Raw genomic sequence first — 72,089 nt, 5'->3', positions numbered from 1 at the left:
GTTTACCGACAAGACAAGATAATTTATTAAATTAAACTGAGGCACTCGTTACAAAATTAAAAGTCAAGATTCTTATAAGAAAAAAAATCTCACTTTCACTTTGTTTCTTTTTATTAAGGTAAATAAATAACATGTTTTTTAAAATTTCATTCTACAAGTTTTAATTATTTATTTTTTCCAGACAGTCAATTGACATGACAATAGTAAACTAAGGAAGTTGATAATCCTCTGAGACTCTGTTTGAATGTATTTAAAACGAATGTAGAAAGTCACAGGGCAAAAAGTCTGAATATCTATCGACACTCTGTGCATTTATCATCACTCTGTATATTTATCACCACTCTGTATGTCTATCACCACTGCGTATATCTATCCCCCCTCTGAATATCTATCACACTCTGTATATATATCACCTATCTGTACATCTATAATCACTCTGCATATCTATCACCAATGTGTACACCTATTACCACTCTGTATATCTACCATCACTCTGTATATCTACCTCTGATCTAAATATAATCACAAGTTTGTCTATTATCAACCACTCTGTATATCTATCACCACTCTGTACACCTATCATCACTCTGTATATCTATTACCACTCTGTATATAAATATCACCACTCTGTATATCTACTACCACTCTGTTCATCAATCCGGCACCACTATGTATATCTATCGACTCCCTGATTATCTATCACCCCTCTGTATATCTAACACCACTCTGTATATCTATCACCACTCTGTACATCTATCATCACTCATATTCAGAGGGGTGATAGATATTCAGAGGGTCGATAGATATACAGAGTAGTGATATGTCTACAGAGTGGTGATAGATATACAAAGTGATGATAGATATACAGAGTGGTGATATATATACAGAGTGGTGATAGATATTCAGAGGAGTGATATCTATCACCACTCTGTGTATCTATCACCAATCTGAATATCTATCACCACTCTGTACATCTATCACCACTCTGTATATCTATCACCACTCTGTATGTCTATCACCACTGTGTATATATATTACCCCTCTGAATATCTATCACCTCTCTGAATATCTATCACCACTCTGTATATCTATCATCACTCTGTATATCTATCACCACTCTGTACACCTATCACCATCAACGTATATCACTAGTCTACACTGATGCAGTATTCCACCTACTTAAACGAGGATGAAAATCAAATTTCAGTTGCACAGTTAAACATGCTATGCTAAATAGGGCGTATTGCATTTCCGCTAATTGTGTTAAGTCCCAATACTACGTTTCCGCAAATTTAAAGTATTTAAAATATATAATAACATAGAAAAAACAAGTAAATGTGTTAACATTGTAAAAGACTGGTTAAATAAATTAGGTTTTGGTCATCTAACTTTTGATACCTTTAATTTAAAATATCACATAAATAGTATCCAACAAAGAATCTATGACCAGGCTTATCAAATTATGAATTGTTCTATCAATAAATGTGAAAATTTAAATTTCTTTTGTCATACTAATAGAATTAGAAAAAGGCCCCCATATATTGATATATGTAAATTCAAAACTGACCGATCAGTTCTCAGTAAATTTAGACTAAGTGCCCATTCCCTAGCAATTGAAAGATTGAAAGAAGTAAACGCATTTGCTTATCCTGTGACAGACAAGCAATTGAGGATGAATACCAATTCTTCTCAATCTGTCCATGCTATACATTATTGAGGGATACCTATATACAAAATATTAATAAAAATCTTAATTACAATTTTATAAATAACATTGAAGCATTTGACCGTACTTTTAAATAGCAGTCTACCAGTCATTATAAAAATCACCATAATTTTTTGTTGGCCCCTTTTTAGGACTAAAAACATAAAATAAGTGAAATATGCACTTTTTAAACGGTTCCTGGCGTGGGGCATTCATATTTTGTAGTAGCTGGTAAGGTGTAAGGGTAGGACATTTAAGATGCTGTATCTCCTTATAAGTTTCTATCATTAAATGATAGTTTGGATCCAAGAGCTACATGTATGTACTGATACATTTAATGTGTGATTTGTCAGTAAAACATAGGCATATAAAATTCTCACACGTTTGTTGTAAGTTAAGTAAGAATAACCTCACAGAGTTCTTGTTGTTAACAAGATATACGCCGGGCTATTCGATTGAATTTGAAATACGACCGACATGGGTTAAAAAAGACAAAAAAAGCAATTTTTATCCAAATGTTTGCTTGATATGTTTCACCCAACAACATAAAGTGAAGAAAAGGGTTCCAAATCAACCAAAGGCTAAGAATGAGTCTGAAATGACACCGAATCTATGAATGCCGGCCGACAAATGAAGACATAAAGGCCACACCCAGCAGGCAGGTTTCTCTGATTCCTTTCACGGATTTGGCTATACTTTTTGGACCTTTTGAATTATAGCTCTTCATCTTTTATATAAGCTTTGGATTTCAAATATTTTGGCCTCGAGCATCACTGAAGAGACATGTATTGTCGAAATGCGCAACTGGTGCAAGAAAATTGATACCGACGCAACGTCAGATATTGCTACCATTTAGTGTAACAGAAAAATGACGTTAAATTGGAAACCACACTATCTAATTCTTCCTGCTTTCCTTTTTGGGTAAATGCAAGATATAACAAACAAGTATAAATGCCGTGAGAATCCAATCCAATATGATTTTATAATTAGCATAGGATATTCAATTTTACTGCTAGTAATTACGTGTTTTTTGGAGGAATGTTGCTGAATTATATATTCATCCCGAGTATGATTTTTTTCAAGCAGTGACATACAATAGCTTATAGTTATAGTTATGATACTGACGTTTTCTTACTTTTTGATCGTCTTATAGATGTGCATTTTTTTAATGTGTGTATTATTTCGTTTTGTTGAAAGCAGGACATTTATATTTAGTGGAGGAAGGAACACGCGAATGCAGTTCATGCCGTCCCTAGCATATTACGCTTGTGGCGACGTCAAATTATGATAACGGACAAACTTCCAAGACAAATTCAAAAGTACTTTTTATTGGTATAGTTATCAAAGCCGAAAAATAATCTTCACGAAATCAAATCTCTATTTTTTGGCCGTAAAAGTTTTGTGAAGGCATGAAAGTTTAACTCGGACATTTCCGCAAGACATTGCAAATCTATTGTTTTGAATTGAATATGTAGCTCAATTTATTTTTTAATTCAAACTTTGTGAGCTGACACTTAGTACAAAACAATAGTGCTTACAATTTAATGAATTATCTGTCAAAATTTTATTTTTGAACTGAAATGTTTCAAGTTTTCAAATTAACTTTCCGATGGGACATTTTCGTGCATCATATTTTTTGGAAAATAAGTATGCAAATCTTAAAGTGAGACAGCCATGTTAACCAGTACTGAAATATATCACGTCATAGAATTTTCATGCAAAATTTTGAAGAGTTGCGTGGACATTTCGCGAATTGTTCGAGTTTTATGTTTCGAGTTTGTTACATGAGACAACGCTGAGTAAACGTTTTTTTCGGATAATCTGTGTCTTCCTAAGACTATGAATATTATATTTTTATTCTTTCTCTATCATAATGTGAAAATTCAAGAATCAATCTTTATTTTCATGTATAATTTGAAATATTTATTTCAGCATTTTTATAAAAATTTTCCCTTCAAATATTTACTTAACGCTATTTTTCATGGTAGTAGCAATATCTAACGTTGCGTTACCGTTAATTTTATTGCAGTCTGGTCTTGAAAAAAGTATTCCATATATATCAGTTCGGCGAAACAGGCATTCCGGTCAGACATGAAAACCCCTGCCACAAAAAAATATGCCCGCTTTTATTCATCATGTTCATTTAATGCTAAATAATTCTGTTGGGAATTTTCGTTTCTAATAGAAAAAAAGTGGACAAGATTTTTGTTTTGCGTCTAGAATTTTTGTTTAAGGCAAAAATCAAAGTTATTTTTTTTTTCTCTCAAATATCTAAGACTGTCTCCTCAAATCAAATGGTTCGTACTTACGACTTTGTATCTATATAGAGCTTACTAGAACACAACCGTGATATTGCGGGTCCGTGACTGAATCAAATTATATAACTATGCGTATGCCTTATGTTAGTATTGGTATTGTCATCTGATCAAGTCATGCCGATTATAAGATGCACAGTTTTCTCTGTTTTCAAAATCTTTCTGTTTGAACATGTTAAACCCGTCGACCTGGAACCTATCAATTATTGGTAATATTATTAATTTGCAAAACAAAAGGGCCGTGGAGTACTTTTTAACAGTATACAGCAAAATTCTAAATACACCGTTTGGTGGTGCGCCTGTCAAATGCGGAACATACAGATCATGTAGGAATAGGTAACAGTTTATACAACATGTTTCAAACATAATAAATACACATCAAGCGTATGATCCAAAGTTAATACCGACACAGCAGACCAAAGCCAATTAACTAATAAAACCTCAATGCGTTGACCTTAATAGACCTTTGATAAGAGAATTACAGGCGTGAACAATGATTAGAGATATGTACAAATACATATAAATTAACACTTGACCGCAGATAATTGATAGCTTTTAATGACCGTCTATAAGAACGATCACAGACAATATACCATAATTACGAAAGTAGTTATTGTTGATATAAAGCCTGTAAACGTCCAGCAGGAAGTATTTCAAGATACCCAGTCTGATTGTTTGAGTACTGAAAGAATATAAAACATAATAAAATAATTATTTTTATTATACAAATATTTGGGCTTAAGGGCAACACGTTATGTTACAGAAAACTTCCTTGGCGTCAGTGAATAAAAAGCGATGAATGTAAACTAACTGACGCCAACATTATACTTAACTATCCGAGCAGTGTGCGCGGCACACTGTGTGAATGCTTGAGGATATTTTTTCTCTAGTATCATGTAATTCACTCAGTTCTGTCATATTGTAAATCAAGAACAAAACAAATTACATGCTACCTGCAGTTGACACAAAACACACAGTATGTACATAAAATGATAGTGTGCTCTCAGATAATTAAGGATAATTTGCCGCTAAAACACTGTGCCTGAGCTAGCCACATATCTTTGACAGAAATGCGTCACCATAGGGGTATTTGCATACACGTGTGTGTACGACTACCAGTCTACTTGTCTCAGAGTACTTTAGCAAGCCGTTCCCGAGCGGTATAGCCTTACTTGATTTTCCACGTGGTACCGCATAAGAGTAAATCTTTGTGGGCATAGACCGACGTGAAATAGAGCTGTTGAGCAATCAAGATGAGACTATTCCTCGTTAAGGCACGTAGGCACCCTAACTACTCAGAAAATGTTCATAAATGTCTGGCTATAGTAACATAACGTGAACCATAAAGGAACAACATCTTCATAATAATCGGCGGTGTTGGGGCGGCTGGAGGGTTGATTTGAATTGTTTGCACTTCTATACTGTTACTATCTTATCAATGCAACTGACTGAATAAACCTGACAAAGATTGAAAATTTAACACGTGCACCAAGTCATGAGACGGTTAAGAAAACATTGCCGTCTCTACCACAGACATAATAAATCTAGTAATAAAATGTTTATCGTCCACCTAAATAAATAATGATTTTAACAGAAGCCGAGTCGGACAGAACATGAAACATTAATATAAACATCAATTAAAAATTTCTAATTTATACAACATGTTTCAAACATAATAAATACACATCAAGCGTATGATCCAAAGTTAATACCGACACAGCAGACCAAAGCCAATTAACTAATAAAACCTCAATGCGTTGACCTTAATAGACCTTTGATAAGAGAATTACAGGCGTGAACAATGATTAGAGATATGTACAAATACATATAAATTAACACTTGACCGCAGATAATTGATAGCTTTTAATGACCGTCTTTAAGAGAATAAGAATAAGAATAAGAATTTTATTAGTTTGAAATCCAAACAATAGGATTGTTACTAAAATACACAACAAAAAAAACAAACAAACAGGCATATTAAAATTACAAAACGATAGTCAATAAACAGTTACACTACAAACATGTAGCATTGAAAGAAAAACAAAAACATAGATCAATAGTATTAATTATAATACTATTTTTGACAGCATGCCTCCTCTTTAAAGTTATGTATTAAAATATTATGCTTATGTATCAAAAAATATGTTATAATATACATTACACAGTTCATATATTGACATTATAATTGTTTCTCTCATTATACATTTCACTTATGTAGTTAACAATGATAAGTAAAATATCACATTCTTCGCAGGAAAATATAAAATCAAATTTATTTTCTTCACTCATGGAATTAAAACAGGGGACAATATTAGAAATTTCATTAAACATGTTGATCCTGAGATTTACTTTTAGTTGAGTAGCAAGTATCAAGTTGCAAAAAGCGAGTATCAAGTTATGAAAGGTGAGTATCGAGTTATAAAAAGTGAGTAGCGAGTAACAAAAAGCGAGTATCGAGTTATAAAAAGTGAGTAGCAAGTAACAAAAAGTGAGTAGCGAGTTATAAAAAGCGAGTATCGAGTTATAAAAGTGAGTAGCGAGTAACAAAAAGCAAGTATCGAGTTATAAAAAGTGAGTATCGAGTTATAAAAAGTGAGTAGCGAGTAACAAAAAGCGAGTATCGAGTTATAAAAAGTGAGTAGCGAGTAACAAAAAGCGAGTATCGAGTTATAAAAAGTGAGTATCGAGTAACAAAAGCTATCATTTATATTTTTGGTTTTTCAACGAATGATCATCTCATGGTTTGTTTCCCTTTTCATTACTAACTAATTCTGAAGGCTTTCGATACAATTTGATACCATGCTATTTTATATGAATTCATTGCAAAGGATAGTCGTTTTACTTTATTTATAAATCACTCTAAATCAGGATAAATGTTTTTATTTCGTCATCTAACCTGATTATTTGTTTATAGTTTGCTTAGTATCGACCCGATGAGTTAAAACTTAAAAGCTGTTCTCTTCAGAGTTTTACTTGGTTGTTCTTATGTTGTGCTGTACCGGTAATGCCACTGTCCTATGTTAGAGGAAAGGGACAGATCCTGCACATACTTTTAACCTCCCTAAATATATATACGGTTTCCTAACTTACCTGTTCCAAGTAAGAAATCTATGATTTTTGTTGTCTCTTGTTACTGTAATTCATATATACATGTTTTAACATTGATGATTTCGTATTTAAATCTGGGTGTTGTTTAATCTCATCTGAATTGTTTTACATGTGAAGTTGGGGGGTTACAGCTTACTTTGCGGCACACGCCAATGCTCCATGTTGAAGGCTGTACTGTGACCTATAATTGCTTACATTGAAGAGATTTTGTCATGGATGGATGTCTCATTGGCAACCAAAGAGGGGAGCAAGGGGTTTAACTGTTATGCTGTTATGGGGCAAATTGATTCCTTGTTATCTGTTATTCTGAAAATATATTTGCTGTTAGCTGTTATTGTCTTATTCATTGTTAGCTGTTATTGGACTATAAGGGTTTTTGTTATCTGTTTTTGTAATAATATATTTGCTGTTAACTGTTATTGAAAATTGGAATGTTAGCATTTTTTTTTGACAGCCCATATTTGGTAGAAATTGAAGACTGTTGAACATTGGGGTCTACCACTAGTAATATTGTGGTCCCGTATTCGGTGAAGGATTTCATTAACATATATACCCATCACAGATCAACACATAAACATATTAATATCAGTGAGGTCAAAGGACAATTCCAGTATAATTCATGAGGATTATCCTTTGTAATAAAATTCATCTTTTATGAACGTGTAGCTTGTTGTTCGGTGTGAACCAAGGCTCCGTGTTGAAGGCTGTTTTTTTTTACCTACAATGATTTACCTTTATAAATTGTTACTTGGATGGAGAGTCTCATTGCACTCATATACCACATTTTCCTATATCTATGTATTTAGAAACATTTTTTTTTGTCTGGGGATAATGTTCCTTGTTTCCCGTACGTACATATTAACTTCGAGCATTTATCTATATGACAAAAAGGAAAATATATGGCCAGGGATATCTGATGAGGATCTACATGTAGGTCCTTACTACCAATATTAATATGCATTTTTTAACAAAACTAATACAGATATAGTGTATGTTTCCTGGATTATTGCTTAACGTTTTGATAAATATTCCCATAATTAGCTAATTTGTAAATTTATTCATAAAAATACAAAGTGTAATTATGAAAAATCTTTTATTCAAACACCAATATACAAATTTAAATTAAAGCCTCAGTCCTCCCCGGAGTTATGTTGTTTCGTTTTCCAATACAAAGCACTAGCATGTCATGAAGAATACTAATTAGACTTGTATTATTTTTAATTTTTGTTTCTTGTGTACAATTAGGAGTTGAGTATGGTGTTCATTAGCACTGAACTAGTTCATGTAGTATAGATATTTGTTTATGGGCCAGCTGAAGGACGCCTCCTGGTGTGGGAATTTCTCTCAGCATTGAAGACCTGTTTGTGACCTTCTGCTGTTGTCTGTTCTTTGGTCGGGTTGTTGGCCTCTTTGACACATTCCCCATTTCCATTCTCAATTTTAATTCATCTCCAAACAAGCGTTATGGTATGGTTATAAAAATATTCTTTTACAATGGAACAAGTAATGAAATTCATCACCTATATCATTACTAGAGCAAAAATTACAGTCATAGGTTTTGAATCCAAAAATTACTATTTAAAGTTCCAATTGAGGATAACATATTATAAACCTTGTCATAAGTTTACAAATTCAAAATTTAATTTGAAAAGTAAAATTCTTTCCTTGTATCTAACTTCAGTTCCTTAATTGTAAAGAAAAGGTGTATTTCACAGATAGGTTTTCACTATTATTTTCATTATTTTTTTTATACTAATTGGAAATTTCAAGCTTACGTACTATTTTAATAAAGATGTCTCTGTTTATAGTTTAATATAGACACATGATCATCTAGGGATAAGGTAGTTGGCTGTGACACAACGTAAGCAAACTTAAACACACATGGGGGTCTTGCACAGTCGTACTGCATTTATAAGAATGATATGTATTTTAGTATATTACTTTAACATAAGTTCTTTCAAAATGGCAAACAAAATATATCAATTTAAATTAATGAATTAAAATGAATATCCTTTGCAATGGACTATGATGCGCTCATATAAAAATGATAAGTACCTTTTGTTACTCACTACTCACTTTTTATAACTCGATACTCACTTTCATAACTCGATACTCGCTTTTTGTTACTCGCTACTCACTTTTTATAACTCGCTACTCACTTTTTATAACTCGCTACTCACTTTTTGTTACTCGCTACTCACCTTTTATAACTCGCTACTCACTTTTTATAACTCGCTACTCACTTTTTATAACTCGCTACTCACTTTTTGTTACTCGCTACTCGCTTTTTGTAACTTGATACTCACTTTTAATAGCTTGATACTCACTTTTTGTTACTCGATACTTGATACTCGACAAAAAGAAATCCTCGTTGATCCTAGTTTTATTAATTTCTGAACATGTAATGATGAAATGAAATTCATCTTCCAACTCTTTATGGCATAAAGGACATATTCTATTTTCTAGAGCTGTTTTGTTGTATCTTCCACGTTCAACAGCCAACATACTATTACTTATTCTTATTTTAGCATAATTTTTTGTAACATTTTTATCTAAATTCAATAAAAGGTACTTTTCTAGTTCATACTTAACTTTAAATTTTCTGTAGGTTCTTAGTTTATTTCCATTTATTGAATTTTCATCATTAAAGAGACAATTTTTCCAAAATATAATGTAATTTTCATTGAGCTTCTTCACGACGGCTAATAGTAATCGTTTTTTAGAGAAGGTACATTGATTTTCCCAAACATGAGTGAAATTTAATTTTGAAAGTAGCATTTTAACTTTTGAAGCAAATCCATCATTTAACTGCTTGTTAGCTTTATAAACATTATATAATAAAGACTCATTTTCATTTGACTTTAAAATATGTAACCAAAATCCTATAGAAGACTTAAGGGCCTGTATACCAATAGGGTGCATTCCCAATTCAGCTAATACAGCTGTATTTACTGCCTTTGAATTAACATTTAGAAGACCTTTCGCAAATTTGATTTGGAGTTTTACTGATTCCATAGATAAATATTGAGATTCAAGAGTTTTGTTGTTCTTCACAATATTTAGCGACCATATCTCACTACAATACAGTAATATTGGACTAACACAAGAATTAAATAGTTTCATATGGGAAGAAACATCCATCTTATCTGAGTAGAGTATTTTTTTAATACAAAACAATGCCTTAGAAGCTTTTTTACATAGGAGATTTACAGCATTAGTGAAAATTCCTGATGGCTTGAATAGTATACCTAAATATTTATATTCTGTGCAACATTCAATTAATTCATTATTCAATACAAACTGGTCTTTTGTAAGTTTTTTACCACTTTTATTAAATATCATTGTTTTTGTCTTGTCAAAATTGACAGTCAAGTTCCATTTTTCACAATAAGTATTTAACTTGTTTAGACAATTTTGTAAACCTTCTGAGGATTCTGAAATTAATACTAAGTCATCAGCATATAAAAGACTAGACAATTTTATGTCATGTAATGTTACAGGATCACATGTGTTATCAAACATTGAGGTTAAATCATTTATATAAAAAGAAAATAAGGTAGGACTTAGAATGCAGCCTTGTTTTACTCCAACTGAGGAAGGGAACATATTAGTAACGCCTTCAGTGACTTTAACTGCAAATAAAACTTCTTTATACATATCTTTAAGGATATTAAAGAATGGTCCATTTATGTTATATTCAGCAAGTTTGTGCAACAGAGCTTCTCTATTTATAGTGTCAAAAGCTTTTTTAAAATCAATAAAACATGCATATATTCTTTTGTTTGATTTAAAAGCCTTATCAATAATAGTTTTTAAAGTAAGGATGTGATCACTAGTTCTGCATCCTTTTTTGAATCCAATCTGTTCACGACAAATAATATTATTAGTTTCTGAATACTTTTCTAAACGGTTATACAAAACTCTTGTGAAAAATTTTCCTAAGCAGCTAGAAAGTGCTATACCTCTGTAGTTTGAGGGGTTATTAAAACACCCTCCTTTGAATACAGGTTTAATATAATTTTCTCTCCATTTAGAAGGATATATGCCAGTAAAAAGAATTAAGTTAAATAATTTAACATACATGTTGACGTTCATAGTACAAGATATTTTTAACATTTCATTTGTTACTCCATCAGAACCACATGCTTTCTTATTTTTCAAGGCTTTCATAGCAAGAAGCACTTCCTCTGCAGTTATCCTAACATTTAGTTTTTTGTTGCAATTATTCAAAAATTGATCATCATCACATGATTTAAAACCAGAATTTTTGTCATGAGTAGTATTCATTAGATTTTTGAAGTATTCAAACCATTCTTTAGCTTGAATGTTTGAACTAGGATCATTCAATTCTTTTTTCTTTAAAGTTTTAACAGTTTTCCAAAACTCATCTGAAGAATTATTTGATTCCAAAATTTTTGTCAGCATTTTATTTCTAAATTGTCTATAGTTTTTCCTTATTAATTTGTTAAGTACCTTTTTTTTGGACATAACTTCTAATCTTAGTTGCTTATTCCATGGTTCTTTACACAATTTCCTAGTATGGTGTTTTAAAGCTCTAAATTGTGCTTCACATTCATTATTATAGTAGGGTTTTTTAACTTTTCGGAATTTACTTTTGTTATTCCTGAGCGTGGATTGTTTTGGACCAAGAAAAGCAGCATTATACAATAAAGATGATATATTAGAAACATTTTCATTAATTTTTTCTTCTACACTGGACAAGTTATTTTGAACAGGAATTTCTGCTAAGTTTTCTATTTCAGAAATAATTGGTTGGAAGTCAGTTTTTAATAAGTTTAATTTAAATGTATTTTCATATTCATTACTCCATTTTATGCACTTTAAAGGAGTTTTTAAGTTTTCTGGGGGTTGCCTATTTATTTGAGACATGATATTTACTGTTATTGGACAATGATCTGATACTGTTGGGTCAAATTTATTTATTGAAAAATTTATGATACTTGGCAAGAACCCGGAGCTGCAAATACAGTAGTCATCAATAGAAGTTCCATTATGATTAAAAAATGTAATTTTTCCCTTGGAATCTCCTAAAGTTCTTCCATTTAAAATTCTTAATTGAGCAGAAATGCATAACTCTATTAATTGTTTACCATAACTGTTGGTGTTTTGTGTTATCTCAGTACTTCTTGATTTAAGCACAGCATCTGCTATGTAATTAATAGGTAAAAAATCATCTAGACTGTCATCAATTTCATTTGTAATATAATCAGACTCACTAGCATTGATATGGGCATTCAAATCACCAATTAAAGCAATATTACCCTCTAAAGAAAATTTGGTAATATCTTGCTCTAGTTTTTCAAATATTTGTTTATCACAATTAGTTCGCATAGTGTATGATGAGTTACTGGGCGGTATATTTAAAGTTAAGAACCATCACAGACAATATACCATAATTACGAAAGTAGTTATTGTTGATATAAAGCCTGTAAACGTCCAGCAGGAAGTATTTCAAGATACCCAGTCTGATTGTTTGAGTACTGAAAGAATATAAAACATAATAAAATAATTATTTTTATTATACAAATATTTGGGCTTAAGGGCAACACGTTATGTTACAGAAAACTTCCTTGGCGTCAGTGAATAAAAAGCGATGAATGTAAACTAACTGACGCCAACATTATACTTAACTATCCGAGCAGTGTGCGCGGTACACTGTGTGAATGCTTGAGGATATTTTTTCTCTAGTATCATGTAATTCACTCAGTTCTGTCATATTGTAAATCAAGAACAAAACAAATTACATGCTACCTGCAGTTGACACAAAACACACAGTATGTACATAAAATGATAGTGTGTTCTCAGATAATTAAGGATAATTTGCCGCTAAAATACTGTGCCTGAGCTAGCCACATATCTTTGACAGAAATGCGTCACCATAGGGGTATTTGCATACACGTGTGTGTACGACTACCAGTCTACTTGTCTCAGAGTACTTTAGCAAGCCGTTCCCGAGCGGTATAGCCTTACTTGATTTTCCACGTGGTACCGCATAAGAGTAAATCTTTGTGGGCATAGACCGACGTGAAATAGAGCTGTTGAGCAATCAAGATGAGACTATTCCTCGTTAAGGCACGTAGGCACCCTAACTACTCAGAAATGTTTTGGGGAAACGATATTATATTTGGCCAAAATAAAATATCATAGCCCAAAACGAAATATGTAACGTTATGTTGCCTGCCCAAGTTGCATATTGAGTAACCCCAAAAGATTGAAGATGTTGTGCCTGATGAAGCCTTGTGTCTTGTTAAAATTAAAGTTGATCTAGAGAAAAATTAATGTCAATATAAAAATCCTTAACCACAATATTGAGATCAACGTGAGAAGAAAAGACACAAGGCTAGGATGGAGGACAAATTACAAAGTTATAACCGATGGTAAAAAACGTTTTCGGCATTGTATCTTGTCATTTAATCTTTTCCAGCGCGGATTTAATATTGCGTTACCGTTAATTTTATTGCAGTCTGGTCTTGAAAAAAGTATTCCATATATATAAGTTCGGCGAAACAGGCATTCCGGTCAGACATGAAAACCCCTGCCACAAAAAAATATGCCCGCTTTTATTCATCATGTTCATTTAATGCTAAATAATTCTGTTGGGAATTTTCGTTTCTAATAGAAAAAAAGTGGACAAGATTTTTGTTTTGCGTCTAGAATTTTTGTTTAAGGCAAAAATCAAAGTTATTTTTTTTTTCTCTCAAATATCTAAGACTGTCTCCTCAAATCAAATGGTTCGTACTTACGACTTTGTATCTATATAGAGCTTACTAGAACACAACCGTGATATTGCGGGTCCGTGACTGAATCAAATTATATAACTATGCGTATGCCTTATGTTAGTATTGGTATTGTCATCTGATCAAGTCCTGCCGATTATAAGATGCACAGTTTTCTCTGTTTTCAAAATCTTTCTGTTTGAACATGTTGAACCCGTCGACCTGGAACCTATCAATTATTGGTAATATTATTAATTTGCAAAACAAAAGGGCCGTGGAGTACTTTTTAACAGTATACAGCAAAATTCTAAATACACCGTTTGGTGGTGCGCCTGTCAAATGCGGAACATACAGATCATGTAGGAATAGGTAACAGTTGAATATAGGTGTCATACCACCAATTAAAAGTCCCTATCTGTTCAACCAAATTTTACAATTTTCACAGCTTTCTAAATATTTTACCTTAAGTTTAACTTCATAGAAACCAGGTATATCCTGAATCCTACATGTATCGGCTTTCTACATGCCAATTTTCAACAGGTGTTTAAAATCATATAAAAAAGAAATGTGTTCCGAATAGAGGTACCACTAAAAATAACCCTTGGTTTTCTGGAAATCTTAAATTAGTATACTATGGAGTGCATTAATCCTCAATTTTGAATGCAAACTCATAAACAAGTAAATTTTAGCTCAAAATGGTCTTAATATATTTCTCTTTCATCAAAAGTTTCATTTCTGCCAATTTGTCGGTTAGTTTAAGTAAAAACTGATATCAAATGCACTATTTTATGTCCGAGTAGGCCTACTTTCAATACGTTCTAAATTTGAGGGAGTAATTGGTGGTATGACACCTAAACTATTGGTATCGGTGTCGGACTCGACTCGGAACTTCTTATTTATTGGCAGTATTAATTACGTGGAAAACAAATGGGCCTGGAGTGGTGTAATTTTTAATCAACACTATTGTACTATATTAGTTATATATAAGGTTGAATTCTTTGATTCATCGTTTTTACGTGATGACGGCTGACAAATTGGACCTCGTAATTTTAGTATTATAGATATTGTACTATATTAGTTATATATAAGGTTGAATTCTTTGATTCATCGTTTTTATGTGTTGACGGCTGACAAATTGGACCTCGTAATTTTAGTATTATAGATAGATACTGACTGGGGATCATTATTCAGCTATATCATTTCAAAATAGGCTGGGGCGTTTGGGGTTAAACATGTTTCCGTAGTTAGATACTATTGCTGTGGAACTTTTTTTCATGAGAGTGTAATAGTCTATAGAGCATTACTTTCTGTTTGATGAATGGCGTACGCCCTGTACGCCCCCTCTGGATCCGCTACTGAATTGAAAGTCCGAGTAGAAGTATCGGAAACCAGTTCACATTGACTGAATCCTATAGTCTGTTATCACGAAACCAAAAAAGGTTTATCAAGTTTGTTTTCACTTTTATCATATTTTTACAATGATAATTTTGATAATTTTCTTTAAATTTTAAGAAGGGAAAATTCTGTTAACAGTTAATTTTTAGCGTTTTCTTTTATTAATCATTCAATATTCATTATAGTTTTAGACCACGCATCAAGTTCTCTAATCTTTATTTTTTTTGCCCATTATTCTCTAATCTTCATTTTTTAAGGGCATTATTCTCTAATCATTTAACCCCATCCAAACCCTCATAGTAGATTAATTATTTTTTATTCATATTGTTAACATTGTATGTAGAGAGCCTTATTGAAAATTGGTTTAATCCAAATCAGTATTATTATTATTATTATTATTATTATTATTATTATTATTATTATTATTATTATTATTATTATTATTATTATTATTATTATTATTATTATTATTATTATTATTATTATTCACAAAAGCGTATTTCTAATGTGAATTGGATCGAATTCGCGAATTCGAATCAATTCGTCTATTTCGAATTAAAAAAGAAGAGTGTGTAAACGCAATTAGCGAATTCGATCCGCATTCAATTCGAATTCAATTCGAATTAAATGTCCGTGTGAACGACACATACATATAAGATTCGTGTTGCTTATTCTTAAATAGTTGTCATGTGTACCATTGTATGTCTACTTATACGGTTATACCTGTCTTTTTCATTTTTAGCCATGACGTTGTCAGTTTATTTTCGATTTATGAGTTTGACTGTCCCTATGGTATATTTCGTCCCTCTGTTATATATTCCTAGCAGAAATATTCAAAAGAGCAGACTCATTTGGCGGGTGGGGGAACCTACTAGAAAACTTTTTGGTAGGAATTTTTCATAAATTCCACCTAGCCAAAAGAAACAAAAACAAAGGAAATGCATGGAATATCGAGTGTTAGGACTGGTCATGGTATTTGCAGTTACCACTATCAAAAACTGGCGAAGCCAAAATCAAGTAAATTTTACTTCTTCTAATTTCTCCGTGTGCACGCGTTGTTTTCAAGAATGTACCATATTGTTGGGCGTGCATATTATTAATATCATGCGGCCTTCAAGATTACCGAAATAATAACTACCGATATTTTATTCCATTAATTTTGTAACGTATGATAATCGTAACTGGATTATACGATGGTGGTTACTTGGACATGATAATAGTAACTTATCAGTGATAATCGTAACTTTCTTTATATGTTGATGGAGATGGCGACTATACATCGTGTTTGGATATAATTTACTAATAAACATTTTGCTTTGTAGATAGAATCATATTCAAAACAGTGTGGTCCTGGCCATTGATTGACGATCTAAATGATCCCATTGACTGGGACAGATTAGGTGAACGTTTGTCTGTAACGACCATTGCTCACTTCTTACTTATTATAGAATTTAAACTGTGGGCAACCAAAGATTCTTAACGCCTCTAATAATAAAAGAATTCGAAAAATTATTCAGGATTAACCTTTATGTTTTGATTTATATAATTGATATAAATCAACACATTGTATTATTCCGGATTCGTTTTTCGAATTGCTTTATTTAGGTGTTGAGAACCTTTGGTGACCTCACAGATTCAGTGTTTTTAACAAGTACATAGTGAGCAGTGGTTGTTACCGACAAACGTTCACCTAATCTGTCCCAGTCAATGGGATAATTTATGTCGTCAATCAATGGCCAGGACCACACTGTTTTGAATATGATTCTATATAAAGTCTTTATATTTAACAAGTTATAATTTACGGTAAATGCTTATATCATAATGAAAAGGAGATGCTGAAACGTTTTTCATGTTCACATGTTGTTAATGGAAACTTTAATGTTTAAATGGTTCGTTTTCAAGTAAAGATATGAGTATATTCAATGTTTAAAAAAAATAATTCATTCTTTTATAAGATTAATATCAAATGTGCAATAATTAATTCTTGTTTATTTAGCAAAACAAACAACAGTTGCATTGTTTATCTAAGAACATTTTACTGCATAAAATAATGTGGGACATTCAGAATTTTTCATGTGGGACAATCAGAACTCTAAAATTTTAAAAAGTGGGACAATCGGGAATAAACCACTGACGTAGTTGTACTGCGTATTGACGACAAACAATATTCCTACGACTTTTGCCATTTGGGAAATCTAAACAACTTGTCTTTAGAGATTTTCGGCGATTAAATATTTCATACAGTTGTTTTTTGACATCTTAGCCAAAAGCTCAGGGGATAATAAACTACATAAGGATTCCTAATGTGCTGTACTTCCTATGTGCAACTTCAAAACTTTTGGGTGATTCGACGATCATTTAAGGTTTTTATGGTCATATTTTTTGTAATCCAGAATTAAAAGTATGAAAATACTGTCCAATTAGTTATAAAAAACATAATATCCAGCTAGATAATAACAATGGCACGTATTTCAGCATGTATTAGGTAGAACACAAATCTAGTGTGCTCGCATGAGGCAGCTTAACTGCCTAAAATCATTAGACTGGAGCATAATTCGAAATTGATCTTTAACTTGTCATGATAAAACAATATACCGAATTTCAAATCAATATATTTAAGCATGAAGAAACAAAAGTGCACACGCTGACATGTCTCGCCTTCTTTACTAATCATTGATATTATGTTGGTAGTCCTAAATATATAAAGGTTTATTACAACTGTCACACAAAGTTAACATTAACCAAGAAAACTAAACATTGACCAATGAAGCATGAAAATGAGGTCAGGGTCAGATGAACCATGCCAGGCAGATGTGTACAGCTAACAATTCTTCCATACAACAAATATAGTAGACCTATTACATACAGTATAAGAAAAACAAACCAAAACACAAAAACTTAACTATAACCAATGAACCATGCAAATGAGGTCAAGGTCAGATGACATCTGACAGTTGGACATGTACACCTTACAGTCCTTCCATTCACCAAATATACTAGACCTATCGCTTATAGTATCTTAGATATGGACTTGACCACCAAAATTTAAACTGATCCATGAAATGAGGTCGATGTCAAGAGAAAACTGTCTGACGGTCATGACGACCCTGCAAGGTACGCACATACCAAATATAGTTATCCTATTACCTATAATAAGAGAGAATTCAACATTACAAAAAATCTTCTTTTTTTTTCAAGTAGTCACTGAACAATGAAAATGAGGTCAAGGACATTGGACATGTGACTGACGGACACTTCGTAACATACAGCATCTATATACAAAGTATGAAGCATCCAGGTCTTTCACCTTCTACAATATAAAGCTTTTAAGAAGTGAGCTAACGCTGCCGCCGGATCACTATCCCTATGTCGAGCTTTCTGTGACAAAAGTCGCAGGCTTGACAAAAAAGTATGGAAAATTGACAGATGGACAGACAGACAGAGTGCAAACATTAAGTCTCCACCGTACTGCTTTCTACAATGAGCAAAGCCCACACCGCATAGTCAGCTATTATAGGCCACGATATGACAATTTACAACAATTTAAAACAATTCAAACGAGAAAACAAATATGTAACACATAAGCAAACGACAACCACTGAATTACAGGCTCCTGACTTGGGACAGGCACATACATAAATAATGTGGCGGGGTTATAGGGACCCCCCTAACCTGGGACAGTGGTATAACAGTCCAACATAAGAATTGATCCAGTGGTTTCAGAGAAGATTTTGTGAAAGATTACAAAAAAATATGTTAAAAATAACTATAAAGAACTCCTTAACAGGTCATTTGACAGTTTTAGTCATGTGGACCTATTTAAGGATCTTACTTTGCTCAATTTTTTTTGCTGTTTGCAGTTTATCTGCATCTATATTAATATAAAGATAAAAACCAAAAACTGCAAAAAATTCTTAAAATTACTTTTTTTCTAAATTGTTGTCTGATTTATCTGGAAATTGAAGAACAAATATACAAATGTATTCCTGATGAACATTTTTACCCATGTCAGATATACTCTGAATGCTTAAATTTCGGAGATATTATCCAAAAATTTCATTGTACTCCTACGTTCTATTTAAACAATGTTCTGTTTAATGTGTCATTGCTTTTATTATAATTTGACTAATTGATATAGTCTGTTTGTCCATCTGTCGGTCTGACAGTCTGTCCAGCTTCAGGTTAAAGTGTTTGGTTAAAAATTTTGGTCAAGGTTGGCCAGTTGAGATAAAAATGTTAGCTTGTTATACCTTATATGGGATTTGCATATTGTTGAAGACTGTAATGTAATTTCAACGACAAGGCTGTCAGAGTGACAGCAAACCGAATTTTTCTGCAGAGGTGCAACCCTGAACAGTTGAGCTATTCTTGACAATACGTTTAAAATTTAAACAACTCTGAATTTGGGTTGTGATTGAATATTTGACACAGCATAGGTTTGTGACACAAAATGAATGTGGTCAAAGAACTGAAATTGGACATTTACCTATTATGGTCCAATATCCAAAATCTAAGTACGTTGTTATCATCAGCATATCAAAGAAACCCAAGAAATCAATTTTTGGATGAAATCAAACAAAAGTTTAATTTAGGACCCTTTGGATCCCAACTGTTCCCAAAATTCGAAATCTGAATATACATTGTATGTTTATTAATATACAATATAAGTTCTTTGAGGAGCTTACTTAAAAAAAAAATATTTATATAGCATTCCAAAAAATAGTGTTTTTTTTACAGAATAACAAACCAACCTACCACAAAAATTTACAAACAATTAACCAAAGAAAAGAAAAAAATAACACAAAAATTTAATTTATCATTAATACAATGTCTTTTATAAATCTATAAAACTTATCTGTAATTATCTTCAAAATGTCTAAAACATAACAGTTACCCTTCCAGAGCACCTGAGATCATCCCTAGTTTTTGGTGGGGTTCGTGTTACTTATTCTTTAGTTGTCTATGTTGTGTCATGTGTACTATTGTTTGTCTTTTTCATTTTTAGCCGTGGCGTTGTCAGTATATTTTTGATTTATGAATTTGACTATCCCTCTGGTATCTTTCTTCCCTCTTAATTTCTTACTATATTTATACAGTCCTATATAGATTATAATCACCAGCATTTCAGAAACAGAAAATTTAGAAATAAATCTGTCACTCCAATAGTGTGATAAGCCATTTACTGAAATGCTTCACCAAGGGCAGCCTGATACGACCGCAGCGTTTGAACCCTGAAAAGTTGGGGCAAATATGGTCAAAATTCAAGCTTGATTCTGTCTGAATTAGGATTGTGATCAAATTTCTGACACAAAATAAATGTGATTTAAGATCTTACAAATCTATTGTGCAACTGAAGGTTTAATTTTTCTTCTTGAAACTTTTTTTTCAATAATTGGAAAAAAAATCCCCCTTACTTCTTGAATCCCTTCTTGGAGCAATTACCCCCAAATGCAATCCCAGCCTTTCCTTTGTAGTATGGAACCTTGTTTTACTATTTTAGAGAGATCCATACACTCACACACAACTTATTGTCTGGAAACTACAAAAATGCATGTTTTTTGTCCCTATTTTCCTAAACTGTTGGCACAATAACCCCCCCAAAATGAATCTCAACCTTCTTCTTGTAGTATCAAAAAATTTGGTACAATTTCAGAGTAATCATAAAATTGAGAAAGGAAATGGTGAATACGTCAAAGCGACAACCATATACTTATACACAAGTTATTATCCTGAAACTAGAAAGAGCTTTTTTTGGGCCCCTTATTCCAAAACGGTTGGGACCATCATCCCCAAAATCATCCCAACCTTCCTTTTGTGGTAATAAACCTTCTTAAAAAATTCATAGAGATCCATTCACTTAAACTCAAATAAATGTTCGGAAACTAAATGTGTCTTCCTATGACGACGCAGACGATGACATCATACCATTATACGATCCCAAAAAAATATTTTGCAGTCGTATAAACACACTTAGTGTAATCAAACTTTTTATACCAGTATATAATTAACAATTTCTGTTCATAGAGAAATAACTGAAGCACATTAGAAGTACAAGTACCACTTTTGGATATTAAAAAGGATGTTAACTCAACAAGAAGATCTCTGAAATCATGAAAATTGCAATTGGCCTTCATTTAGTCACAGGAAACAACTTATCTAAATTTGAAAATATTTCTTCCAAGGCTTTTCATGTAATTGAACACACATGCCCGCCAGCCGTATATCCCTAAATCAATAAAAGAACCTTAGTGAGCACGCTCACATACCCCACGTCCCCACATTGTCATTGGACACATTAAATAAGTGTAAGGAAAAAAATTGTATAAGAAAAAATATTGAATAATAATTTCCTGTCAATATGCACATCTACATGCATAGTATGTCCTTATTATCTACAAAATTTCATGAAATTCTGTTGTGTGGTTTCAGAGGAGTTGAGATGACAAACTGTTGCAGAAGTACATTGAAGCAAATAAGTTCAAAGGGGCATAACTCCTAGAAAAAAAATGAATAAAAATGTCTTGTCGATATGCACATCTACATAGTATGTCCTTATTATCTGAAAAGGTTTCATGAAATTCTGTTGAGTAGTTTCAGAGGAGTTGCGATGACAAACTGTTGCAGTAATTCACTAAAGTAAATAAGTTCAAAGGGGCGTAACTCCTAGGAAAAAAATTGAATCGCAATTTTCCTTCAATATGCACAACTACATAGTATGTCCTTATTAACTGAAAAGGTTTCGTGAAATTCTGTTGTGTGGTTTGAGAGGAGTTGCGATGACAAACTGTTGCAGTAGTACATTAAAGTAAATATGTTCAAAGGGGCGTATAACTCCTGGAAAAAAAATTGAATCGCAATTTCCCGTTGATATGCACAACTACATAGTATGTCCTTATTAACTGAAAAGGTTTCGTGAAATTCTGTTGTGTGGTTTGAGAGGAGTTGCGATGACAAACTGTTGCAGTAGTACGTTAAAGTAAATAAGTTCAAAGGGGCATAACTCCTAGAAAAAAAATTGAATCGCAATTTCCCGTCGATATGCACAACTACATAGTATGTCCTTATTATCTGAAAAGGTTTCGTGAAATTCTGTTGAGCGGTTTGAGAGGAGTTGCGATGACAAGAAACAGGACTGACGGACGGACGGACTTGGTTAGTAGATTCTGTACAGCAATAAGTATTTTATCATCAATACCATTTCGTAACAATTTTTGCCATAGTTAACTATGGCAAGTTACGAAATGATATTGATGGTAAAATGCTTATTGCTGTACAGAATCTGTATGAAAATGCAAAATCATGTATAAGAGAAGGTAATAATTTCTCTGAATATTTTGCTCAAAATGTAGGAGTCAGACCAGGAGAAAACCTCTCTCATTTAATATTTTCATTTTTTCTTAATGATCTGACATAGTTCTTATCAGATGCCTATGATGGTCTTAATGATGTATGTACTATTTCTCACTTGCTGTTTGATAATGATGATATTGAAGGTTAAATTGTATTTGTTACTATACTAGTCAACACAAGAAACGATACAAGTCTTTTTTCAAATTAAAGATGAAGTTTCTCGTTTATAGGACCAATATTGAAGGTAGTGATATTAAATGACCATGAAAATATAAATCCGTTTTAAAAAAAAGATTTTTTTGGGCTTTCGTGACGTCATTTTGCGAAATTCAAGTTTTTTGACAAAATTTACATAAAACAACAATTTTAAAAACAGAAGTTCTAACTAATGATGTCAACCTTTCAAAGACAATAAAGACAATGTTTGACATTAATTCTTTTTTTAAAAATCGTAGTTTCTTTGTTTATTTGTAAAGCAAAGTTCTGCCCAACAAGAAATCGTTAAAATGTAAACATTATCAATTGATTTACCATTGACTGTATGTGTAAAGTGAAATTAAAAAGAACGTTAACAATCTTAAAACTAATCCGAAAGGTTCTAAAGTTACAGTGTGTTGTTTTCATATCTAAAACATTGATTTGAGACGAAAACAATTTATTTTTTTGCATTTTTGAGATTTCATAAACATATTTTTTACCCATTTTTTTCAATTCAACCCATTATATATAATTAGTTACAACATGAACATATTAACTTGATTAGCGTTATGAATATTTTTTAAACGAATTTGATAATTCTATTTGGTACTTAGAAAATTGTGTGACGATTTTGTGTCAAACTTTCCACAAAAATAATTTGCACCCTATGATCGTTTACATGGAATTAAGGTACTCTCCGAAAGGTTTTGATTTTCATTATCACAATAATTGCATACATTGCAAATGAAAGCCTTTGGAAATAGTGTAACTCATTTTGTTAAAATTTTAATACTCTTTGATAAATTTTGTTCTAAAGTCGTGTATCGTTTCTTTTGTCGACTAGTTTATATGCTGATGATACTGTTATTTTTGCAGAATCTGGCAGCTGAATTGTAATCTGCACTAAAGTCTAAATGTGATGTTTTTATATTGTGAGACCTGGAAACTTAAAGTCAATGTAACTAAGACCAATGTTATTATACTTTCAAAAATAGGCAGTGTGAGAATACTCAGTTTTTATATAATAATGAATAAATAGTTGTTATAGAAGATTTTCAATATCTGGGAACAGTCTTTTTTAAGAAAAGGTACACTTTCAAAAAATAAAGCTCGGCTAGTCTAACAGGCTAGGAAGGCCATGCTCTATGCATTGTGTAAAGCGAGAAGGCTTTGTTTACCAGTTGATATTTTGTTACAAATATTTGATGCAATGGTTGCACCTATATTGTTGTCTGGTGCTCAAGTGTGGGGTTACGAAAACAATGAAATTATTTAATCTTTGCAATAGAATTTTGCAAGTATATTTTGAAGATTAAAAAATGTACTCCAAATTGTATTGTTTATGGAGAGCTTGGTAGAGAACCTATGCCTATTTGTATTAAAGCCAGAATGGTTGTCTTTTTGCAACTTATTTCAAATGGTAAAAAAAAGAAAATATCACGCACGATATGATATGTTATATAGACTTGACGAAGATGATGTGTATCACTCTAAATGGTTACCATGTATCAACGAAATTTTACTTGAATGTGGTTATAATCATTGTAGGAATAACCAAACTATGGAAAGAAATGTTATTCTGTCAAGACAAGTTAAACAGTTTCTTCATGAAAAATTTATTGAAAATTGGAAAGCACAAATATTTAACTCACCTAAGTGTATTAATTATAGAATTGTAAGACTGAATTTGGTTTTGAGAAATATTATGCTATTAATAAATTTAGATGTGGAAGTCACAAGTTGCCAATTGAAGTTGGTAGTGTTTGTTCTATTGATGGATCTGGAACAAAAATGTGATCTAAGTGATAAAGAACAACTAGATTATGATACATATTTAATTGTAACTTTTTAATGGAGTTCGTGTTGTTTCTTATTTATTATTTGTAACTGTTTATGTATAAAATGCCACGGTCTCTTAATTTCATGAGTCTTTAGGATAATAAAGATCTTTACAAGTCATTTTTATATCAAATGTATTATCACACCTTTTTATGCTCGATTTGAGATCTAAATTTTATTGTTAAAAAAGGCTAGCTGTTGTCAAATAAATTTTGTGAGCAGTTTTAATACCGAGGGTGTGTCTTATTTTGTGAGTTTTCATTGGTTTGGAGTTTTTAGACCCTTCATTGTTGACCAGTGGAAAACTTCCCGCCGAAGTGTTTCAAATAGCACTTTGTCTTCAAACGAACAAGATGGACACATGCAGTTTACAGAAGCAAAATATTTGATTTGAACTGTTCGTGAAACCAAAGGAATCGGAAGTTCTATCAATAAAATTCTGTAAATAATAAGGTCGACTATCAATAGAGCTTCTCGTAGAGAAGCTTCTCTACGAGAAGCTCTATTGATAGTCGACCTTATTATTTACAGAATTTTATTGATAGAACTTCTCTACGAGAAGCTCTATTGATAGTCGACCTTATTATTTACAGAATTTTATTGATAGAACTTCCGATTCCTGTGGTGAAACCACACATACTCAAGGTAGATATTAACCCCTTGGTATTTTCCCAGATTATTTTCATTATTAAAAATATGGATCAAAACCACAGGCACTTGTTTCTGTCAATATGGGGATTTACTATCCATACCAGTACAAAAAAAACTGGTATGGATAGTAAATCCCCATATTGACAGAAACAAGTGCCTGTGATCAAAACACGACTTTTGAAATCTTTTTCTAGAACTTAAGATATGATATAGAAGACTATCTGATGAAATTTATTAAGTTGGCTCGTGTTCATTGATCGTCCTGAATATGCATGAAATATTTGCCACTGGACAACAAGTAACCAACAATGAATCGTGTTCATTGACATCGGAATAAATAAAAAAAACAAAAAAACTAGAGCATGCACCGGTTACTACAAAACAAGTACCTGAGTCGATGCTGTAGCAAGTATCGTGATGTTTGAAAAGGTTGCACCAACTGAAAATGCAGATGGCATATTTTTGCTCAACTATCGATAGCTGCAAAGATTTGAAAATATTTATTTTACTTTTTCGTATTTTACTGATACATGGAATTATATTTCAAGTTTACAGTTTTCAAGTTTATAGTAGATGCAGTCTATTTGTATTTTTTAAAGATGATAAAGCCATAATTCAAAAAGTAGAAGACTTGATTCTCCATTATATTGTCCTTGATCCTTGATTTACTTACAGCCGTTTTGGTGGTAATAAATATTATGTACATGGTTTAATCTCAATTGTTTTAACACTTTTTTCACGTTTTTGTTATTGATCTGAGTAAAGTTCAGTTACATAATTTATTTGCAGTATGTCCTTTGTCAGTAGATATTTTTCTGCACAGCCAGTTGCTAAAGTGTGAAATGAGTAGATTGTTGTGTAACACCTATATGGTCATGTGATCAAAAGGTTAGAATTTGAACCGATATATGGTCGTGTGATCAATAGGTTAGAATTAGAAGCCAAATCAGTTTAAATTGATTTTTACTTGGACAAAGACCTATGTATTTTTATGCCCCACCTACGATGGTCCACTGAACATAGAAAATGAAAGTGCAAAGTTCAGGTTAAAGTTTTTGGTCAAGGTAGTTTTTGATGAAGTTAAACTGAGTCACATCTACTTGAAACTTAGTACACATGTTCCCTATGATATGATCTTTCTAACTTTAATGCCAAATTATAGTTTTGATCCCAATTTCATGGTCCACTGAACATAGAAAATGAAAGTGCAAAGTTCAGGTTAAAGTTTTTGGTCAAGGTAGTTTTTGATGAAGTTAAAGTCACATCTACTTGAAACTTAGTACACATGTTCCCTATGATATGATCTTATTAATTTTAATTTCAAATTAAAGTTTTGACCCCAATTACACGGTCCACTGAACATGGAAAATTATAGTGAGAGTGGGGCATCGCTGTACTATGGACACATTCTTGTTTCATTAGAATATTAGGGGACATGAATTATGTTTGAAAGAATTTTAAGGCAATTAATTGATTCAATGTGATCTGTGTTGGATTTTAGATTTTAAAAGTTCCAAAAAATTACTTTTGGAGAATTGAATGATTTCACTAATTTTTCATGTTGCATGTGAAATTACAATATGATGACTTTACCCCATTTCTTTAAGTTTATTGATTTATTAGAGTTGTTATGTTTTCAAGCTTTTACTTAAGAATTGAATGCTTCTTTTTGTAAATTTATTGGGGTGTAAAAGCCTTGACCGAAGTACATTTTGTATGAAGTGCGGAAGCGCTTCATTCTAAAAATATACGCACGGTCAACGCTTTTACAACCCTATAAAGTTACAAAAAAAAGCATTCAATACTTATAATTACATTTTTTAGCTAGGATTATAAAAACATGATTTTCATAAAGTTTAATTTTTAAATTCACCTGTGCACTTTATTGTGGGACCTCGTGTCATCATGAATGAAATGTTATTGTCTCATGCAATTGCTTACGGAATAACATGTGATGTGCAATTAGCCAATCACAATAACGTATTATAATGAAACATACATCTAATGTAATTATTCTTGTATAAACATCATCGAACTGTAACTATAAGTTCTGTAACCATGGTAAAATTCATGATTGATTGTGGGTGCATAACCCCCTGTGGCAAATATATCATGCATTTCAAGTTGAAAGATCCATGTAACTTGACCAGGTATTGCTTCCAAATAGTATCTACCTACAACAACAGGAATAGGGGACACATTCATGTATATGTCTAGGAGACTGACAGTGTACCAACTGAATTTGTTGGCAATACCTTCTGAATACATTTTTTATATGAAAGTTAATTACATTTGGTTTTTCAGAGAATTTACAAGACTATTATCCACAAAATGCAACAGTCTTATTTTGATGAATTGTTGAACCAGAGAAATGTGAAGACTTACAGACACCTAGACTGTATAGTCAACATAACAATGATTAGAGAATCAGACTAGAGTCAACATTACAATGATTAGAGAATCAGACTATAGTCAACATTACAATGATTAGAAAATCAGCCAGCTGCATTTCATCAATCAGTTTATGATGAAGCTTTACAGCATTGGAAATGATTACTCAGGTATGTATTGGTTAAAATTTTGAGGTTTGTTTTATAGGATAATAGTGGTGTTTAATTTTATCTTTCTTGAAATAAATATATTAGAAATGAGGTGAAATATGGCATTGATTAAAGGAGATGTACCAAGGAAAACATGTGACTGAATAAACATTTTATTAAAAAAGGATGAACAATACAGTTTTGAGTTTCAATCCTTTCATATATTAAAATAAAATGATATTTTGTAGGGACCAAACAACTGAGCAGAAAGAAGAACCGTATGACCTTGAAGAGTAAGCAATGTATTAAATATATTTGGGGTTACCAAAGAGTATGGTAAGAACCTCATCATAAATTATACTTGGTGAGTATTCTTATTGTTGGTTAAATATTAAGCATCATTATGGAAAATGGGGGATCAAGGGTATACACCAACAAGACAGTGACCAAAGGAAAATAAATAACCAAAACCATCTAGAGGTTTCAACTATAGTCTGATGTTTATACCATACGTGAACTTGTAAATCATCCAAAGTCTAAAATATTTGTGAATAAAATGAACAGACTGACAAATAACTTACATACACACAAATATCTGACCTAAGCACATGAGCATGTTGCAGGGTGAAATTTTTTTTTTAAATAAAGCTTGAGCCTGTTTTGTGCAATGTCTAATCATTTAACGACAAAATTTCATACAGAAAACTTTTCAAATTGAGGGGTTTCAAATTTTAGATAAGCCAATTTATGGTTTAAAAAAATAATGGAAATCTTGACTCCCCAACAAGAGAAAAATGTCACTCTTATCATTGAGGAAAATGGCCACTACCTGAATGGTCTTTAGAATTAATTCAGTTGCTCTGGTCATCTTCAAAATTTAACAATGTAAGTAAATATGGAGTTGTTTGATCAATGGGAGATAACTCTGACCATATGGAATAATTCTGAAAACTTAAAGAGGGGTCCTGATCCCGAAATCCCGGGCTTAAAAACACAAAATCCTGAGCTCCCGAAATTTAAATAAATTTAGATCCTGACATCAAGAAATTAAAAAAAACCAACTTTATCCTGAAGGGGTCAATCCCTAAATCCTGTGCTTTAAAATACCAGATTCCTGAGTCCCAATATAGGTCCTATCCCCCTCACATATATAATTGATAACTAAGATAAAAGAAATACAGAAATTGTTTTGCCTTTTGCCATGCTTACAATCAACAAAAGATTTTCTTCATTTTTCAAAATAAATTCCAAGACTAAGATGTAGGATGCCATTCTTCTAACAAAATACCACAGCATGGAGACCCTAATCAACACACTAAAATGTCCAAACGTGTGTCCTACATCTTGAAATAAATATAATTTTATAAATGTTCAAGTATCTTCAAAAACATTTTTTACTCATTTCTACTCTGTTGAGACAATTTTACTAGCACTGCACTTTGACTTTGACTAAGACAAACACAATGTTGATTGAAGTTGAATGGTACTAGTGACAACTTTGTTGGAGACATGGAAAGCATTTCGTCATTGTTAGTAGTTTTATGGGCTTTCACCTCTTGAGTCACAAAGAACCTTATGTACGTTAGTTCCATTGAAATGTTATATGCATTGTCAATGCTAAACATTTGATTGACTTTGACTGATTTTTTTTTTAGTTTCGTCAGAGTGTAAATGAGTTTGAACAAAAGGCAATATAACCTTTTTTTTAGTGATAAGAAGATTTGACTTTCATTTTTGATAAAGTTTTCACCAAATTTATTGTTGATAGCAAGGCTTATGGTTTGCACAATAGAATATGCCTTTTACACAATGAGCTCAGTGGTGAATCCAGGGGTGGGGGTCTGGAATTTGGAACCCCCCTTTTTTTTGGCCCATCAATGCATTTGAAGGGGAGCATATAGTTGGACCCCCCCTTTTAATCTGGGTTGGGAACCCCCCTTTTTTGGGGCCTATCAATGCATTTGAATGGGAGCATATAGTTTGACTCCCCCACCCCTCCCCCCCTTTACTCTGGGTTGGGAACCCCCCTTTTTAAAATGGCTGGATCCTCCCCTGGAGCTTGTCACTTTCACTCAAAAAACATTAAAGAAACCATCAAATTCCTAAGCTTAGGTAGGAGCTTCAAATTGTTATAAAAATTACTTAATTATCATTATCTTGTGTATTTTAGCCACCTTCTGCTTAAAAAAAATACATTTAGATAATTTATCACTTAAAGAGGCATTTGCAATGATTTAGATAAACAATAACAGCACTTTGTTTTTTTTATAAATATTAATAAAAGTGGAATAATGAAGAAATGACTTGTAATTATTAACAGTCATTTTTATAGTTAAATTGGTAAAAATGGTCTGAAAAGCATTGCTGATTTCATATTTTTCCAAAACCACAATTCAACCTCATTTTGGTCTGTATGCATACAACATTTAATAAGAACCATTGTAGTAGATGGTTGCTCAGCTTGGTCAGATAATAAAAAGAACAGAATGTCAAAATAAAACGGTTTTGCCAACAAAAAATATTATTTCAGTGGTAAAAATTTTTTACTCACTTGAGTGCAATTATTTGCAAAGTACAAATCTTATACAAAAGAATTATGTCTGAGACAACAACCCAACCAAAGAGCAAAAAACAGCCGAATCAACTAATGACTCTTCAACTCAGCAAGAAAATCCAGCATCTGGAGGCAGGCTTCAGCTGACCCCTACACAAAAATGTTCACTAGGTCAGTGAAAGTGGATGTCATACTAAACTCAAACATATATTAAAATGAACTGAAATTAAAAAACCTACGAGACTAACAAGGTCCAGAGGCTTCTAACAAGGGACAGGTGCAAAAATGCAGTGGGTTAAACATGTTTTGAGAGATCTCAACCCACACTTATACCTCTATGAGCCAATGTAGAAAAAACAAACAGCAATTTGCACCGTAAAACTCATTAAAAAGAAGTCTGTGTCCAACTTCAGAAAAGGTAACAAAAGAAACAGACTAATAATTTGTGTATTTTTACAACATTTACAAAGCTAAATTTTGTGGGAAAATAAAGTAAAAGTTAAATTAAAAAAGAAATATTTAATTTTGAAATTTACTTCAAAGGAAAGAAAATAAAGTTTAATTGATTTTATTCTTATACATGTATGTGTAATGTTGTATATGTATTTATATTTCATTTCAGAGTTCAACAACAGATTATTAATTCTATAATTTTGATTTTTGCAGATTGCAGCAGTGGGATGTTACAGTCATAGACGTTGGATAGACTCCGTTGTACTAGGCCAGGGAGGGTAGCGCAGAGTTTCCGCAGCACTATACAATAGTAGCAAGATCACTCTACCATGAGCTTGTTAAAGGGCCCGTTTGATGAAAGTGACAACAACGTTCTCCACGACACTACAGATTTGTTTTTGCAGATGCAGCCCAGAGGATGTTTCAGTCATGGACTCATTTGATGGAAGTGGCACTAACATTCTCAAACACTAATAATTTACAAATTTGTTTTTGTTGTAGATGCAACCTCAGTCATACACCCTAGAGTTTGGCTATGTTGTGACAGAAGAAGAGTGGCATATAGACTTCTGTATGTCCATTTTTATGGAAGTGACAAATTACTAATCTTTCTTCTTATATCCATTTCAGAGTTCTTACAAAGATGCATAGGTATAAAATATTTATTATTTTTTGTCTTTTGGTGTATTTTTGTCAATGAGTTAAAACCCAAAGAACAGTACATCTATCAGAAGTAATAAGTTTGACTAGTGTAATTTGAGAGAGAACACTCTGGAACACAAAAAATATCCTACCTCATAAAAATTTAACACGACATCTTATTTTCACCTTTTTTCATTGAAGCAGCACACAGTGTAGTCAAGAATGTGTGCATGTCCTTGAACTTCTAGAAATACAATACCTCTAATAGTTAAAACAGTCTGGTATAATGGTCAACAAGAGCTACATAAAAAAAAGGAAGATACCAAAGTTATATTAAAAAAATATGTATTTAATTTTTGAAATTTACCTCAAAGAAAATAAAATAAAGTTTAATTGATTTTTTTCTTATATGTGTAATGTTGTATATGTATTTTTATTTCATTTCAGAGTTCAACAACAGATGTTTAATTCTATTATTTTGTTTTTCGCAGATTGCAGCAGTGGGATGTTACAGTCATAGACGTTGGATAGACTCCGTTGTACTAGGCCAGGGAGGGTAGCGCAGAGTTTCCGCAGCACTATACAATAGTAACAAGATCACTCTACCATGAGCTTGTTAAAGGGCCCGTTTGATGAAAGTGACAACAACGTTCTCTACAACACTACAGATTTGTTTTTGCAGATGCAGCCAAGAGGATGTTTCAGTCATGGACTCATTTGATGGAAGTGACACCAACATTCTCAAACACTAATAATTTACAAATTTGTTTTTGTTGTAGATGCAACCTCAGTCATACACCCTAGAGTTTGGCTATGTTGTGACAGAAGAAGAGTGGCATATAGATTTCTTTTATGGAAGTGCAAATAACTAATCTTTCTTCTTCTTATCTATTTCAGAGTTCTTACGAAGATGTATAGGTATGCAGTATTTGTTATTTTTGTCTCTGTGTATTTTTGTCAATGAGTTAAAACCACAGAACAAATCAATCAGAAGTATTAACTGGTGTAATTTGAGAACACCCTGGAACACGAGAAATATCCTACCTCACAAAATTTAACATGAGACATCTTGTTTTCACCTTTTTTCAAGGAAGCAGCACACACAGTGTAATCATGAAGGTATCCATGTCCTGGAACATCTGGGAATAGCATATCTCTAATAGTATTTTTACTACTATCCTCAAAATTCAAACAAAACAGTCAGATATTTTGATCAACAAGAGGTACAATCTCAAACCATGTGGTGAAAAAAGACAACACATAACCAAAAAAAGTGACGGAAAATTGTCTACACTGACAACAAAATATTATACAGCAACAACCCATTCAAAGACCTGAGAGATTCTCAAGCACCAATTCAACCAAAGACCAGGGATGATCTCCAGCACTGGGCACCAACCAAAACAAAGAACAGACATGAACTAGGGCAAAAAGCACCAACCCAACCAAAGACCTAAGAGGTTTTCAGGCACCATGCAACCAACTAAACTAAATAGCCAGGGATGATCTCAGACACCATGCACCAACCTTTCCAAAGATCAGGGATGCTTTCAGGCACAACAACCTTACCAAAGACCAGAAATGATCTGACACCAAGCACCAACCAAAACAAAAAAAAGGGTGATCTCAGACACCACAGAATGTTAGCAAGTATTTGATATGTTAACTTATCTACTACTTGTGTAAGTAAAATGTTTTTTTTTCATTCTGTGCTGCATTTATTCTATCAAAAATTGTCAAAATGCAACATGAAATTTTTATGTGTTTTTCATCTCTTTCTTCAAAATGTTTTACATATTGAATTTTTTTGAAAATTCCATTGGACTATCAAAAATAATTAGTAAATAATTTCTTGAATAATTTTTTTTTTATTGGAAATGTTAATTTACTTTAATCAACGAATATGAAAATAAATGTTCAAACCTTTTTCATGCATAACCAAATTAATAAATGTGTTCAATAAAAGATTACAAATAAAAAATTTCTATATTTTTTTTTTAGAAAATTAAGATATGCTTCTAAGAGTTTTTACAATTGAACTGTTCCAGAATATAATAATGTATTGGTTTTTACACAAAATATAAGGTAAAATGACAAATTATGATTCGGGTTTACATGAAAACACTGATATCTTGAATGACAGTAGCATAGGTGGATCCAGTGAGCCTTGTCCCCCCCCCCCCCCCCCCCCCTTTTGTGGGTAAAGGAGTAAGTTCGGTAAGAGCCATATTTGGCCCCAATTATAAAGTTCATGGTAACAAGACAATAACTGTTTCAAGTTGCCTTAAAGACATGTTAGAAAGTTACACAGAACTGTTTTTGTCAAAGTTTACTTCTAACACGTTAATTTTTACATCCCAAAAAGGTCAAAATAAGGGATTTTGGTGAAATTTGTCAAAATAAGCCAGATTGCAACCAAATGAAGGACCAGGAAACATAGAGCGCAGGCGTCAACAAGCTTAAGATTCAAATAAGACGTGTGAAATGTCTTCACAAACATTATTTTAAAAGATCTTTGTTGTTGACGTATGCGCTCTATATTTCCTGTCCAATAATCTATGGAAATTTACCCATTTTCATTGATTTTTTCGTGAAAATCAATATGAGTTCAACTTGTGACGTCATAATGAAACGCAGAAACGTAAAATTTCCAACAAAATGGTGTATATCCTAGCTAGTCAATGGATTAGCTGTAATTTATCGTGATATTGGTCGATTAATCTGAATTTGAAATTTACACTAAAAAGGGGGCCATTTTAGGACCTTATCGAACATACTCCTTTTGGTTGATTATATAAGGAATCACTGTAGTATGACTAGAGGGGGCCCCCTCATGAAAAGTTCTGAGTTCTGCCACTGAGTAGCGAAATAAAAATTCACTAAATTAGAAGGGGAGGCAAGTTGTATAAAATAAGGGTATCAATACGATATGGTATTTCAACAAATGATGCAATTTTGCTCTGAATTTGTGAAGTAAAATTCAGGTACACTATGCCAAGATCAAATTCATGTATATTTTACCCTTGGGAAGTGGTAAAAAACTGATTGAAAATTAAGATATGTCTGCAATGTATTTAGTAATTGGGGAAAATATGGTTTGGTTCAGATTAATTGAATAAGATTTTGAATTTCTGAAATTAGTTGATATTGTAATAAAAAAAAAATTTATGATTATCCCAAACATTCACCATCAACGATTCTGGAAGATTATGTTGAGCAATTTTTTTTTGTTGTAAAAGTTTTCATCCAATAATTTATAACTGTAGCCAAATAATAATTTGATTAATTAAAGCCATGGACACCTTTTCATAATTTAAAAATATTGAGATAAATATGCCGATATAAATACAAGTGGTACTTATTTGATTCTTGTCGGTGGATTCTGGAATAATTTTCATTTCATATTTAAAAATTACCAAAAAGTATTTTTTTTGAGAACATATTCAGCTTGAATACATAAATGACAGAGATTTTTATTAAGCATTTCATGTGAACAACCAAGTTAGAAATTTGACCGAAAAAACTCAAAAAAAGATTCAGGCATACAAATTATAATATACATTAAAAACTGGATATTAAATGATAAAACCGTGGAAGAAGATTGATTTCATTTGATTACAACACTATTTAATCATTGAACAAGATTTTCTTCTGAAATGCAGCAAAATGGTTTGCCCATCAATTTCAATAGTTAAATTGATATATATAGGAAGATGTGGTATGAGTGCCAATGTGACAAATCTCCATACTTATATATGCAACAACATTTGAAGCTAAAAAAGAGGTTGGAGATTAACCCAGAGTGGAACGCCCATTTATTTAATTTCTTTATCAAATTGATCAATGCAGAAAGGGTAATAGTTGAAATAACTTAGGATGAGGTTTATTAGGTTGTAAAACAGTTTAAGGTCCTTGGATCAAATGATCAACAGATATTTATAAAACATTTTTAAACATTGTCTTGTTTGCATTGTTAGTGCTTTCGGGTGGTTGAAATTTTCAAAACAATTCATGCAGTTTTTGGTGATACACTCGTTTAAATGATAAAACTGAAATTTCAGTTTTGTAATTTAACAACTTCCCTAAATATTTTACTGTTTTCAATACATCTTGATTGTCAAATTGGAGAATAACAGTACATTTGTACTTGAAACTAAATTAAAGTTTGTCATCTGCATTTAAAGTTTCATAGCTGAACATTAATGTTCATCTTGATTTTTTTTTTTGAAGACTTAAGCAAATATCAAATGACCATTTCAGAAATACATTGAGCTCAGAGCGCTGCGTTTCTTATCTATTACTAACATAGTTTCTCTTTGGAGTAGCTTGCAGTTGCTAGGGTCTGGTTGTTTCTTTTGTTTTTTCATTGGTTCTTTGTATGGTGTCATGGTTTTCAAGTGTTCAGGATATGGTGTTCTGCTTTTGAGGGAATCTTTATATGTAATTCTGAAATGAAAATATTTGATATTTGTTTGGTAATTTAAGTATTAAAAAAATTATTGAGCTTAAATCTGTAAAAAAGTTTTATAATTTTCGAAACAATGTCATTAACAAAGGTCTTTAATCAAATTTTAAATTATATTTGACATATTATGATGTATTGGAAACCAAAATATTAAAAATATATTTGTATCTTAGATTGAATTCAAATACCTTATTGTGAAAAATTACCCAAAATGTTATATACTTAAGCGTCATCAAAATTGTTTCAGGGTATCTGTTTCTTAAAAGCACTGATTGCTAACTAGATAATGGTGAAGTAAAAGTAACGCTTCAAAATTATAATCTACCTTTTAAATTAAATTCACTTAATGCTTTGACCAAGTGGGAAGAACAAGTATTTAAATCATTTCAAATACCCCCCTTAAACCTTCATTCTTATTTATCTGAAACTATCATCATTTCCTAGAGTTATTTAGATAAAAATCCCTAGTATTAAACAGAAGTATCTAATTATTTTGCTTCAAATATATCATTCTTGGGTTCATTTTTAACTCTAACCCCCAATAATATGCTTTCATTCAGACATTTTACAAATTCTCCATACAAATCCCCCAAAAAATAATTTTGTGAAAACCTAAAATTTGTCATTCACATGAATAATAATAATAAAAAAAACTGTCAATAATAAGGAATCCACAGTATTCACATTTTGCTTGAAAAATATTTGTAATCAAGTTTCATCAATTAGCCTCGAATGTTGTATTTAAGCGAAATAGTTGTTTGTTTCTTTGCTTTGTCTTTACACAGCTGAAAACTTTTACTTTTAAGCAAGGGAGATAACTTGTTTCAAATTTAATTTAATTAAGAAATTTCTAAAAATGACATTTTTCCATTCGGCATCATATTTTTCTAAAATCAGTGTAATTCTTAAAAATGTTTGGTATAACTATTTGGTTTATAATTATCAGTACATAATTAACAACTATTTTTAATTTAAACTTTTTCGTCACATTTAACAATTACTCATCATGACAAGATTTTGACATTTCTTTTCGAAATTCCCCTTATATTTCTTTTAAAAATTGCAACCAATATTCACTTTAAACATATTATAATTGTTAATGTTTGTGTCATTTTGGTCTTTAGTGGATAGTGGATAGTTGTCTCATTGGCAATCATACCTCATCTCCTTTTTTATAACTAAGCAGGTTCAAATTAGATCATGTACCATACTTTAGGGGCAGTGGTAGATTCAGAGGGTGGGAGTTCTGGAGAGGTTGTATCCTCCTTTTGTCGAGCCTTTGACTTAAGTTGAAAAAGTGACACATAGCGATCCTACATTCCGTCATTGGCATCGTCCACAAATATTCACTCTGTGGTTAACGTTTTTAAAATTTTAATAGCTTTCTTAAACTATCCTGGATTTATACCAAACTTGGACAGAAGTTTGTAAATGATCATAAGATAGTATTCAGAAGTAAATATTGTAAAAATAAAATTCCATTTCTTCGTATTTTACTTGTAACTGGACTTAGTTTTTCTCCTGGGAAATATTACATTCACTCTGTGGTTAAAGTTTTAAAAACTTTGATAACTTTCTTAAACTCTCCTGGATTTGTACCAAGCTTGGACCAAAGCTTGTTTATGATGATAAGATAGTACATGTACCCAGAAGTAAATTTTGTAAAAATAAAATTCCATTTTTCTGTATTTTTCACTTATAACTGACTTAGTTTTTCTTCAAGTTAACATAACATTCAGTCTGCTGTTAAAGTTTTTAAAATATTTATTAAATTCATAAACTATTCTGGATTTTTACCAAACTTTGACAGAACTAGGACATGCTTCTTTTAATCAAAAGATAATAAAAAAAATTAAGGGATTGCTAAAGTGAATTTGATAAGATAGCCATATTTTGGATCCTATGGCACCTTCATCAGGATTGAAACTATAGGGAACTGCAGAATCCTGTAATGATAATTTGCATTTCACAATGTCACCATCAGGATAAATTATAAATAGGAGAGTGAAGGTAGATGCGAAAATAAACTAGATCAAGAATGTTAAATAAAATATGTTTTTGTATATTTGGACGACATTTGACTTGCAATTATGTACCATTTACTAGGCTGGATATAGTACAGACTTGCATACCGTACCATTTCGACACTGGAAGCAGTACGTTTGTCTGAGCGAAGCCAATTGGAAGTATGTACCTCTTAGTGAAGCTAATTGGGAGCACATACCCTCTGTCTTGTTGCGAAGCTGATTTGAAGCAGTACATATATACCTCTGTCTGCTAAAGCTAATTAGAAGCAGTACCCCTGGCAGCGCGGTCCCATTTAGAGGCATGTAACTCTGAGGGAAGCCAATTGGAAGCATGTACCTCTGCAAAATTTGATTAAACACTGTTCAACAAATTTTATTTAACATTCTTTTTAGACCATTAATACTTTTTGTCGAGCCTTCAACTTTAATTGAAAAAAACATGAGACTTAGCCATCCTACATTCTGTCAGCAGCGTCATCATTGGCGATCACAAAAATTCACTCTTTAGTTTAAGTTTTTTGAAATTTTTATAACTTTCTAAAACTATTCTGGATTTCTAAAACTTCCACCGAAGCTTGTATATGATCATAAGATAGTACCCAGAAGTAAATTTTGTAAATGAAACAAATTAATTTTTCCATATCCTACTTATAAATGCCAGGATACAATACATTCACTAAAGTTTTTAAAATTTTAATAACTTTCTTCAAATATTCTGGATTTGTAACAAACTTAGACAGAAGCTTGTTTATGATCAAAAGCTAGTATCTAGACAAAAAATAGTTAAAACTTATTTCCTGTTTTTCCGTATTTTGCTTATTAATGGACTTAGTTTAACCTTATATTCTGAAGTTAAAGTTTTTAAAACAATTATTAGATTCATAAACTATTCTGGATTTTTACCAAACTTGGACAGAAGCTTCTTACAATCAAATGATAGTCTGAGAGGAATATTGATATTCCCCCCCCCCCCCCCCCCCTCATTTTTGTTGAGCCTGGGATTAACAGCAAAAGTAAGCGAGACACTGGGATCTGCAGAACCTGTACAAATTTTTTGGTTGCAATTAAATGAGAACAGAACCTAGTTTGAACCCTGCTTTTTATCCTGGGTGGGAGCCCCATCTCTTTAAAAATGGCTGGAACCACCCCTGGGGGAGAATAATTGCTTTTTTATCATTTGAAGATGGAAAAAACTATTTACGTTATTACATGGGATTTGTTTCCAAATGGCAGAAAAGAGGTGTTTCCTGTCTTGTGTATTGACAGGAGCTAGTTCTGACTGTTATCCTCCATTTAAGGAACCAGTCATTTCCAAAGTTTACCTTGTGTCAGTCCATCTCTATTAATGTCAAGATATCAGTGATTTCTCTTCTCTTAAATTTTTTGAAAGCATTCTTATGAAAAACAAATTATGACATCACCGATTAATATGGTTCATGTATCAAACTTAATTTGGGAACAAAAATGTTACTTTTGAACTGTAAATTTTGAAACTATTTCCTTCAACTATTCTAGTTTAATGATTTTATTACATGGAATTTGAATTTGGACAATTATTTTTTAATTTAAAGAAACAGGATTTTTTGAGTTTACAATATTTCATCCTAAATTTTATCCTAAATGTAAAGATTTCTTACAACATACCACTATTTTGTATTATATTTGTATTTTATATTATCAGCGTTTCTTTTACCATTGAAACTTCAAAGGAAGATTGCACTCACGTTGAAGTTGTGTTATTCCTAGTATGAAACTGGTTGAGAAATTTCCCCCCATTTTCCCGAAATTTGTGAAATTTTATTAAAATTTACAGACAGTACTCGTTTGTGTAATCAACTCCTGCAGTTATAATTTTTTCTATTCTTGAATTAGGAGATTTTTATTTAAACCTTTGTAAGAATGTAACAATTTTTGTTTAGAACTCACATGATGAGCATGCAAATTGATTAAGGTTAATCGTCATCACAAATGTTTGACCTTTTATATTTCCATATATTTAAATTTCAGTAAAGACCATTCTCCTTTGTTGATGGAAAATATGAACTTGCACAACTGAGCTACTTCAGGCTATGATCAATTTTTGTAGAATTATTTTCATACTTATGATGTGTGTGAAGAGAAACTTAAAACAAGGGAAATTTTATTAAACTATGCTCCAAAATATTAAAAAAATGTTTGTGATTTATAGGTGTTAGCCAATAAATATTCTGTTCTTTTTTTATAACCTTTTTTTAGGTATTTACATATCAGATGTCTGCTAACTAATATAAGAGCAATAATTTGAGCTATGTAAATAAAAAAAATGTAAACATAGTTCTAAATAAAAATGGAAAGAGAAATTGTGGGTATTTAAAAAAAAAACATTTGGTCAATTTTCAAAATTCAAATTACATGTATAAAAGCACATCTGATATTTTTACTGTTTTATGTATGAGTTCAAACAATTATTTTTGATATTGAGAATTACTTCCATGCTGCCATGAATGTAAAAAGAAAATATTGTGAGATGCTTTGGAACATTCTTTGGACAATTGTATATTGGATTATATACAATGGAAAGGACATTGGAATATTAAAATGGATTCAGTGAACTGGTTATCACAAAGAATTATGTTGAAAAGCATGAAAAGTAGCCATGGCAGCAGCTCCAAGGAAGATGGTTACATAAATCTTCAACCAAGTCTGAGGCTTCACCAAGAAAATAAGAAGGCAAGTTTAATTAAGCCAAACATTTTCTATACAATCAGTAATTTGATAAAAATTGTATATTAAGGGCATATGATAGAGTTGATGTTGCTAATGTAAAATGTTATTTTTGCCATTCAATGGGAGATAACTCATAATTTACCTTTATAAACAATGGAATATATTTAAATTATTATTTTTGTGGAGTTGAAAATTCAATCAATAAACTTAAGACTTACTGTTTTTGATTTTAATCTTTTATATTGATTTTACAGTTATTTATGTTATAGTAAGAAATTGGAATAATGTTTGGTAAATGTCAGGGAAATTGAAATATAAAGTATATAAATTGTAAATTTTCATATATTTCAGGGTTTTTTTTGTGAGATTTTTTCATGGTGTGGGAATAAGACTTGGAGGTCTAATACAGCTAGTATATAGGTAGGTGCCAGTATACAGTTTCGAATAAAATAAATGTTTTATAATGTTTTATGTGGTTCAGGCTTGAAAGTTTCTAAGAGTTTGGTTTCTAGTTTACGCATATTTTTTTTTATCAGTACAAACATAACGTAATTTTGAATATCGAACCTAATTATTTAGTTTGTTCGATTGCTATCTAGTTAATATATGTTCTCAGCCTCTATTACACATATATAACCTATTTCTTTATAATTTCATATGGTAACAGTGATCTTTTGAAACCATTCTGGTAAGACTTAACACTTTATATTTCAGATTAGCATCAGCTTGTCTGTAAGGATTGAGGCTGAGAATGGCCATTGGAGCTGACTAATATGGTAAGAACCAATACATAAATTAATGAGTCATTTATCCAAGAACATGTAAATACCCTAGAATGTTATGCAAAGAAGTATTATATTTTAATTATGCAGATCTTGAGACGTAGTAAACTTGAATTTTTCTTGAACTATAACTGTGATATAATCTAAAGGGAGGTATCAAGATAAATAAAGGAAATTTAAAAATTATTCAGTTACTTAGAAAATCTTACTATCTGTAAGTTTTCTAAAATTGTTCCCGTATATACATTGTATAATGAATGGGATGTGGACCATCATGTGGTATGATTGCCACTGAAACAACTATCTTCCAGAGACCAAATGATATGTAAGCAACAAATGGTCACTATGGCCTTCAACAATGAGCCAAACATATACCTTACAGTTAACTTTAAAAGTTAGAAACATGGCAAAATGTAAAACAATTCAAACAAGAAAACCAACAGCTTGATTTATAATGAAACCATGAAATAATAACAATTATCGCTATTTTGTGCATTTTTCCTTTGATCTTTTTTGTGATAATTTTCATATCATGCTTCTCGCTTGAGATGGAAAAATTATCGCTAGAAACTAAGGAGACCACGTGGCGTTGCTAACAAAATTGACATTGAAATTGACAAGGTCGTCATAGGTAAAATAGCGATAAACAGATTATCATTGGTCATCTCAACGATAATCTATAAATACGTCGAACAACAACCAACTACTTGTCATCCCTTGTTTGCTACTGAAGACTGGTTGTTTGTAAATTCAGTCTACAGAATCACTTCAAAGCAAAGTAAAAGCAATGTTCTATTGTTCTATGCATCATAAGTGCATTTATTAACTAGTTACTTATTCCTTTGCATTGAATATTGTTCTGAAAGATATTAGAATGTATATTTCTTTTTCAGGTGACTTCAACTGTGGCTGCAGGAAATTATTGTGCAATACAACTGAAACCAAAAAGAATGTAATTCAGACTATTTTTGTGTATGTTTTAAAAAATGTTCATATTTTTTTACCAAAAAAAATTTAAAAATTGTAAAGATTCTCCATTTTCAACAAAGCTGGAAGTTGTTGGCTAAATTGATACTTCATAATTTTTACTTTTAGACCTACTCTTGATATCTTAATTATGGTCAATGTGTTATCAAATATTTCCAGAAGGTTAAAAATGGAGAATCTAAAAAAAAAAGAAAAATAATGTTATTTTGTTAAAATGTACATTTTGGTTTTCTGATTTGTTGGATGTATCTCTTTTTTTCTTCATTAGTTTGTTATTTTTTGCAGTGTTTTTAGCTATAAAAAAGATTATTTCACAAGACGCATAGATTAAAAAAACATCTTGGTGAGAAAAGATTAATTCAGATTTTTAGTGTTAAATGCCACAATAAGCAAGATTTGTTATATATCTTGGTGTCCATTTTTTCAATTGGTTGAGAAAATCGGAGTAATGGAAGTGAACCACCTAGGTGAACAATTATGTACTAAATATTTTTGTTAATTATTTAAATAATTTATATCAAATTATTTATTATTTATTATAGCTATACCATCTTGTATTTTTGCTAGATATAGCAATGATGTGGACTCTAAACAGGTGAAATTTTTGGCAAAGGGAGGTAATAAATTATTCTCCTGTTTAACTCCTCATTCTTTTAAATTTATTATTTTACTTAAATATTCATATGTATAAGTTTTTTGTTTAATATCAGATGTATACTAGCTAACAATGACTATTATTCAGAGTTCTGTAAATAAAAAAAAATGTAAACAGAGCTCCAGATAATAGATTTAAGGGTGGGAGAAATTATGGGACACTATCGGTAGAATTGATTTGGTGAAATTTTCAAGATACATGATTAATTGAGAGTGCATCTGATATTTTTTTTATTTATTTCTATAAATAATGGACCAAAAACGAAAAGATTGCAATTAAGATAATGATGGCAGCCAGGAGAGCAGCTCTAAGGAAGATGGTCAATAAAATTTTCAACCAAGTCTGAGGCTTTACCATGAAATTGAGAAGGCAAGTTTATTGAAGTCGAACAATTTCTATACATTTTCTAGAAATATTTGTTAAATGTACATATTCATCCTTATTTTCTGCATGAAAAACATCTTTCAATAATTTATTTACCAGTTTAATATTTTGGGATACCATTGTCAAGGGGTACAATCAAAATCATGTGATGGATATACACAAACCGGAACTAACAGTCGAGCAGACCGCTTGAGAGTAGTAGTCGTATTTACTTGTTTATATCAATGAAATTTAATAAATAAGGTAGTGCACGGAATGTCTGATACTATCTAGTTTTGAAATACACAATTATCATTGCTGGAAATCGTGCAGTTAATGCTAACGCTTCGACACAAAAATTCGTTGAAAATTTGGAACTGTGTCGAAGTGTTTTCAATAACTGCACGCTTTCTAGCAAAAACAATTGTGTATTTTAAAACTACATACTATCCGACATTCGGTGTGCCAACTTATTAATCAAAATTTAATTGATATAAACAAGAAAATGCAACTACTAACCTTTCAAGCGGCGAGTTCGACTGTAACTTCCGGTGTGTGTATATCCATCACGTAATTTTGATTGTACCCCTTGATTGTACATTAACAAGAATTTCTATTACAATTGCAGGAGTAAATTCTAAGATAGGAATTAACTTTCAAGGGGAGACTAGCACAATTAACAGCAAGATTTGTTCATTCAATGGGAGACAACTCATTTTCATTATTCAAATTAGTTGAGTGCAGAATTCAAATCATAAACCTTGACTACTTTTGTTTGTTTTTCAATCTTTACAAAATATGTGGATTTTATACTATTGGTACTTGAAGTAAGAAATCAGAAAAATGTGTAAATCAATCTTTAGGTTGACATAGAAATTGGTTTGTAAAATTAATAAATGTGTTAATTTCTTTTTAGGTACTTTCTGTGGCATGTTTTCATGGTGTGGGAATAAGACTTGGTGGTCAAATACAGCTAATATGTAGGTAGGTACCAGTATTGTTAATCCTGTTTAAAAAAAAAAATCTATAAATAAGATTATTTTAAATTGAATACTGACTTTTTTAGGGTTAAAGGTTTATAAGAGTTTGGTCAACAGTATATACTCTTTATTTTATCAGTATTATATGACAATGGTCTCTTGGCAAAGTATGGCCTTATACATGTAATAGATTTTAAATTTCAACTTTTATCATAGAATATCAAAGGGGCCCCAATTTGGATCTTAAATGGATATATTTCAAGAAACTTAATGTGACTTAAAATAAATCGCTTCTTTATAATACATTGTAGTCTCCATAATTAGCTATATTGGGAGATATTATCAAAATGCTATAATTTTGTGAATTTTCTTCCTAAAAGCTTAAAGAATACCTTTGATCCAAAATGTTTCGTAACTTATAGGAACCAAGGGTAATACATGTATTTAAATAAAAAGACGTAAACTATTACTGGATATGCTAAAAACTGTTCTGAATTGTGAAAAATTGGACCTTAATTGGCGCTTTTGTGAATACACCAGAATTGCATAATCAAGATGTCATAACTTAATAGTTTATAGTGTCAGGTGCCAAAATGAAGTGTTTATTTTGTATCAATAATGATACCAGAACAATATATATGTTAAATTTGTAGTATTTGGGCTTGATTTGAAAAAAAAAAAAATTCTTAGGGCCAACTTAACCCTTTTAAGCCTACTCCTTTTAGGATTGAATTGTGTTGTTGGATTGATGTCTAACCAATGTTCTCAAAACCTATCGCATATATAACCCATTTTATATATCATAGATACAGTATTTCAGAAGTTATCCTTTAAAACAATTTTGTATTTTATATTTCAGGTTAGCACCACAGCTTGTCTGCAAGGATTGAAGCTGGGAAACGGCCATTGGAGCTGAATTTTATGGTAAGAAACTAAAATATTGATTAATGAACTTTTAAATTCACCATGTATTTTTTTATGAACACATGTATTTTGAAATATTTTCCAAATTAATAGTTTCAATTATACTGGTAATCTGGATTGGGTATTTAAGAAAAAAGAGATGTTATAAGATTGCCAACTACTCAACTATCAATAAGAGAAGCAAATTACAATCACTGTAGGACCTTCAGCAATGAGCAAAACCTATATGAATGTAAATAATGTAACTGGTTGAATATCACAATAGGAACTTGTATTTATAAATCTAATCTCTAATGCAAAACTTTGAGGCCAGATTTTTCTGAAATCTTGGGATTATTTATCTTGCATATTTGTCCATTTGTTGAAAAATCACAAGAATAGCATGCAATAATTTCTGGTTTTACAGTACCAGTTTTTAAGGCCCTGCCTGAACATAACAAAATGTGAAAGTTTCAAACTAGAAAACCAATGCATTAATTCATACAACTAATAAAGGAAAATAAACATGATGCACATCAACCATTGATTTTATCATCCTTTTTTGCTAATAATTGTATAAATCGGTATATCGGTTTGATCTTGTTTTGACAAATATGTTTAAGAATGTTTATTTCTATTTCAGGAAGCTGTGGCTGCAGCAATGATTATGTGATAAAACTGAAGAATGTTATTCAAATTTTTTTTGTATATATTTCAAAAAATGTAATTTTTTATAAAAAAAAAAAAAAAAAAAAAAAAAGGTGTAAAGATTCTCCATTTTCAATTAGATTGGAAGCTTGTATTTACAATTGTTAGATCTTCTTCGTTATTCCCCCACCCCCTGTATCTCTATTTCATTTTTACTTTGAAAATGAAATGGAACAGATAAATTTTACTGGTCAACTTAATAATGGTCTGTCTAGTCAAAAGGCCTCCAGTTGGTTTAGAATGGAGAATCTAAAAAAAAATATGTAAAGTGTTTTTTTTTAGTTTCCTGAATTTTTATATACATTTTGTTATTGCTCCCTTTCAATTTTTATAAATTCCAGATTTTAAGTTTTGGATTTATGGGGCTTTATTCATAAAAAAGGGGGATTTTTCACACCTGGACAATAACTCAAAAAGGCTTTCACCAATGTCCATGAAACTTTGGTGAATTGTTTATATCAATTGACATAAGCTCCCTTTCCCTTTTTATTAATTTTAGATTTTACGTTTTCTCAAGTAATGAATTTTTATACTTAAAAAAGGGGGATTTTATGCAGTTTTGGTGAAACTTAAAAGAGCAACGGCCGTATCATGTGCTAAAGCGCATCCCTTTATTGAAATGTGTTGTAGTTTTTACATATTATTATTTCTTTATTTTAATTATACAAATTTTGTATTGTCAAATATTTAAAGGGTGTGGAGTCTCAACAGGGTGAAATTTTCAGGACAAAAGGGAGGTAATTCCTTTGTTATACTCATTATACTTGAAATTTCCTGAGTGTTTATATGGAATATAACTTTTTTAATTAAAATATTCACTTTTGTACACATTTTCTTTAAATATTAGATGTATACTTGCTAAAATTACTTTTATTTAGAGTTCTGTAAATAAAAAAAAATGTAAGCAGAGCTCTAGCTATAGATTTGGAGGGTGGGAGAAATTGTGGGTAACTACAATTGATTAGGTGAAATTTCAAAAGACTTAAAAAGTGCATCTGATATTTATTTTTACATAATGTTATTTCTGAAAGCAAATGGACAATAAGATGAGGACATAAACCACCTTCCAGGTTAGGATAGCAGCTCTTAAGGAAGATGGTCAATTAAATCTTCAACCCAGTCTGAGGCCTTACCATGAAAAATATGTGGTGAGTTGAAATATTCCACAAAACTAATGATCATATTATTATAGGCATTTTAAATTATTTGTTTATAATGGGTTTGATTTTGAGGACATCTACATCAATGCTGAACAATTTTATAACACATTGAAAAGAAGATGTGGTATGATTGCCATTGAGACAACTATCCACAAAAGACAAAAATGACACAGACATTAACAAATATAGGTCACTGTACAGCCTTCAACAATGAGCAAAGCCCATACTGCATAGTCAACTATAAAAGGTTCTGATAAGACAATGTAAAACAATTCAAACAAGAAAACTAACGGCCTTATTTATGTAAAAAAAATGAACGAAAAACAAATATGTAACACATAAACAAACGACAACCACTGAATTACAGGCTCCTGACTTGGGACAAGCATGTACATAAATAATGTGGCGGGGTTAAACATGTTAGCAGGATCCCAACCCTCCCCCTAACCTGGGACAGTGGTATAACAGTACAACATAAGAACGAACTATAAAAATCAGTTGAAAAAGGCTCAACTCATCAGATGCACAAAAATACAAATGGATGTGAACAACAACTTGTATTCAATTGAATTGTTTTGTACCTTAGGTATCAAGTTAACATACAGAAAATGATAGTATAAGACAAATTCATAAGAAATGTGACAAGGCATAATTTTGTTACACTTTTAAAAAAAATCTTATGTACAATTTAATCTTAGAAACATTTTTTCCAGGTTGTTGAAATTACAATGTTTTCATGGTGTGGGGAGTAAGACTTGAATGTCTGATATTGTTAACATGATGGTAGGTATACAAGCTTTTAGTTTTTTTCATAATTTAATAGTAATTGATATCAATTGTTTCTTTAAAGGTTTGAAATACTATACTATATGATAAAGTACAAGTTTATTTTTGTATTGCAAACTTGATAGAATTGAAAATAGCAATCGAGAATGAGTTGGAGAGATAAAAAAAACATACAAAGAGCAGAAAACATAACCATTAGTTTGATTTTGAATACCAATTATTTTCTCACAGAATTTTGTATGTTATTCGAGAACTTTTAATCAATTATTATGATCTATATATATTTTTTAAAGTTGCGAATAACTGACCTTGAACTTTGTTTTACAGGTTAGCATCACAAGTTTCCTTTGGGTAACTTGCTTGAGGAGTAAAGAGAGCTGTTTAAGGTGAGAATTTATTAATCAACAAACAATTTAAATTTTAATTATACATGTATCTATGCCCTAGATATCTATGTATCCATTTTTACTGATTTTTTGTCCCTTTCCTGAACAAGAAATATGAAGGGGATATAACCTGATATCAAGTAAAAAAAATAGCTTTTATAAAAAGATGCATAATAACTGCCTTACATTCAGTGGTTCATATATTCGTTTCAACTTTCAAAAGAATTTTATTCCTACATTTTTAACATAAATTTTGTGTGGAGTAAGTGTCAACTAAACAACAAATAACATACCGTATTCAATTATTTTAACTTTTTGTTTAGTGAATTTATCAGCAGCTTCTGCATTCATCATGTTGAATATTTCAAATAATTACTCATGGAAAATTGATGTTAAGGTGATACCCAAAACTTTCACTAAAATTAATTTGGCTCGTTTATATTTTCATAAAATTTTGACAAAGTATTACTTTTGACCCTTTGACAAAAACATAAAAATTTCAAAAACGTTGAACGAACTATTTTATCAGATAAATTACACTGATTATATAGCAGTTTTACAAACACTACTTTTGATCATTAAAAAGCTTAATCCTCCCTAAATAACACAACGTAATTAAAACGTTTAGCTGATTTTACAGAGTTATCTCCCTGTAGTGTAAGGCACCACCTTAAGTCTCAGAAAAGTTTGGAAAGTTTATTTTTGTCTTCAGGAGCCTGTTTCTGGGGTTGTATGTTGATGTGTTACATATTTGTTTTTTGTTCATTTTTTGTACATAAATGAGGCCATTAGTTATCTTGATTGAACTGTTTTACAGATGTCATTTTGGGAATCTTTTATAGTTGACTTGATAATGGTTTATGGGCATTGCTCATTGTCGACGGTCATACAGTCTATGGTTGTTTTAAATTTCTGTCTCTTGTGGAGAGTTGTCTCATTGGCAATCATACCACATCTTCTATTTTTTATATTTCACATTCAGTGATATCAGGTTCTTTTATTATTTGAAAAATTGCACATTAAATGTTATTATATTCCAGAATAATAATTAATTCGAAATCAAACAATAATTAAAACTTGACTTTATTTCTTTTCAGTTGAAAGTGTCACCTTTGCTGCCTTGTGTGGTACAATCTTCAGACAATATCCTGCAAACCATGGCTGAACTGTTACTATCTTTTTTTAGTAGAATCCTTAGACAGTAATCTTGTGGCAGAATGAGTTGTAAACAAATTGTTTTTATTCCTGTATTGAGTTTCAAATTGGATATTTTTTTACTTATATTATTTGTATTCCATTTGCATTCAATTATTGTTTTTTAATTGATGAATCATTAAAACTTAAATTTTGCGGGGTCCTAAAGGACTTTCTTAGAGGGGGCCAGCGCAATTGATTAAACAAAATTTTTCCCGCAACAGGGAGAGGAGACATCCCGATAAATATGCCTTTGAAATGGGGTGTTAAAGAAGATTTGTATTGTTTGTTTGTTTGTCCATCATCAGCTCTCATCCACAGCTGGTAGATTTTCATTGAAACTTTCAGCTGATTTTCTGTACTAAAGGCAGTATGTTTTTTAATTTATTATAATGAAATTTTGGGTTTTCCCAACCTTTTTGAAGTGAAAACAATGGAACACAGTGTTGGCAGATACTGAAGATTATTTGAAAGTTTAGAGAAAGTCCCATTTAATCTTGATAATTGTGGGTTAAAGTTGTAGATGGATAAACAAACATATCATACACTTATTCACTTTACCTATTTGCGAATCCAGAACTTAACATAAAGGGGCCCAACACCAGTCATTTCCTGTACAATCAACCAAATTTTTCCTCCGAAAGGGGTTTGGTGGGGGGGGGATATTTAATAAAGATTAATATGCTTAGAAATTTGGTGTGAGTAAATAAACTTTACTTTTTATTTTAAAACAGCATGTGATCAAAAATATGAAATGAATTGTTAAACATATCCTTGGTGATCTAATAATTTTTTGCACAGATCAAGATATTTAGTCAGTGGTGGATCCAGAAATTTTCCAGGAATATGGGGGCCACTGACTGCATCAGCGGGGCCCTTCTCCAGTCATGTTTTAGTGATTCCCTAAATATTAAACCAAATTTTTCCCACTGAAAAATCCTCTTAATCCACGTCTCTGCTATTTTGTTTTTTTATAACCCAGTAAATAAGTTGAGTTCCTTCTCAAAAAATAATTTGATTCATGTATTTTTATTGTAGCATAAACATAGCTTTAATTTCCTTTGTTTAAGAATTGTAATGATTTTTTAATGTCATTTTTAAAAGTTGGCACTAATTGAGGATTCTGTTGTTTATGGAATTCTTTTATAAGTTTGGTTAGCAATAAAAAGGTTTTTTTTATTAAACAAAGAATAATTACTCTGTTTACAGAATTTAATACATGTATCAAAAATTAGACATGATTTAATTTAATTCATAATGCTTATTTAATTGGAAATTACATTAGGATTATCTCCCCCTAATTAGTATTTAAAACAATATTATAAAAACAACCCCGAAAATAAATAGAATCCTCAGTAATGTCAACATTTATTTTGTATAAATGTAATATTATGCTAATGATACAAAACCCATGATGCAGATCCTTTTCCTCCTTTTTATTGTAGAGATAATTTACAGACGTGTCCAAAATCATATCCCTAGAATCAATTTGTTTTTTGATATTCGTACACACCTAACAAAAGCAGATTGTGTTTGGTTTCATTTGGATATTTTGTATCATTGTGATATATCATAATAATTATAATTGGTAAATAAAATATATTTGAAAAACCAGCCTCATTTCATTTGAATTTGGATAAGTAAAGGGGGAAGAGATTTCTGTGGTCCACGGTATGACACACATGCAGATGATTTATATTTCCATTAGGTGTCGATCATCATCATTCAACTTTTTTAAGAATTTTTTGTGTAATTTCTTTGCTGGTTTGAATAAGACCCAAAATAAACGATGCTTTAAGCACTACCTTACAGAATTGATCATTGTGTTTGCTGATTACCATCATATAGCTACCAATGCTGTTAATAGGTGACTATAATGCTAAAAGGATTTATGTAAAATCATAATTATGCAAACTGTAGAAGAGGCTCGATAGCTCCATATCTGTATGCAGATGCCTCATGGTGTTTCATTATACATTTTACCCTATATTTCAGGTTCAATAACCAGGGTGTTTTTATGCCCCATCTATGATAGTAGAGGGGCATTATGTTTTCTGGTCTGTTCGTCCGTTTGTCGTACCGTTCGTCCGTCTGTCCCACTTCAGGTTAAAGTTTTTGGTCAAGGTAGGTTTTTTTTAAGCTGAAGTGCAATCAACATGAAATTTAGTATGTATGTTCCTTATGATATGATCATTCTAATTTTACAGCCAAATTAGACTTTTGACCCCAATTTCACGGTCCAATTAAAATAGAAAAGGAAAGTGCAAGTTTCAGGTTAAAGTTTTTAGTCGAGGTAGTTTTTGATGAAGTTGAAGTCCAATCAACTTGAAACTTAGTACACACATTCCCTATGGTATGATCTTTCTAATTTTAATGCCAAAGAAGACTTTTTACCCAATTTCATGTTCTATGTTTCTATGTTTTTTTTTGGAAAAAAAAGTTTGTTTCCAGGTTTTGGTGAAAAAATAATTTGTTTTGGACCATGAGAAAAAAAAATTTTGGTTTCACCCTCAGCTGCCACTACGTAATGCTAAAATTGAAAGAAAAAAAATGTTTTTGGTTTGTCGCTAAAAAAATATATTGTTCTTCGCCAAAGGCGAAAAAAAAGTTTGCACAGGAAAAAAAAACCAAAGCCCCCCCCCCCCCCCCCCGAAAATCAAATGGTTGCAACCTTATGTGTAATATGGCTGACTATATATTTGGTATATTATAAAATTATAAAAAAGGTATACATGTCCTTCATACAAAGATTACATCAGTGGTCTTGTGTTATTGCGTTGGTCTCAAGTTGGACCCCCTGGCATGTTAAAACCAATGATTTAAAAAATGGCATTTGCTGCTGCTCTATTTGTGGTTTGCACAAAGTAGGCTTAAATATTCACGAACCTGTCCTGAATATGCATTTAATTGCCACAGGACTTTAAACAGCAATTCATTATTACCATCCTGAGGGAATGCCTAGCCTAAACAAGTCATGGTTCAGTGATTAATTTTCAGTTTTGTGATTATGTATTTGTTTCTCTGAAACAAGGTAATTCTTCATGTTTATTTATGTTTTAATGGATGGAATGATTGTATGGTGCACATGTCTGTCTAACAAGGTTCTTCTGACCTTGACCTTATTTTCATGGATATTTGTTCATATTTAAATTTTGTGATAAGGATTATTTCTTGGATACTATAAGTAAAAGTTATAAGAGATATTCAAAAAAGGGTCAACTATATTTGGTATACAGAATGATTATATAAAGGTAAACATGTTTGTCTGATGAGGTACATCTGACCATGAACTTATTTTCATGTTTTTATAGCGCCTGCAACTTAAGTGGCAAAAGCAAGACTATCTAAGCCATCCTACATTTCTTTTGTAGTCTTCTACAAATATTCACTCAGTTTTTGAAATTTTAATAACTCTGTACTAAACATGAACAGAAGTTTGTTTACAATCAAGCTAATATTCAGATGGAAATTTTGTAAAAATTTATTTCCTGTTTTTTTTGTATATAATATTACTTACAAGTGGTCTTAATTTTGCTAGCCTTCAACATTTTTCGAAATAGTGAAACATAGCAATCCTACATTCCGTCGTCGCCCCCACAAATTTTCACTCTGTGGTTAAAGTTTTTGAAATTTTAATAACTTTCTTAAACTATCCTGGATTTGTACCAAACTTTGACAGAAGCTTAAAGCTTTTACAAAAATCTTCTCCTCTGAAACTACTGGGCTAAATTAAACTAAACTTGGCCACAATCATCATTGACAGTGGCGTAGCCAGGGTTGAAATGATGTGGATGTTTCGCCGAGCGGAGCAAGGCGAAAAAATTTTGGACCTTTTTATGCAGAAAATTATTTTTTATTTAAGCACATGTACTCCCCCAGAATCCGACACTAGTTACATTTTTGTTTAAATTCAAAATACCCACCTTTTCATATATTTATATTTTCAACTGAATTTTATTGTTTCCTCGAAAGTACCTTCATTTAATTCATGAATATTGCATTTAAAAGTTTCCCACCTAATTTTATCTCATCTATCCAACTTTTTTTACCTGTACTACATATATAGTTTTTAAAAAGTTGGATAAATAAAAATGAACCGATCAAACACCCAACAGCGTTTGTTTAATGGCACTGCACTGGGCAGTCGCACGTGTCGTTAAATAACAAACCAATAAACAATATAATGAAGTTATAAGGTAATAAATATTTCAGGTATTGGACAGTTGCCATCATCATGATTAGATTATCTAATTGACAAAAAACACTTAAAATTTTAAATTTCAATTTACTAAACACAAAATGTAAGTACTAAAATGTATATTTAAAAATGTATGATACCATATTTCACTGTTTTAATAGAGAAAATTACGGAAAGATAATGGAGTGTGGTATCTTTTTTAATTAAGATTATAACTTTCTAAAAGGAAACTCTTTAGGACTTCTAAATAGTGTATTTCAACTGTGCTAAACTTATTTTGAACATTAAAGTTATTTGTCCTGGTTAATTGTGCGGATGTCAGATTTATGTAACACATTTCACTATCTTCATAAGGAAAAATAAAAGGCAGTGGCTATTTGACCGGCACCGGCAAAATAGCAAATTTGCTATTTGACCGGCACCGGCTAAATAGCAAATTTGCTATTTAACCGGCACTAAATAAAACTGTTCATTGATGTGATTAGTAGAGAATAAAAAAGTTTAATAATAATTTAGAATCATTTAATCACAATATCAAGCATTAAAAATTGTGAAATCTATGATTTAAATATTCTTCTTGGAAGCTCTGGTGTCAATAGTGAAAAGTTCTACATTATCGCAATTTCCTGGAACTTAATATGACCTCATAAAAATCATATAATAATTTGAAGAAAAAAAATAATTAGAGAAAAACAAACTTCTCATGTGTATTGGGTTGAGCTAGATTGAATCAGGAGCAGCGTCTGTGCAACTTACATGCTATTTTTCAAAATGAGAAAATACACAAAATACAATTACATTTCTCTTTGTTTTAGTCTTTTTGTCACCTTTTCATTCTCAAATATAATTCTAAAAATCAAGGAACATTTCCTTCTTATAAATACTGAAAAAAATGTGTCTAATGAAATTTTTATTTTTTCACGTTATTTTTTTAAAAAGACCAAGCCAGATAATCGCTTGATTAAAATTGTATTTCTCAAGTCTTCTCATATGGTACTGAAAGACCATTCTACGATTGCGTCCTCATCACAATCACAATGCTGGTTCCGTAAATGAAAATAGACTAGTATACAAGTTTCCGGAATGTAGTATAGCTACAAAGTGACTATTATCATATTTGTATTTTACTCTTTAGTTTATCTTATTACTTCACTTCTATTCTTAATAGATTCACCATATTTTTATTTTTGTCAAATTTTCGATGTGTACACAGTTTGTTTTTTTTTAAATTCAGATAAGAAGTTTAAATGTTTATATGAGCAACAGTAACTGGCAAAAGTTTTTAAATAGAAAATTTTGATATTTAATTATTATTCTTAAATTTTAAATTCCAGTAAGATATAATTTAATCAGAGCCGGCTAAATAGCAAATTTGCTATTTTGCCGGTGCCGGTCAAATAGCAAATTTGCTATTTTGCCGGTGCCGGTCAAATAGCCACTGCCAAAATAAAAACGGATATTACATTCAAATTCTCTTAAAAGAAACTTTTCAAGACAACTTCCCTCTGATCTTCATTAATATCGATATACTTGTAATACATGTACATCCTGAATAAATCACTTGTTATTTTTTATAAAATTTAGAAAAAAATAAACGTTCTAAAACGTTTCCCGTAAGAGCCTTATCTTTCATTATTCTGTCTGTATAGATGCTCCATGGTCTCTATACCTTATCCCTTATGACCATGAAATTTTCTTCCAATGTGTCGTGACTTTCTATTGGCTCCTTTTTTTCAGTTAATCAAATTTCTCAGAATTTTCAGATAATCCCGGTTTATCTCAGATAAACTAAGATTATCTCAGCTTAATTCAAATTCGAAAAAAATCTAGTTTATCTGAGAAAATAAAGAAAATCCATTATCTGGAGAAAATCCCGGTTTATCTGAAAATTCTGAGATAAACCGACATTATCTGGAAAAAATCGAGATAATCCCGGTTTATCTGAGCTTAATGTAAAAAAATGAGATAATCCTACTTTATCTGAGAAAATCCTGGTTTATATGAGATCATTTAGGATTATCTATAAAAGTGGTTCAGGCGTGCCATACCGTTGTCTATGAATTTAACAACCTCGGCATAGGTAAATTACGCCTTGCTACCGTACCGACTCAAGCGTTGTTGAGATGGACAACAACAGTTATCTATAAGTCATTACAGATACATGTATAATCAGCATCGACACATAAATTTATTAGAGGCTACGGTATCTAACAGATGTTTCTTTCTTATAGGTGTCTATAATGAACTCATCTAACTTGAGATAAAGAATCAAACAAATACAGTTAAGTCTACCGGATTTCTTAACTTACATCTAGAAATTGACAGTAAGCGTCGGTTAAAAACACGACGAGATATATTCAGCCTTCTTATTGTGAATTTTCCATTTTTATGTAGCTACATTCGAGCAGCGCCTTCATACTGAATACATATCTCATAGTTGGTACGATATTCAAGGGCTTGAGCTTCTCCATCATGCTTTCCAAGATAGAGAGTTGCTGCTTACAATGATGCTTTTAATCAAAGAGTTCCAATAGGTGAAGTTGAAATCACCTCAGTAAATTTTACAGACCCAATCACGAGTTGGTCGACCGGTTTTGAATATGTTTAACATGGCACGACGGGTGCCAAATATGAAGCAGGAGCTTGCAGAGCAATTGAGATCACCTTTACTTTCGATATGAATCGTGTTGTTCAATCTTTGGTTTTCTATGTTTTATAGTGTACTGTTGTGCATCTTTTTATGTTCAAGCCATGGCGTTGTCCGTTTAGTTTCGACTTGTGAGTTTGAATGTTCTTTTGGTATCATCTGCCTCTCTTTAGAAACGATTGCTGAGGTCGAATCCTGTAAAATTGGGGCAAGTTTGGAAACAACATGAAAGTTTCATACAGCTCTGATATTTGAAACAGCGTAGGTTTATGAAACAACGAATTGGGTCTTTAAAATTCAATTTGAAATTGGACATTTACTTATTGTCGATGACTTAGATTCAGCATACAAAAGAACCACAAGAATTCAAGTTTTGATTAAATCAAACTTAATTTCATTCGTTTGATTACGGAGCCAAAAAATCCAAAGGAACGGTTACACTCAGTATACGTATCTATTTTGATGAAACTTAACAAATTTGGGACTCCGATTTGAACCAACCTCAGAACATGCCCCCCAAAAAATGATAAAAACCATAAAGGGCAATTACTCTAAGAAGAAGAAGTTGACGATTTTAGCCACGTTTACTTAAATGTGGTTTTTGTCTTGCAGAACAATTTTTTTCTTATTTAGATTTTCTATTGACTACAGTTAATGTTATTTTAAGATATTAAATAAAAACGCCAAAAATGGTAAAATCTGTCATTTAAGGGCAAAATTTCGAAATAGTCGTCTGACAGTTTTGATGTGAATAGACAATCTATAGATCATAATTTTTAACACTTTTACCATGCCAAGTTTCAAAACAATCAACTTCCATGTCATTTCATAGTCATGTCAGATTTGTCGATAAACAGGTGGCGTCATAGGACACATTTTTTAAATATATATCCTAATGATGCTTGTACCCATAAGTAAATTTGGCCTTATATCTAGTTGTATAAGTGAATATGTTCTTTGTAATAAATAACAGACGATGAGGACAATTGAGGGTCACAAAGTAATGGCAAAACCTCACACAGTCCCTTCTTACCAGGAGATGAATATAATAAAAAGTCTTTAGCATGCTCATATGCGTGAACCAAATAATGCAACTCGTCATTTTTTTTACTTGATGTGTCTTCGTGTTTTTGATAATTAGGGAATTTGATGTTGATAGACCCATGGTCTTATTCAAATTTGTCCTCAATTTCTGTAGGTTCATTGCTGTTTTTGACTGTCTTTTCTTATGATGACTTAGTTGAGATCTTTTGAACTGTCTAGGTGTATTTTTGTCAATGCACTGTTGTCTTATTGAAGTATAACAACATCTGCATTTCTTTATTTAACTGAAAATAATGATACAAAAATCATAACTAGCCATTCCCATTTTTATTTCTGTATTATTTTGACAAGCACTCATTTTTCTTCTTACAAACATTTCACAACAGTCACAATAATGTCTCTTACAAACACATATCGTCAATTGATATTTAATGCTTTTAAAGCTGATGGACCATTAAAACTAGAGGCTCCAAAGAGCCTGTGTCGCTCACCTTGGTATATGTGAATATTAAACAAAGGAAGCAGATGGATTCATGACAAAATTGTGTTTTGGTGATGGTGATGTGTTTGTAAATCTTACTTTACTAGTCTTGCTGCTTACATTTATCTCTATCTATAATGAACTTGGCCCAGTAGTTTCAGTGGAAAATGTTAATAAAAATTTACAAATTTTATGAAAATTGTTAAAAATTGACTATAAAGGACAATAACTCCTTAGGGGGTCAATTGACAATTTCAGTCATGTTGACTTATTTGTAAATCTTACTTTGCTGAACATAATTGCTGTTTACAGTTTATCTCTATCTATAATAAAATTTAAGATAATAACCAAAAACAGCAAAATTTCCTTAAAATTACTGATTCAGGGGCAGCAACCCAACAATGGGTTGTCAGATTCATCTGAAAATTATAAGGCAGATAGATCTTGATCTGATTAATAATTTTACCCCGTGTTGGATTTGCTCTAAATGCTTTAGATTTTGAGTTATAAGCCAAAAACTGCATTTTACCCCTATGTTCTATTTTTAGCGGTGGCGGCCATCTTGATTTGATAGTCGGGTCACTGGACACATTTTTAAAACAAGATACCCCAAAGATGATGATTGCCAAGTCTGGATTAATTTGGCCCAGTAGTTTCAGAGGAGAAGATTTTTGTAAAAGAAAACTAAGATTTACGAAAAATGGTTAAAAATTGACTATAAAGGGCAATAACTCCTAAAAGGGTCAACTGACCATTTCGGTCATGTTGACTTATTTGTAAATCCTACTTTACTAAACATTATTGCTGTTTACAGTTTATCTCTATCTATAATAATATTCAAGATAATAACCAAAAACTGCAAAATTTCCACAAAATTACCAATTCAGGGGCAGCAACCCAACAACGGGTTGACCGATTCATCAGAAAATTTCAGGGCAGATAGATCTTGACCTGATAAACATTTTTACCCCATGTCAGATTTCCTCTTAATGCTTTGGTTTTTGAGTTATAAGCCAAAAACTGCATTTTACCCCTATGTTCTATTTTTTGCCGTGGCGGCCATCTTGGTTGGATGACCGGGTCACGCCACACATTTTTTAAACTAGATACCCCAATGATGATTGTGGCCAAGTTTGGTTCAATTTGGCCCAGTATTTTCAGAGGAGAAGATTATTGTAAAAGATAACTAAGATTTACGAAAAATGGTTAAAAATTGACTATAAAGGGCAATAACTCCTAAACGGGTCAACTGACCATTTCGGTCATGTTGACTTATTTGTAAATCCTATTTTACTTAACATTATTGCTGTTTTTAGTTTATCTCTATCTATAATAATATTCAAGATAATAACCAAAAACTGCAAAATTTCCACAAAATTACCAATTCAGGGGCAGCAACCCAACAACGGGTTGACCGATTCATCTGAAAATTTCAGGGCAGATAGATCTTGACCTGATAAACATTTTTACCCCATGTCAGATTTCCTCTTAATGCTTTGGTTTTTGAGTTATAAGCCAAAAACTGCAGTTTACCCCTATGTTCTATTTTTAGCCGTGGCGGCCATATTGGTTGGTTGACCGGGTCACGCCACACATTTTTTAAACTAGATACCCCAATGATGATTGTGGCCAAGTTTGGTTCAATTTGGCCCAGTAGTTTCAGAGGAGAAAATTTTTGTAAAAGATAACTAAGATTTACGAAAAATGGTTAAAAATTGACTATAAAGGGCAATAAATCCTAAACGGGTCAACTGACCATTTCGGTCATGTTGACTTATTTGTAAATCCTACTTTACTAAACATTATTGCTGTTTACAGTTTATCTCTATCTATAATAATATTCAAGATAATAACCAAAAACTGCAAAATTTCCACAAAATTACCAATTCAGGGGCAGCAACCCAACAACGGGTTGACCGATTCATCTGAAAATTTCAGGGCAGATAGATCTTGACCTGATAAACATTTTTACCCCATGTCAGATTTCCTCTAAATGCTTTGGTTTTTGAGTTATAAGCCAAAAACTGCATTTTACCCCTATGTTCTATTTTTAGCCGTGGCGGCCATCTTGGTTGGTTGACCGGGTCACGCCACACATTTTTTAAACTAGATACCCCAATGATGATTGTGGCCAAGTTTGGTTCAATTTGGCCCAGTAGTTTCAGAGGAGAAGATTTTTGTAAAAGTTAACAACGACGACGGACGACGGACGCAAAGTGATGGGAAAAGCTCACTTGGCCCTTCGGGCCAGGTGAGCTAAAAACCCTGAATAGTTGCTACAAAATTTAATTTGGTTTAAATGCTATTAAATGTAAGCATGATTAGGATTGTAACCATTCATTATAAAGACTGTTGAAAGTCTGAAAACCGACAAAGTGACAATTTTCATTGAAGAAAAAAAAAAGTTAAATATATAGGATGTCTCAGTTATTACATTGTGGGTAGAGTACTATTAATCATTTATCATTCTAAAATGATGGCATGTACTACAAACAATAAGTATATAATCCTATAGAAGATAACAAATTATCAATTGTTTGAAAGTGCTCTTACATATCTTAAAAAAATAATTTAATCTTTGTCGCATATGCTTGAATAGTAATCCATATACCAATAAATTATTGTTTACTATCAACCATGTCTCATACCTTGGAACAAACCTCAATTTGACTGATTACCACTAAGAGTGTAAAACTGAGTTCAAGGCCATGTGATATGTGTGACCTGAAAGTTCTACTTACAACCAATCTTATTGGCATATCATGCAGACTACTGATAAGCTTGTTCTTTATTAAAAATTAATACTTAAAAATAATAATGAGGTAAAGGTCAAATAAAAATAACTACCAGGGTCTCATCATGAACTGCATCTTGTTAAATGTTTCTTATTTTATGTTACATTGGGAATAAGAAACTGACAGTACTTTCTACTTTGTACAGCATTGTAAAATAAGAAGTTATCTTATTTATGTGTGTTTAATGAGCAAGAAAAAACTATTTTTGTCACTCCCATTGACAATATATAACTTCTGTGAAGACAAACAAATATGTTCCCTTTTATAAATAAGAATATATTATTCAAGAGATGAAATGTTAAAAGGAAATTATTAACAATTATTTGGGTTTTTCCATCAATTGCAATCTCAAAATAAAAACTTATCCTTCATCCAAATACAACAGGTATGATTAAATGTAACAATATTTTTTTTATATTTAGAACTCAGATCATGACAAGAGTTTAAAATCAATCTTTTTATCTTTTTTACACTGTATTATCATCCACACATGATCACATCTATTGCTTAAACTGCCATTTATTAAACATTACAAGAAAATATGCAGTACATTTTAGTTGACAAACATTTAAAAGTTAAATACAAATATACATTAAACAACATACATGTAACAGATGAAAATGCTTCGTTGTTAAATAAAAGAAGTTGTATAATCAATTTTCTTGTAATACTAATGCATGTGTGTTTTCTTCATTTTTTTATTTGAAATTAGTTATTTTATTTAATAACAAAGAACTAATCAGTTTCAAAATATATAAAGCATGATTGAGACATTTTATAACTCCATACAAAATGATTGTTAGATGTTAGTTAAAACAGTATTTATTCAAACAAATTGAATTGGATTGGACAACAGGCATAGCCTATGTAAATTTATTATGATTGGTGTTAAATGCACCTTTCAGAACTATCAGCTTTTTCTTGGCAGTCAGTTTTCACTGATGGAGAAAGTCAAGAGTGTCCAGAGAAAACCACAGACATTTGGCAGGAAATCTGACAATTCTAGTTAATTAAGATTGGAAATAATTGCAACTGCCACTTGTCACATACAAAATGAACTAAAGATTGTATTCATTTGGTTACAGCAATTCAAAGCATAAAAAAGTACCTGTAATTGAAGTAGACTACTGGAATGTTTTTGGAATAGGAATGACATTTTCTGGAGATATGAGTATTGACCATTCTACAACAGTTTAGAGTTTTCATTATTCAGAAGAATTCAGAGTTTCCAATATTTCAAAAAAAAGTTTTGAGATTATTCAAACAGATTAATCAATTCAACCATAACATATATGAACTCTTAATACATGCCATAGATGTATTTCATTCCTGTGTCAAATGATTTTTGAAATTATGCTTTACAATTTTTAAAATTGCTTTACATTGAAATAAAAACATCATGAGGTCATAAACTGATTTTTATCTGATCATGCTAGCTTTTTTTTGAACTCAATCAAATGCTCTAATGAAAGCAGAAAATTGACATTTTAAAAAGACTAATCAAAAAACATGATTGAACTATTTGTAATTGATAATAATGTAAAAAAAAAAATAACAGCAATTGCAAATGACAGCTGTCATCTAAGCATATGGCACAAAACAATAACAACCAATTTTATAGGATTGAAAACACACAGGTTAAAGTATACAGTTTGTATATATATTCAATATTTGTACATTGAGTTTTCACTAGATCATGATTGTTAAATGCAAAGAAAGAAAAATAGATGATACACACATTTTGATTTTTTGTGGAGATTTGATAGCAAACATTGTAATATTTTACAGTAAATCTAAAGAATATTGATTCTAAAGAGCCACAGACTTTTCATCCAGAATCACCAATTGAGATCAAATGAGATATTTGATATACTAAGCAATAAAAAAATAACTGTAATAAGCATAGATTGTAAGATTAAAGTTTTATAAAAGAAATATACATTAGAAAATGTGTAAATAAACTGTACAAACATATCAAGACATACATGAATGCTTGTATTTAACCAGTTGTCAAATTAAGACAATATTTTCTTTCCCACCCAGGTTCAATTAAGATGAGTAAAAAATCTGTTATACATGATCAAATAGAATAAACTGGTGGCTGCAGTGATGTGTATTTTACCAGATGCATACAAAATGCATGTTAGTTTTACTTGTATGAATTTCTCACTTGCATATTCATTATTAGCAACATTACAAAAACAGGGTAAATGTAGAGTTTAATCCTCATACCATTAGTTAAATTAAAATGTCTAACATATACATATATATCTTGACAGCTAGGCTATCATAAACAATAAACACTAAAGCTACAAAACAACTACAATTGTGACTAGTATTGAACCTATTACTACATCAAGTAGTTTTTTTATTCAACTTTCATACTTCTTAATCAAGATAAATCCAGGCAAGCTTAATTTTCATAACCCTTAAATATTGTAAAAGGATAGTCATGATAGTAGAGCAGTCAAAAATTGTCACAAAGTTCTGTGAAAAAATTTGTTTAAACATATAAAATAGATGAAAACGAAGTTAAAAAAAAACAATATCTAAAGAAGAAATTAAAATTCCTAAACATATCTACAGTAATACCTATTCATAAAGACCTATCAGATACATCATATATACACCAACTAACAATGCTCCTATTTCCTTTATAGATTGTCCTAGTTTGGTATCTTCCAACAATTCAGGAATGACAGATACTGTTGCAATGTATATAAACCCTCCAGCTGTAAATGGAAGGATCCATGCTACGGCTGCATCTCCTCCTCCCTCGGCTAAAAGACTACAAACTGTTCCCATCATAGCACCAATTGCTGTACTAAATTGTAACAACATTGCCTGTTAAAAAGAAATAATTTTATTTGGAAGAGTTTGTTTTCAATTAACTAATTTAAACATCTTTATACAACACAAGTTAAGTCTATAGTCTGTTAGTATGGACCTGTACTTATGTTTTCGGAAGGACAGTTGTGTAGTTGACAATCTTACCACATCTTTTTATCTTTATATTGATTCACAGAATTAAACGCAATTCCTACACTGATTTTCAATGTATTTCTCTAACCGGTTTTATGAATCCATGACATGTAGATGTTTCTGTACAGAGTAAGGATCTTCATCAGTGGTCATCATTAGCCTGATTAGAAGAGGAGAGGAACTTTTTCAGGACTTCAGGATCTGATGTTTTTAAGCTTTGGATTTTGGGTTTGAACCTTTTGGGATCTGGGAAATCATTTTTCGAATTACAGGATGTCAGGATTTAAATTTCTTTTATTTTGGGACCTCTGGATTTCTTGTTTTTAAGCCTGGGATTTCTGTATAGAAAGATTTTTTTTTCACATCTTATTCAGGTATATGTATATATGACACACAAATTAGTGTAAATGAGCAGATGTACCTTTGAAGTTAAAAAACATGTGACAAGAATTAAAAATATTTTGTTGGAAGCATAAATGACAGGTATGAAAATTGAACTCAATTTAATTACGATTATCGAGAATGAAAATATTGACAGAATTATGGCAGAAGTTTATATAGAATTTTTCCAGTACATGCAATAAGTCAATACAACAAGCTTTATTTCAATTAAATACATACAAAAAAAATCAGCATTTTTCCATTGGTAAAGGGGCATTACTCTAGAACATGTAGAACTGTTAAACCCCGCCACATTATTTATGCATGTGCCTATCCCAAGTCAGGATCCTTTAATTCAGTGGTTGTCGTTTGTTTATGTGTTACATATTTGTTTTTTCTTTCATTTTTTTACTTAAATAAGTCCGTTAGTTTTCTCGTTTTAATTGTTTTACATTGTCTTAATCGGGGCCTTTTATAGCTGACTATGCAGTATGGGCTTTGCTCATTGTTAAAGGCCGTACGGTTACCTATAGTTGTTAATGTTTGTGTCATTTTTATCTTTTGTGGATAGTTGTCTCATTGGCAATCCTACCAATTCTTCTTTTTCATCAAGTCACACCACCAAAATTCAAATTAAACTTGTTCTGTATTTTGTGGTGATAAGCATAGTGTATCTTGTGTATAAGTTTCATAACATTTGGTTTGGTTAAGTAAGTGAATGGTAAATAAAAATCATCAATTTTTCCATCTGTAAAGGGGAATAACTCTAAAACCGTAAAAGTGACATCCCCAAAAATTTAAGCTTGATCTGTATTTTGTGATAAAACGCATTGTGTATAAGTTTCATAACATTTGGTTGAGGCAAACTAAAGAAAGAGAATGAAACTAAAAGTTCAGCAATTTTTCCATTTGTAAAGAGGCATAACTCTAGAACTGTTAATCTGATGCCACTAAAATTCAAACTTGATCTGTGTTTTGTGGTCATAAGCGTTGTGTATTAGTTTAATAACATTTGGTTGAGGCAAACTAAAGTTTGAGAAGGGAAACAAACTTTGGGATGTATATATGTACATACAATGTACAGAAGGACAAGGATAAAACTTAAAGTACCTTTCTCTTTGTGCACCCAGACTTTACTAAGATAGCGAAATCTCCTATTTCATGTGGTATCTCATGTAAGAATATTGTTATAGTTGTAATAATTCCTATATTTCTACCAGCTAGAAAAGAAGCACCTATTGCCAAACCATCCGTAAAATTGTGAGCAGCATCTGCAGCAAGATTTAAATAACCAGCAACTTTAATGTCTTCAGGTTCTGAAAAAAATACATGAAATATAGACAATTATGTACAATGTAGGTATCCTTCAATGGTACAGCAACTTTCTATTATATAAGAAAAACAACAAGGTCCAATTAGCCATGGCCAGCATGAAGGAAAAAATAAGAATCAGAGAATTCAGCTATACATGACTAATATGTAAATATATATATTGTAATAACAATGGTGTTGATTAAAAATGACACCATTCCAAACCCTTTTGTTTTTAACATAATAAAATGCCAATATTACAAATTTAAATAATTAACAAGTTCTATACATGTATATGACAAATATATGATTTGAAACTGATACCAATCTGCCAAAAGTGTACATGTCACCTGATACATTGTACATCCTGTGTACCTTACATCTGTATCATTCTAGGAACTGTTATCATGGTTATACCAACATTCCAATGATCCAGGCTTAAAATACGGCTTACATGTATATGTATATGTAGTTACTTTAATTCAGTCCTGGACATGGTATGTCACAGGTGAGTTCTGGTTTAAATAATGCAGTAACGTCACATGTAATGTTTTAAAATGTCTATCTGCATCAATTTATCAATGAAGCCACACAACGTCATTCATTAACCAAACAACTATCACAACATATACATGTACGCATAAAAATAGATTAAACCGTTTAAACTGGTGTTATGTTAACTCTAAATTTCATGATTTAAAGGAATTTAATATCATAAAATTGAGAATGGAAATGGGGAATGTGTCAAACAGACAACAACCCGACCAAATAAAAAAACAACAGCAGAAGGTCACCAACAGGTCTTCAATGTAGCGAGAAATTCACGCACCCAGAGGCGTCCTTCAGCTGGCCCCTAAACAAATATATACTAGTTCAGTGATAATGAACGCCATACTAATTTCCAAATTTAAAATTAAAATAATACAAGACTAACAAAGGCCAGAGGCTATTGACTTGGGACAGGCGCAAAAATGCGGCGGGTTAAACATGTTTGTGAGATCTCAACCCTCCCCCTATACCTCTAACCAATGTAGAAAAGTAAACGCATAACAATAGGCACATTAAAATTCAGTTCAAGAGAAGTCCGAGTCTGATGTCAGAAGATGTAACCAAAGAAAATAAACAAAATGACAATAATTAAATACATAATTCTAATGCAACAACATTTGTAACGTTCATTTTGATTGGATAACGTCATGTTCTTACATGGCATCAATTGACAATTGATGCTATGGGACCTACGCGCAAGCGCAGACGGCATATGACAGATTTTAAATACATGTTTTAACGTTGTTTTCTGTCAGTTTCATTAGAATGCAGATAACAATATTGTATTTTAAGCTCCGACGGCATCAATTGGGGATTTGATGGTCGCAAATACCCGTTTACTGTCTCCGCTAACCCGTCGCCAGTAAACTTAATTTGCGACCATCAAATCCCCAATTGATGCCGTCGGAGCTTAAAATACAATACAGTTATCTCCTAAATAACAACAGACTACTAGCAGTTAACTGACATGCCAGCTCCAGACTTCAATTAAACTGACTGAAAGATTATGATTTCATCATATGAACATCAGGCACAATCCTTCCCGTTAGGGGTTTACTAGTATCATACCATCATAACATATGGACCATAATTTGGTATTCGGCCTTTGGTTTCTTTTTGTATCCTTTTTTATAAGTTAAAAAATTTTAACTTTTATTTTGTGGGTTGTGTTGGTGTTAGAATAGTATGAATGGAACAATCATGACAATTGAGTTTTTCAAGAAAAAATTAATACATTTTGATTCACTGTTTATGTGACATGAAACCAAACAGGAAACCAATCTTTATTTTCTTTATTTTGCACAATATAATTCAAAAGGCATACATAAACACCATTACTAGTGTTACTTGCTTCATGTTAATATCTAAAATCTATTTTCAATGTTATATTAAAGGTTTTTTTAAACCTGACCGGAAACCATAAGAAACCGAAAGCATTTTTTTAGTTTTATTTTATTGCAAAATCTGCTTAAAATAATCTGCACAGTATACTTTTTCTTAAAATCCATCTTAAATGTAACAGTATTATAAAACTCCTAAATAAGTGCTTGTTTTGAAAACAATTAGTACAATTTATTCAGAATTTTCCATATTTTCTTCATTGATACAGGATACCAAAATCGTTGTATCTTGATGTTTAAGCCAAAAAAATGTATTTATATTTGGTTTTGATATTCCAGTTATATACAATTTATTCCAAATCATTGGCAATGTAACATTCTTTAAATCCAGTAAAGAAAAAAACTTTTAACTTTTTAAAATTATTAAAATAGGCACAATGTGATACTTGTGACCTGTACACCATCTACATGGTTTCCACATTTTAACCTACTTTAGTGGGCTAAAATCAATAAAGTACTTACTTTCAAGTCATGCATGGTAAAAGTTTACTTTTCCTTTGACAAGTTTATTGCGTTTCTGATAAGTGTTTGCAGAACATGAATAAAAAATATTAATTAAAAACTGTGACAAAGATTCCAACTTTGTACATTCCAAGTGTAATGGTACATTTTATATTAACATGTATTTTTTATTAAATTATATTTATTCACCTAAAATATCCAGTAATATTTACTGCTAAAGTTAAATCAATCCAACGAGCATTGGTACAATGATAAGAGACGTAATTTCGATTGATTTTTCCAAGGACTCTTCACGTCATTATCGGGAAACGAAGTGTGTTCTAACGTCTGTCAAATATAAAATCGATTTTGTCAAGTCATTGGGCATTTATTTTCACACAGAATCGTATGAAATATTATGCACATAGGAAAAATAACAGACCACCGGCGCAATCTCTTTGACAATTGTATTTTCCTCTTTTAAACAAGACGAAACAAGTCTACAGATTATGTTTGCTAACATCCCGTTGGAAACAAAAACAATGTTTAGACCTAGTATTTCGTACATCCGGCCGTAATGCCGTTATCACATGTTAGTCACATGTTTCACGTATGACCGGAAATGATTAGAACTTAAGGACAAAAACAATTTTAATAAATAACTCGACTTCTGTTTCGTGTGAAATGTAACGCATAACGATAACCTAATTTTCTTACTTAATTATTACGAAGATCAAAACAAGAATGTACATCATCTCGGATTTACCTGTTTGAACATCTCACGAGAGTTCATATTTGCATATTGTTTTTAAGAATTCTATTACAAGTCAACAAAGCAGATTACATCATCTAAAAATTGCGTTACGAAATCGGACACAAAAATCACGCCACTGTTCTTACATCTGCTACATAAATACTTATAGTTCTCTGCATTTTCTTCTCACTATTCTTATTGGTCGATGTTCTTTGTTATTTGAAAGCAAAAGTTACGAATTTGCCGGTGACGATTATCTATAAATCAGTCAGCGTTATGCTCTTCGGAAGCAAAAAGTAAAGCGAGAAACGACACAAAAATACGGTTGTAGAATCTTTGAAATTCGTATATTTTAAATTTTTTTCTAGGGAAGAGTAGCATACACTTGTATGTTGATAAAAATAAAGGCATCTTTAGATGTAGTTACAACTTTTCTTACAGTAATTCACATTTTATCACTTTTCTATAGTTATAGGAAACGGAGCCCAATAGCAAATTATGGTCCATATATGAGAAGAACATAACCCGTGACATGCCAACAACTGTTTTTAGAATAAATGTGTTTAGTTCCGACGCAAAGACCTTATCAGTGACTCAATATTAACGCCAAAATATGCAATCTTTAATGACTTGACAACAGTATCGTAATCCCTTCTTAATAAGTCTATTCACAGGTTTTGTATGTTTCTGAGGTGAATACCGACACCTTTGTCATGTTTGTGCTTTATAAAGAATATTTCCATAAAAAAATGGATGTGAAATACCTGAACGTATAAGAAGTCTGCATGTTGAGCTATATTTACGAATGATGTCGTTATACCGATGATAAAATTTAGTAAATGTTTTGACTAGTTTGTGATATCGATAACCCTGGTGTAATAATTTTTCAGTAATACATAAATTTCTCTCGTAAAAATCTAAAACATTGTTACATACACGAGCGAATCGTACAAGTTGAGATATATAAACACCGTAAGATGACAAGCTACAATGTACCTGTTACTTGTTTGTCTTCTGTTTTTTCAATTTTCTTCTTTGAATCTTTAGTTTCTTTGCCTTTAACATCTTCATCACCTTCCCCTTTCTTTTCACTTTTGACTGGTTTTGGTGGTCCATGGCTATGAGCATGTCCTCCTTTTATATACCTCACAAATTTTTCAACCATCAGGAAAACAACGATTCCAGCAAGGACCCATAATCCAACTGTCATATCGTGACCATGCTCATGTCCTCCTTCTCCATGAGAATGCCCATGAGAATGTGAGTGTGCGTGGTCATCACCATCTCCATGTGAGTGGGGTGATACTGCATGAGGAATTAGATGTAAAAATGCATCACCAAGAAGACCACCAGATGCAAAACTGAGAAGAATTTTCAGTAGATTTTGATTTTTAGCATCATATGCATTTTCCAATGGAATAAACAAAAGAATTACAATTGGTGAAACACTAATTAATGCTGTGGCACCACAAGCCTGTAGCCAAAGTACCAATCCTGTTGACTTCTGGGAGGATTTTGTAGGTGCATCATGTTTGTGTCCATGATCGTGTGCATGGTCATGTGTATGTCCATGATCGTGTGCGTGTCCATGATCGTGTGCGTGACCATGATCGTGTGCGTGTCCGTGGTCATTCTCTACGTTTGCTTGCTTTGAATATTTAAAGGATGGATTGGGCTCATCTTGCTCGTCATGAGAGTGAGCATGTCCGTGTGCGTTAATACCAGACCTCAGTAAAATTACAGACAGAATAATCACAAAAGCAACTGAAAATAAATTGTGATGGTTCCTTTTAACCCTGTTCATCTTGTAATCGCTCAAAAATCTGTTTTCGTATGTTAGAAAGTAGACGTGGCTTTTGTTTTGGAAGGGACGTAACTCTTTGCCGGCAAAACTTACTGTTGCTAAATTATGTCTTGTTATCCCGCAACCGATTCCAATTTGGGTTACATGCCATCCGAACTTCTGTTTATTTTTCTATCATTATTTTTATTTATTGATTATTCAGTTTTTGGGGTATATTGTACAAGGGTACTATCGTTTGATTTTCGGGAGACTAAAAAAGGGGGAGGGGGCGGAAAAAGGGGGGGGGGGAGGGGAGACAGGAAGAAAAATTACGGTTGGGCTGAGTTTTTTTTATTTATCACTCTAATTGGTCTTGGGGTTTTTTTCTAATTAGTTCATCCCGACTGGGTTTTTTCATAAATTGTCGTCCTGTCTTTAGTTTTGTCAAGTTGCTCATCCCGGCTGCCTTTTTTCTTAATAAAAACTCTAGTCAGGCCCTTTTCTTAAATGGAATTCAACCCCTCATGTGCACACCCCACCCCAAATGAAAATCAAATAGCAGCTGACAGGATGATAAATAAAAGGCGTCAGTCTGCCCCAAATATATACATTTTAAAAGAAATCATTAATCAAAAACAAAAGAATGAATAACATTCTTTAATTTCAAAAATTTATAAATGATTTATCGGTTCCGGATGGAACTAATAGTTGAGCAATAACTGCCGGGCCTTCCAGAATACATAACGGTTCATTTTTTGAATTATTTAGTTTTCAGTTGATTATTGACTTTTTTCTTTTGGTCATTTAAAAGATAAAACCTATTCAACGGTGCAAGATGAAAACACCGAAATCTATCAAATAACTTGAAACTTTAAATTCTAAATATCGTGTTTATTATGAACCAGACTGATCTTGTACAAATCTGATAAAAAGTGAGAATGGAAATAAGGAATATGTCTAAGACTAAAGAAACAGCAACCCGACCAAACAGCCTAATGCCACCAATGAGTCTTCAACAAAACGAGAAAATCCTGCAGCCGGAAGCGGATTGAGTTGGGCCATACTCAGAAACTTGTACTAGTTCAATGAAAATGCAGGTCAAACTAAACTGCGAAACATATAAATGAACTTTTAAATCACAAACAAGTCAAAACATTTACTAAATTTCATCACCGGTATAAAGACAGCATTCGTAAATATAACTCAACATGCAGACATCTTATACGTTCAGGTATTTCACATCCATTTTTTTTATATGGAAATATTCTTTATAAAGCACAAAAATGGCAGTATTCTCCTCAGAAACTAACAAAACCTTTGAATAGACTTATTGAAAAGGGATATAGTTACGATACAGTTGTCAGGTCATTAAAGATTGCATATTTTGGCGTTAATATTGATTCACGTATAGGGTCTTTGCATAGGAACTAAACACATTTAATTATTTCTAAAAAAAAAACAGTTGTTGGCATGATACGGGTTATGTTCTTCTCATATATATCTTATGATAGTATGATACTAAACCCCTAACAGGAGTGATTGTTTCTGATATTCATATGATGATGACATAATCTTTCAATCAATTTAATTGAGGTCTGGAGCTGGCATGTGAGTTAACTGCTAGTAGTCTGTTGTTATTTATGTATTATTGTCATTTAATTTATTTTCTTTTGTTACATCTTTTGACATCGGACTCGGACTTCTCTTGAACTGAATTTTAATGTGCGTATTGTT

The 72,089-nt window shown here is 31.6% G+C and overlaps 1 protein-coding gene and 3 long non-coding RNA genes across 5 annotated transcripts; 3 read left to right on the top strand and 1 right to left on the bottom strand.

The window, feature by feature from the left end:
* Nucleotides 1-25,271: 25,271 nt before the first annotated feature.
* LOC134707588 (uncharacterized) lies at nucleotides 25,272-30,188 on the top strand. Its single transcript, XR_010105732.1, has 3 exons — nucleotides 25,272-25,292; nucleotides 27,603-27,859; nucleotides 28,087-30,188. It is a non-coding gene; the product is annotated as an uncharacterized LOC134707588 (long non-coding RNA).
* Nucleotides 30,189-41,034: 10,846 nt separating this feature from the next.
* LOC134707586 (uncharacterized) lies at nucleotides 41,035-42,489 on the top strand. The gene is made up of 3 exons (XR_010105731.1): nucleotides 41,035-41,105; nucleotides 41,400-41,461; nucleotides 42,361-42,489. It is a non-coding gene; the product is annotated as an uncharacterized LOC134707586 (long non-coding RNA).
* A 1,896-nt stretch (nucleotides 42,490-44,385) lies between these two features.
* Nucleotides 44,386-49,891, top strand: LOC134707585 (uncharacterized). 2 transcript variants are annotated; one of them, XR_010105730.1, is made up of 6 exons: nucleotides 44,386-44,456; nucleotides 45,312-45,376; nucleotides 45,999-47,211; nucleotides 47,937-48,006; nucleotides 48,337-48,395; nucleotides 49,493-49,891. It is a non-coding gene; the product is annotated as an uncharacterized LOC134707585 (long non-coding RNA). The 2 variants fall into 2 exon arrangements; XR_010105729.1 differs by lacking the exon at nucleotides 47,937-48,006 and having other exon boundaries at nucleotides 44,393-44,456; nucleotides 49,493-49,890.
* Nucleotides 49,892-60,229: 10,338 nt separating this feature from the next.
* LOC134707584 (zinc transporter Slc39a7-like) lies at nucleotides 60,230-70,463 on the bottom strand. Its single transcript, XM_063567490.1, has 3 exons — nucleotides 69,569-70,463; nucleotides 65,228-65,433; nucleotides 60,230-63,598 (listed from the first exon to the last, which is right to left on the bottom strand). Exons 1-3 carry the CDS (start codon nucleotides 70,374-70,376, stop codon nucleotides 63,347-63,349), a joined length of 1,266 nt encoding a protein of 421 aa, XP_063423560.1. The 5' UTR covers nucleotides 70,377-70,463; the 3' UTR covers nucleotides 60,230-63,346.
* Between the last annotated feature and the right edge of the window lie 1,626 nt (nucleotides 70,464-72,089).

Source organism: Mytilus trossulus, chromosome 2 (assembly GCF_036588685.1).
Source record: "Mytilus trossulus isolate FHL-02 chromosome 2, PNRI_Mtr1.1.1.hap1, whole genome shotgun sequence".
In the NCBI taxonomy this organism is placed as follows: Eukaryota; Metazoa; Mollusca; class Bivalvia; order Mytilida; family Mytilidae; genus Mytilus; species Mytilus trossulus.
Note: the sequence above shows the minus strand (reverse complement) of the source record. Positions and strands in the feature narration are given on the sequence as shown.

What these genes read in the sequence shown, in the direction of transcription:
- LOC134707584 (XM_063567490.1), bottom strand. Translation starts at nt 70,376, where the DNA reads ATGAACAGGGTTAAAAGGAACCATCACAATTTATTTTCAGTTGCTTTT. An exon ending in AGAAGACAAACAAGTAACAG is followed by an intron (nt 65,434 to 69,568) that starts GTACATTGTAGC and finishes TATTTTTTTCAG; the next exon opens with AACCTGAAGACATTAAAGTT. An exon ending in CTGGGTGCACAAAGAGAAAG is followed by an intron (nt 63,599 to 65,227) that starts GTACTTTAAGTT and finishes TCTTTTTAACAG; the next exon opens with GCAATGTTGTTACAATTTAG.